Below are 72,089 nucleotides of genomic sequence, written 5' to 3'. Positions count from 1 at the left end.
AAAATAATCTAGCCTTGTATGTCGTCTTAAGAAATCCCTTTATGGTCTCAAACAAGCCCCTTAGGCTTGGTATGCAAAAATAGATAGCTTTCTTTTAGATACTCGCTTTTCTAGGTGTCATTTAAACAATATTGTCTACACCAAGAAAGTTGGTAAGTCCTTATGATTCTCATTATTTATGTTGATGATCTCATCTTTACTGGTAGTGATCCCAACCTTATAAACCATGTGAATTCTATCCTTAAAAAGAAGTTTGAAATGACAAACTTAGGACACTTGCATTATTTTCTTGGTCTTCAAGCCTTGCAATCCAAAGATGGTATTTCCCTTTCTCAACACAAGTATACCTGTGATCTTCTACTCCACTTTCACATGGAAGAATGTAAGAAAGCCCCTTCTCCCTTTCAGTCTAGAGTCAAACTTTCAGTCACTTGTACTTCCCCTAAAGTTGATGCTACCTTATACTGTCAACTTTTCGGAAATATTTTGTATCTGAACCATACCCATCCTGACCATTCCTTTGTTGTTGGCCTTGTTGCTCGGTTATGCACAAACCACATGAAAGTCATTGGAAAGTAGCTAAAAGAATACTTTGTTATGTTCGACGTACAATTCAGTTTGGGATTCATTACAGTGCAAGAGCATCTCCTCTGTTGGTTGGTTTCACTAATTCTGATTGGGCTGGTGACCCTCATGATCAGAAGTCTACTGCAGGTTATGTCTTCACTCTTGTTTATGGACCTATTACATGGCTTGCAAGAAACAAAGTGCCATTTCTCTTTCTTCTACAGAAGTAGAGTATCGTGGCACCGTTGAAGCTAGTAAGGAAGCCTTGTGGCTTCGTCAGATCTTGTCAGAGTTTGGTTTTCAACAGTAGCATCCGACTACACTTTGGTGTGATAATAAATGTTACATTCAACTATGAAAAGATCCAGTCCAACATCAACACAACAAACACATTGAACTACACATGCACTTCATTAGAAAGCTCATTCATGACCATGTTGTTGAAGGGAAATATTGTTCAACCAATGATCAAGTTGTAGACATCTTTACAAAGGCTCTCACAGAGGCGAAGTTTACTAAAATTCAATTTATGGTTGGAGTTCAGGAAGTTGTCATTACCAAGGGATAGGCTCTTATGCCTCCTTCCCTCTCCTATTGTGTCATGTTTGTACATCCTTCAATCCTATCCCAAGTTGTTCTTAAGGGGCGATGTTAAGATACTCTGACACATAGGAAATAATTAAGTATAACTTGGTCTAGTGTATAGTTAGGTAAAGTGTGTTTCTTTACTATGTACTTTTTGTAACTTACAATCCAACGGTCACGATATGTTCTATACCTGAAGTGATCTGAAGGTTCATTCTCTCCTTAGTATTACCAATACTTGATCTGTGGCTTAACACCTAATTGGTCCATGACCTCTATTTAAAGAGCATGGAGGGCCATTTGTTTGTGACCGTTTATGAGAGAAGCTTATGTAAATTTTCTTTCTTTTATATTAATAATATTGCTTAAAGTGGCCACGTTGGCCTAAGCCATGGATTGTTTCCCTCTTGGAGGGTTTTAACCACGTCAAGAATACTGGTGTATTGATTTGTGATTTGTTTGTGAGCGGTGTCCTTTGTTGTTCAATCTAAGGAACTTACCTTGTAAATTCCTACACATTAAATAGTTCATTTTAGGATTTATGCTATAACATTTCTTAAGAGGCTCCATAACTTGAAACTTTGACCACAATGTGGGGAAATTTTGCTAACCATATGGTCCAACTTTTAGAACTATGGTTGTGATATTTTATGAGATATGATTAGACAAAGGCAAACTTCGTGGATGCTCCTCAAGTCTTGCATGAAATAGATCATGTTGGCATTTCTGCTATAACTTGTCATCTAGGAGATTCCAGAAGCTGAAACTTTGAACATACTAAAAGGAATTCACATTGATCATATGGTTAAGTTTTTAGAACTTGGATTCCTAAAATTTAGGAGATATACCATGGGGAAGATGCTAGATGAGTTTTCATGCCAAATATTTGAAGAAATTCCTTAATGGTATAATGATTCATTGCATACAAATTGTTTGATGAAATGCCCCAATGAAAATGTTGTTTTGTTGATGAGGATAGTATTGTTGTAGCTGATTTATGCCTATTTGCATGGAAAATATTTGAATAAATTTGTTAAATGCATTTTATTACAATTTGCATAAAACTATTTGATAAAATACCTCAAAGACAAAAAAAAAAAAAAAAAAAATCATGATTCAGTGATATATTTCAGTTAGTATGTTACAACTAGAGTGAGAATAATCATTCTTATTTTATTTCATATAAAATGTTTGACAACATTTCTAGAAGAAAAATATTACTTAATTAGTTGTATGCAAAGTATTTGAAGAATTGTTGACATGTAAAGTGTTTGACAAAATCTATGAGAGATGAAAATCAAGTTTTTGCAAGAGTGGTTAGGATAAGTTTAGTAGGGGTATGTGATATAGTGGTATCTGAGCTTATTTTCAATATAGTTAAAAGAAAAAGAATATTTTGGATTCCCTATAAGCTCTATAAGTCATTGAGGGAACTAGGTATCTGACATCAGTGGTATTGTGGAGTCTCTAGGTTTACCCTTATAATTCTAGACAAGGGTCCCATCCTCAATAACAAGATAATGAAGTGGTTTACCCTAATGAAAGTAGATGCATTGAAAGTTCAGTGCCTCCAGATTTTTTGAGTGTGAGCTCAGAAATAGGATTCTATTTGGGTTGAATGATTCTAGGGTTCTCCTTTGAGTCTAGACACTTTGGGATGGTGGGAGCAAGATTATCCACAATCCCATTATTGTATAAAGTAGTGATAAAACCTTTCATTTGGAGTTATGATTCGAACACTCCCCTAGTTGATCCGACGTAATGCTTTTCACCTTTAGGTCACTCTCTAACTTGACCTTAGAAGAATATAGGGTCACCATTCATCACTTTGAAAATGAAAAAAGAATATGAGATTCATATACCCACAAAATATTTGGTACCACTCACCAGATTCTCTGGTTGATAAGATTTTTATATGTGGTTATGGTTTGGGAGAGAATCAATGGAATAACTAATAGCATAAGAATATATCCAAGTGAGGTATATGGAGGAAACTTACATGCTACCATGATATTCTTTATCTCAAACCCCATGCCCCTATATTGATAGGAGATTAATGGGTAGCCCAAGAGCTTCGTGTATAGGTAAAGAAAAAGCTCTTGTGTGTAGTCACTCCCTTCTCAAGTAACCATACATGATACTTCTGCATCATGCCAACTTTCCCTAGGATAGCTAGTCATTCATGGCCCTTTTCATTATCCATTATCCATGCATGTACCTCCCATCTTCACTTTTTCAGTTTTTGCTTTCTTCTTGCTCTGTTGAAATAGATTTTGTGGAAAACTTGCTATATTTGATGTTGGTTGTCCTTTCATGCCACAATCCATTCTTTTATTTTTCCATAAACTTGGTTTGGTCCTCTAAGACCTATTGGAGCTCTCTTCAGCCTTGCCATGGCTAGATCAATTAGTTTCAAGTCAAATAATCATAATGGGAGATTCCTTAGTTGGAAAGTGAATGGCCTAAGCCATTGTTCCCATTTATTTTCCGACCCATTATGCAAAATGTACATCATTAGGGAGTAACCTGGTAAATGAAATGCTAAGCTTTGCTCAGGTATTTGAAACAAATAGAGAGTCTTGCATATTAGACCCCAAGAATCTTACTCGCAACTTTACACCTTCAACCATCCATCCTTAAACATAGTTCTTAGATAGTTTTGGCATAGATGAGAACATCATTAATTGCTTTAATTAAGAGAATTTCATACAAACATTCTTGAATTCTCCAAGAAGATCAAATTTAGGTTGAACAAGTGTTTTTCCTAAATTTGATATTTATAGATAAGGAGGTCTTTTTTAGGTCTCAAGGACTATGTTTGACTTGAATTTTCAAAAGATGAAAATCCTATAGCCATTACATCCCAAATGTACATACAAATTAAACGTGAGTTAAGTAATTACATCCTAAATGTACTCATTTGATTTTGATTGATTTCATGTTATAGTAAATAAAAATTGTATCACTTTATCATTTTATTAGATAATCTATTACATCAAAAACATACTATAATCTTAAATATTTTAAGTTTATGTTTTTGTTGTGAATGGGGCAATATAATTTTTGGTGAGAATGTGCTTCATTGTTCTTTAAAATGCCTCTTTGAATATATTAAATGGGTTCAATGTTGTGAAAAAACTAAAAGATTAAATTTCAAACTTGTAACTCCAACCATACTTGTTCAACTTTGAGTAAAATTGATTGAAAAATATCCCAAAAAACCAACCATCATGCAATTCACACCACTACCATAACACAACGGGATCATACTGGAAATGCAGGAAGATACACTTATTTAGCAAAAAATGGGAGAAAATGTAATAAACTTATGACTCTAGAAATTTACGGCAAAATCCACATGGAGCATGTTGGAGAATCTAATTCCAACTACCTGCTAGGTGTCAAAACCGTCCATCCAAGTGTCTTAGTTCAGTTGCAGTTAGTACAATTTAGCATAGTCTCACTAAAGTTATTTATTGTTGATGTCTTCAATGTAATCTTATTTAACTGATTCATAATATTGAGAAGATAAATTCTCTCTCCCCAATTTCCATTTTTTTTCATGGTGTTAAAGCTAAATTGCTTAATACTCTTTGAAAGCAACAGAGAGAAAAACCCATGTCAAATAAGATTCTAGGACTCTAGAAAGAGCAATGTGTTGTTTGAGGCTTTGAACGCAAGCGGAGCTGGAAAACTAAAAATCCAAATCGTGGAGAAGCTTGGAAATTAAATAGAAAAATTAGCATACCCAACGCACTTGATCTCGATGCTCAATTGCGTTGATCACGGAAAAGAAAATAAAAGAAAATAAGCGACTAAGCGCATACGAAGCGTATCGGGAAGTGCATTGATTCAAGGTCAAGTTCCATTACTTCATTAAAAAATATCTCGCCCAATTCCATTGGAAGAAAGACGCAGATGCCCGCCCAATTGGATTTGGGAGAAAGACGTAGATTCAGAGCACGAGGCACACAAAAAAATAATCTTGCCCAATTCGACTGGGAGAAAGACGCATATCCAGAGCATGAGGCACATAGAAAAGTCGCGCAATTCGATTGGGAGCAGGTAGCGACACGGAAAAGTCAAGTCTTTAGTCTGGCACGAAGAAAGTTTAAGCACGAAATGTCAAGGACTTTGTTTGGTAAATTCCAAGGCAAACAATTGTGGTTCAATAATTTTTTAGAAAAAGACCTTTCATCATCCTATATAGGATATTGTTTTAAACGTGCTTTTGTAACCTTTAAGAGTGGTTATTTCAATTTTCCACTTAAAAGAGTTTCGTTGATACATTTTACAAAACGAAGGGGTTTATTAAAAAAATACATGGGCATTGTTCTAATTTGTTGTTCACAGTGTAATATTAAAAAAAAAAAGAGAGGGTGAAATCTTTTATGAAAGTATTATTTTTGTAGATAATTGGTATATTTATCTATTTTGTGGAAGCGAAGCAGTAGAGAAGTTATTATAGAGGTATTTTTATTACAGGAAACTGTTACGTCATTAAGTCATTTTTTTTGTTGAGTCGTAGTGAGAAAACACTTAACAAATGGGAAAAGCTAAGAGGTCGAGAAGGTCAAAGCGACAACATGATATGTTTTTGATATTTTTATATTTGGAGGTGAAAAGGAAGAAGAATGTCATTCTTCCCCTCATTTTAGATGCCAAAACAATCAAGGAGACTTAGATACCCTTGAGAGGAGTTTTAGTGTAAGGGGGAGCATTGAAGTTGAAGATGAAGGTGGATCTATAACAACATATCTACAACAACATGAAAAGTTCTTTGAATCCCACTGCGCTTAGTGATAGGTGGATGAAAATTTGGTGATCCAACAACAGATGTTGTTGATGACAACTTGGTGAATCTAGCAACAAAGCTTGTTGATGACAGTGAATCAGCCAATGGAGCAGCTAATGTTATGGTCAATATAGCAATTCAATTTACTGATGTTAAATTTGATGAAGACATGTTACCTCATGATGTATGGTTGTAGATGATCCAACAAAAACATGATATCTACATGATGTTATTATGTGAAAAAACCCACTTGAATCTAAAAACCAAGTGGATGAAAACTCGTTTGCAACAACACATGTTAGTGAAGAAGTAGAAGAGACAGAGACAAAAGAAGATCCAAAGAAGGAAACCCACAAAGAGAAAACAGAGACAAAAACAGAGGCAGAGAAGGAAGCACAACAGGAGAAAACTCTCAATGCAGAGCAGAAGGAATAAAACCAATGGGGTTCTGCAAATGTTTTTACACTTACCATTGATTTCCAATGTGCAGGTACATAGAATGATTATGAAGAAGAGTTAAATTTCCTTGAAGCATGGTTTCCAACACCATGCTTTGATAAAGTCTACATAGAGGTTGTAGAAATGCATGTTGAAGACATCTTGGATGATGAGAACATAAATGAAATTTTCAGGTATTGGAGTTCTGAAGAAATGTTTTTCTATTATAAACTTATGTTGCATATTGATGATGAAGATCACACAAAAAAAGATGACATGTGGCAGCAGTCCACATACAAGCCGATTTTTAAAGAGGTCCAAGACATGCTTAAACAACCTAGAAAAATGGAAGACCTACACCAGCAAATGAAGAAACTGAAATTTGAAGCCTACAATAAGAAGAAAAAGATGAAACAATTTAGAGGCTACAGGATCTGGAAGAAGAGAAGAAGAAAAGTAAATCTAGTTGAAGTTAATTTTTTAAATTGTAAGCCTAGCTCAGACATAGACCAACATACATCTTAATTAAATTTTTATGTGGTTGTAATTAAGGGGAAGTGTTGGAGAATCTAATTCCAACCACATGCTAGGTGACAAAACTGTTCATCAAACTGTCTTAGTTTAGTTTTAGTTAATCTAGTTTAGTTCAATCTCACTACAATTATTTATTGTTGATATCTCCAATGTAATCTTAGTTTAGTTTAGTCTCCCTATAATTATTTATTGTTCATGTCTCCAATGCAATCTTATTTAATTGATTCGTAATATTGGGAAGAAAAACTCTCTATGCACAATTTTCAATTTTTGTTGGAACATGTTGACAATATAACGATGACAACCACGCTAAGATGTTTTGGCACAGTTATGTGATTTAGTTTCAAAGTAAAATGTGAAATGCCACCTATTCTATTCTACTGCAATAGTCTTTACTTTTCCTAACTTCCTCTACGGTGTCCTCTGATATGATTTCAGAACCCTTAAATTCAAAGATAAAACCAAAGATTATAAAAGCGAAAGCACAATTGTCACGTAGGACAAGAACACAATACCAGTCCAAAATCCACAAAAGGAGAGCGAAAGAACCATAGAGCGTTCTGGTTGATAAAGTGTTGAATATATCACCCCTATCAAGCATTCAATGACATAATCCAATGTAATCCAGCAAGGTTCACGCAGTGGAGTATTTGTGAGGATGTTGACCCCATTAAAGAAGCATATCGATAGAACGACACCATACAAAGATGTAACATACGTGACAAGCATGCGTCTGAAGTTGATGTATCACTTGTGTTTGAAAATGTCTGCTTTCTATGACTTTGAAACATATAGGGATGCATGTAAATATTGTAGGTTTTAACCCCGTACAGAAATTACCTGCATACGAATTCTAAAACACAGAAAATAAACAATGTGAAAGCATAACACATAAAACACATATACACAGAGATTTTCCCCTGGATCTCAAAACTGGGACTACCAGCTTGATTTTTCATTTGTTCCTTTCAATGTTACAATACATATTTATACATGCCGAAGCATCCAATAACATGGATCGAAAACCATCGCTTCCAAAACCATGGACCAAAAATTTTGCGTCCAAAACCATGTGAAAAAATCATGCACAATACCATAGGTAGGTCCACCCAACCTAACATAGGGTCCAAACCAAAATTTTCTGGGGCGCTGCCCCGGATCCCATAGAGTGGGGTTACCTGCACCCCTCAAACCCCCTATGACTCCCAACGAAGGGAAGGGTGGGGGGGGGGGGGGTGGTGGTTTTAGCCCCCTTCTAACCCCCCAGTTAACCGTGGGCTAGTCGTGGAAAGAATATAACACAACCCAACATTCTCCCACTTGTTGTTTTCTTTTCACAGGGGGCCACAAGAGAGCCTAGTCATTTATCCAACCCTGCAACGTCCATTGTTTCTTTACACCAAGAGAACTTCTCAGAGCTCACAGATTTTGTTAATGCACCTGTAGTATTCTTCAAAATGTCCACCTTTACCAACAACACCGTTTTGTCTTCTATCATATCCCCCACAAAGTAATAATGAACATCAATGTGCTTTGTCTTTGAATGGTAAGCAGGGTTCTTTGCCAAGAAAATTGCACTTTGGCTATCACAATCTATCCTTATAGCTCCTTGTACTAACCCCATGCTTGAACACAATCTCTGCACCCAAACTACTTCCTTGTTTGCATGATTCACTGCCATGTATTCTGTCTCTATAGTTGATAGTGCCACTACAAATTGTTTCTTACTCATCCAACTGACTGCACCTCCAAATAGGTTAAACACATACCCACTTGTAGATCTTCTCTGATCCAAATCTCCAGCCTAGTCTGCATCAACAAAGCCACGGATATCCAACACTCTGTCTAATCCTGGTATTCCTTGGTAGCACAAACCATAATCACTAGTGCCATGCAAATACCTGAAAACCCGCTTCATTGTTGTCCAGTGCTCCTTCTCTCGTTTTGACATAAACCTGCTCAATACTCCCACTGCAAGTGTAATGTTTGGTCTAGTACAGACCATTTCATACATCATACTACCAACTACACTTGCATATGGAACACAGGACATGTCCTCTTCCTCTTCTTGTGTCTTGGGACACTGTTCGACAGATAACTTTACACCTACAGGAGTAGGAACCTTCACCGATTTACTATCATGCATATTAAACCTCTGCAGTATTGTCTCGACATACTTCCTCTGGTTTAACCAGAGCTTCCTCTTTGCCTGATCTCTTTTAATTTCCATGCCCAAAATATAGTTTGCAGCACCAAGATCTTTCATGTCGAATTTGGAGGATAATTGGGTCTTCAAATCCTGGATAAATTCTTTGTCATTTCCAACTAGCAATATATCATCCACATAAAAGACCAGATAAATAACACGGTCACTAATTAATTTAAAATACACACAGTGATCTACTTTGCTTCTGGTGAATCCAAGTCCTCGTATAAATGTATCAAATTTCTGATACCACATCCTTGGTGATTGTTTTAACCCATACAGAGACTTCTTTAACTTGCATACTAGTTCCTTCTTACCCTTCACTGCAAAGCCTTCAGGTTGCTTCATGTAGATCTCCTCTTGCAAATCCCCGTGAAGAAATGTTGTCTTCACATCCATCTATTCTACCTCAAAATAAAAAGCAGCAACAACAGATAAAAGTAATCTAATAGAAGTTACCTTGGCAACAAGAGAAAAAATATCACCAAAATCAATTCCCGGCACCTGGGAATAACCTTTTGCTACCAACCGAACTTTGTATTTCTCCACGTTTCCTTTTGCATTTGTCTTCTTCTTCTCCTTGAACACCCATTTACTGCCAATGGGTTTCCTTCCAGCCGGCAACTCCACCAGATCCCAAGCGTCATTTTTGTGCAAAGATGCCATTTCATCAACCATTACCTCTTTCCAGAGTTTTCCATCCTCTGAATCTACTACTTCTTTCACAGTTTTGGGATCATCATCAGTAATAGATAAAACAAAATTTGAACAGAAAGCAGATGGACTATACCTTTCTAGTTGCCTTCTTTCTCGAACTGATCTTCTCACACACGGAGTTTGTGGCTCTTCATCTTCTGATTCCTCCTTTGCTATAGAGTATGATTCTTTCTCCTTTAGCTCAAACTCTATCTTCTCAGGTTCCTTTGGTTGGACTTCATGTTTAATAACATCTCTCACCTCTCTGAACACCACATCTTGGTTGTACACAACCTTCCTTGTCACTGAGTTCCAAAGCTTATAACCCTTTAAACCATCCTTATACCCAATAAAGATGCACTTTTTCAAATTTACTATACAACTTGGTTCATTTCTCCTTTGGAACATGTACATATGCATCACATCCAAATACACTCAGATGTGAAAGAGAGGGTTTCTTACCAATGCATACCTCTTGTGGAGTCTTATCCTCCAACGCTGATGAAGGTGATTTGTTGACCAGGTAACATGTTGTCTCCACCACCTCTACCCAGAATTCTAGTCATAACCCGACACTACTAAGCTTGCTTCTTACCCTTTCCATCAACGTTTTGTTCATTCTTTCTGCAACTCCATTTTGCGGAGGTGTATATGGAGTAGTCTTATGCCATGCTATACCACACTTCTTACAGAATTCTTCAAATTCCTTACTACAAAACTTTCCACTGTTATCTGTCCTCAGCACCTTTATCTTCTTCTCTGTCTGGTTTTTCACCAGAGCCTTAAATTCTTTAAACCTGTCAAAGACTTCAAATTTCTTCTTAAGGAAATATATCCATGTATTCCTTGAGAAGTCATCTATAAATGATACATAGTACACAAACTTACCCAGTGATGGAACCTTCACAAGTCCAAACACATCACTATGCACAAGCTCTAATATCTGTTTCGCCTTCTTACCACCAAAGGGGAAACTCACCCGATTCTGCTTCCCATATACACAATTTTCATAGAAATCAAAATCCAGAGAGCTATTATTCATACCTTCTACCATACCTTTACCATGAAGTATTCGAAGGCCCTTCTCTTCAATACGTCCAAACCTTTGATGCCACAGCATGGTCTTCTCTCCAGAGACCACTAGATTTTCTGCTCCACTTTTAGGAACCATAGAACTCTTGCACCCATAAAAAACAATGATACCTTCCAGCTTGTATAGAGTTCCAATCTGAACTCCTCGCATTAATACCAGTGCTTCATGAACCATCTTGCAGGTATCCTTCTCAAACACTATTTTTACACTTGCATCATCTAGCTTGCTTACAAAAATAAGGTTTCTAGCCAATGCAGGAATATGTAGAACACCCAGAAGTGTTCTAACCCTTCCACCTTGCAACTTCAACTTTACTTTTCCGTGACCAACGATTCTAGCCTTCCTATCATCCCCTAAGAAGACATCACCACCATCGTATTTCTCATACTCGCAGAACCACTCTCTATGGGGAGTGAAGTGAAAGGATGCACCTGAGTTAATCAACCATGCCTCATGATCTACATGTGTACTTGAAGAAGCCAAGTACACATCCCCACCTTCATCTGAGGTGGTTTTCTCCTCTGCAGAAGGAGCATCATCAGATCCCTTTCCTTTGTCAGGAGCTTTAGATTTACAGTCCCTTTTGTAGTGCCCTTCCTTTCCGCATTTCCAGCAAACCACCTTTACAGGTTTTCCTGGAGATTTAGATCTCCCTCTAGATTTAAATCTCCCACTCAATGACTTATTTTTGTTTTTATTCTTGAACCGTCCTCGTACAAACAAGGCATCACCATTCTGGCTCTCCATATTTTTCTGTCTCATCTCCTCTGTCAACAAGGATGAGACTATTTCATCAAACTACAAGGAAGTTGCATTGCTACCTATGGCAATAACCAGACTATCCCACGAATCTATTAGAGAACACAACAAACTAATGCACTTATCTTCATCTAAAATTTTGATATCAATAAACGATAACTGACTTACCACGGTTTTAAACGCATTCAGATGCTCTGTCACCAAGTCTCCATCTTTCATCCTTAGGTTATACAGCTTTTTCCGTAGGAACATTTTATTCACCGGAGACTTAGATTGGTACAAAGTCCCTAATTTGTCCCACAAAGCCTTTGCCGTAGCTTCCCCTGATACATTCAACAATACTGAATCTGAGACACACAATCGTATTGTGCTCTTTGCCTTCCGAGCCAAATTCTTCCATTCTTCATCAACACTCCCATTGGTTTAGTACTCGGATCTACCGTGATCCACTGATTTTTATCCACCAATAGATCCTCCATCTTGAGTTTCCAAAACTCAAAACTCTGACTATTAAATTTCTCGATCTCTATCTTTCCACTGCTCGCCATCTTCTTTCACCACCAGAATCGATCTCGCAGATCTCCCACTAAATAGTGTCTACCACAGGCCCGAGCGAAACCCCTCAGCAACAAAGGCATCTCCTTGAAGCCAAAACAGCTCTGATACCAAATGTAGGTTTTAACCCCATACAGAAATTAGTTGCATATGAATTCTAAAACACAGAAAATAAACAATGTGAGAGCATAACACTAAACACATATACACAGAGATTTTCCCCTGGATCCCAAAATCGAGACTACCAGCTTGATTTTTCATTATGTTCCTTTCAATGTTACAATACATATTTATACATGCCGAAGCATCCAACACCATGGACCGAAAACCATCACGTCCAAAACCATGGACCGAAAACCATCGCGTCCAAAACCATGTGCGAAAATCATGCACAAAATCGTAGGTAGGTCCGCCCAACCTAACATAGGGTCCAAAACCAAAATTTTCTGGGGCGCTGCCCTGGACCCCATAGAGTGGGGTTACCTGCACCCCTTAAACCCCCTGTGACTCCAAACAAAGGGGCGGGGGGCTCCGCCCCCCTTCTAACCCCATGGTTAACTACGTGGGCTAGTCGTGGAAATAATATAACACAGTCCAACAAATACCTATGCTTTTGCACATACACATACATCACATAAAACACACACATACATCTATGGATATACTTTGTTTAAATAGTAGGGACATCTTTTAACCCTACAAACAAAAAAAATCATTTCAGGTTTAATTAAGTTAGTTTTATTTTATTTTATTTTAAATAATATATAAATGTAAATAATCATTTTATTTTTAATTAAGTTAGTTTAATTTTATTTTATTTTAAATAATATATAAATGATCCAGGTCCGGGTGTGACGAAGGACCCTTCCAAGACCTTTTACTTTCGTGATGTGTTAAATTACATTTTTAAAGAACATAACTGAATACATGTGCATGCTGTAAAGAATAAGGAACATGACTATCATCAACAACATATAAACATAATCCGTTGATAACGAAGTTTGTCCAGAAGGGACTACGTCTCTGAGCCCTCGTGTCAAGATGATGTAGGCTGCTACATTAAGTGCTGTCAATAGTGATGATGTACATAAGAGGTGATGTCGCTATCATACAAGGAAAATGCCCTCACGCAGGAGTGGCTCCAAGAGATGTTCCGCTATAGGAACACTCAGTCAAAAGGACTCCTATTAGGATGACATACACACTCATGCATGACGATAATGAGCATCCTGCTGACATGGCATGAAAGGGATCTCAATGCAAACATACATGGCAACACATCAACATACAACAAAGGGATCTCAAAACATAACATGATGAATCATGACAACAAGTACATCACACAAATGACTTCGCATCACATCAAGCAAGAATCATGAAAATAAGTAAGAGACAAGATCCCACATTAAACATCAAACAGGGATTTGTGCAGTACAATTCCTAGTAAAATAAGTACATAAACACTCTACATATACCTCATATCCTAGGGCCATCTGAAGAAGAGGATGTCAAACTGCTGAAGCTATTCAGACTATCGATCTCATGGTATCGAATCGTATGGAAATGACTGCTCGCACATGAATGCTGACACTCACAGTCCACTTAGAAAAGTGGCTAAAAAATTGAATGAGAAAATGGAAAATCTGACTGCACCATCAGATTTGTGGCGTCGAATAGTGCAAAATTGACTATTAAATTTCTAAATTCTGAGAAAGTGATAATTTGGGGCTTAAAGAATCTTTTAGATTCCCCATAATTCCTCAAAGATTCCCTCCTTCGGGTCCTCTGCAAATCAGCTTCTCAGATCAGGAAACTGACTACACCATCGGGTTCATGTCGCCGAGAGGCGTAAGATCGACATAAAATTTGTCCAATTTCGCTACTGCCAAAATTTCACCCTCGTGGAAATTTTGCTCAGTCATGGTTCCACCTGCATAAAAATTAATTAAAAATTAATTCTGCCTCATTTTCCCTGCCCGTTTTGGTTTCCCATCTCCTCCCGGGCGCACTGAGAAAATTCATTTAAATAATAAACGGTGGTAGATTTCTCAATTAGTTGTGGCATAGTTGGTTTGAGATCCGAATGTTGTGGAGGAGGTCGGGCGGTCAAACCCCACCTCCTTCCTTTTACATAACAAAATTGTTAAATTAAAAATTGGTTCAGGCTGGGCCCGCCTTGGGCAGCCTACTCACCCCACCTCTGTCGTCTCTGTCACTTTTCTTTAAGCGGTGGTTGGCATGTGTCGGGATTGGGTCCGTGCCCCAAGGGCCAGCGCACCCAAAATTCCGCGTTGTTTTTGTTTTAATAGTTCTGTGGGAGGGTCTGGGGGTCGTGGCCTTCCCCTCCACCAATATATATATATATATATATATATATATATATATATATATATATATATATATATATATGTTACATGGATAGAGTTGGGGTGGCGGGGTTGATGGCCCGCCACCCTTTTTTTTATATTTTTTTTGTTTTAAATAAAACAATACGGTCATTTGTAAAAATCCCGATTTTAGGCCGAAGGAGTCATTTTAAATAGGCAACAATTTTTCCCGGAATCTGGCCAGATTTCGCCGAATTCCGTCCGCCGAAAAAGTTCAAATTGTGTCTTTGTTAATCTTGCCCAATCAACAAAAGTCAACCTAACTTTGACTGCCTCTATCTTCGTCATCCGAACTCGGATTGACGAACCGTTCACACCACCATGATTACGACAACGAGATATTTAACATGAACTTGGTTTGATCATAATCCAAAAACTTTGATTTTCGAGCTTCTCTAAGCCCTCTTTATCATGTGTGTATCTCTAGAGCCACCTAGATCAATAAATGTAAATAATAATATCAATACATTTTGCCCATATGTGTGGAGTACATGGTGATAGAGAGTTTTTTCAAATTCAATATTGTAAAATTTATAGGTTAGAAATATTCCGGGTAAAAATGTAGCCATGTTGAGGGTTAGTTTGACTTAGGGCGAGTGTCATCAAGTGATTTTGTACTGAGAGATAGTTTGATCCAAGACTAGTACCATCATATGTATATGTGATATTGACAACTTAAATTCCCCCGATACTAACTATTTAAGTAATAAGTTATCTCAAAACTTAGGTAAACTTGCAAACAAAAAAAATTATCAAATACATTTTATTATCAAACTTCCACCACATCTTCTCCATCCAAAAATTTAGCAAGATCCCACACTGGCAAGGCTGACCAAATCTGAGACCAAACAAAAAAAATTCGGACTCAAAATCGCTTAGAATTCAAGTGAAAAGCGAAGTACAAACTATTGTATTCATTTTTTTTTAACCTCCTCCACTATATCCTCTAATCTGATTACAAAACCCTTAGATCCAAAGACAGAATGGAGACTGTACAAGGCAGGCACCATTGTCACACAAGAGAAGAATGCATGTACCCAAAAATCCACAAAAGCAGAGGGCAAACAACATAGAGTGTTCCGGTTGGTATTGTGGATATACAAGCCCTATCAAATAGTTGAGTAATATAATCCAGAGTGATCCATCACGGCTCATGTTGTGGAGCATTTTCAACTATATTGACCTGATTCTAATACAGGAAACAGATCGATAGGGACCTTCCGCACACACACAGAATGCGATACTTGGCACATCTAGATCTGAAGTTGAAGGAAGAAAATTTAAAGAGAAAAAAAGGAGATGTGGCATGTGTTGATACGTTGCAGATAAATGGGACGTGGCACGTATTCATAAGTTGCGGACAAAAGTAGAGCAATACATAAGCCCTCATTTATTCATGAGTAGAAAATTTGTTGTTCCGATCAGGGGTTAAATTTAACGCCCGTATACCCGTATTTGACATTTTTACACGTAAAATACCCTCTATTTCAAAATCTCCACGTCATTTGTAACTTGCTAATGATTTTTAAAAACATCAATATGACAGGCATATTAAAAAATCAAAATTTTAAATTTTATATATATATAACCCTTGAGCTGAAGAATCGAGATACTGTGGTTAAAATTTAAACGTGAACGGTGAGACTCGACACTCGGAGAGCGAATCATTGTGAATCGTGATTCATTAATATCATTAATATCTTCTTTATATCATTAATATCTTCTTTAATGATCCTTGGATCTGTGTCACAAGTTACAACTATCAGGATGAAGTCATAAATGTCAACTTCCAGTTTTCAAGGGGTAAATGGCATAGCAATTAATCCCGTTAGTGACTTCCCAGCTACCCACTGCCCAGTTATGTTGCAAACTTATGGTGATTCGCTTGCAAGTTGCAACTTCCAACTCCAAGTGCCAAATTCCAATCCACTATAAGCTCTTGTTGAATGATGAATTCCCGCGAGGAGAAGGGTCATACACAAAACTCTGCAAAGTCTGGAACTTCGAATGCTAAAGAACCTAGAACTCAGCTGACCAAGTAACCAGTAAGTGATAGCCATAGACAGTCTTTCACACTACTTATATTTGAGAGCGATGCTCTGCTCCTCTATTCGTTTTTCTATGCTCTCTGCATGCTTGTTGGATATCTCTCTCTCAGGTAGTAGTGTTTTGTTTTTTTATTTTTAAATAAATTGGATCTTTATCTATCTTGCTTGGCTTTGTGTATTTTGATTGTGGTTTTATTATTTTGTGATGGGTGTCTTATGTTTGTCGCAACATTGATAAAGAAAGAAACCTTAGAGCTTGGCCATCTAAAAAATATATGAATGCCTCGATAACAATTTCTTCCTATCATCTTTACCCTCACGCCTAGCTTTAAGGACTTGCGACTCATATTGATGAAAGCAGGTTATATTTTACAACATTTTGAATGAATGAACTCATATTTCTCATGCAATTATTCTAAATGGAGATAGGTGGAGACTAGTAACACTGTGTGATATCATAATATTTTTTTGATTTTCAAATTATATTCCATTCATCTTTAAATTTTGATGTACAATAATCAAGAGGGGTAGGTACTTTTTGGAAATGTCAGTGCTGAATTTTCAAGTGACAAGTCTCTGTCAAGACCATGACACATTTACAAAACACCAGTCCTACAACCCAATATTAGTTTGTGTATTTACCTTTTTCATTGAACTTTTTAAGCCAAACTATCTTCCACACCAAGTAATATGTTCAGTATAATACATTTTATAGGCAAAAGTGCATGGATCTCGTCTTGCCATGTCATCATAATCCACTCTGCCGCAGAGAATTAAGATTCTGCATTGTCTAACTATTACAGTTCTTGGAATTTTTGGTCCAATTATGGCGAAAAAAAATTTGGTAAGTTTTTTTATTTGTTGTTTAAAATGCATTTTTGATTTTACAAATAGATTTATTATTTTTAAAGTTATTGGGACACTTCCAATGGAAACTCATGGTGAATTTCAAATCTAAAACTTAGACCTTTTTGTAATTTTAATGCTCATTTCAAATGCAAAATGTTGAAGCACATGAAATTTTTTTGACTATATATTACTAGCAAATCACCCTGTGATAGTCAATTTGTCAAATTCCATTTTTCATTAAGAAAAGTTCACAACTCAAGTAACTTGTGATTTCTAACCCAAATGTTGAAATTCTTGGAAAATTTTTAGTTATATTTTATTGGCAAATCACCCTGTGACAAACAATTTGTGAAATTCCATTTCTCAATGAGAAATGTTCACAACTCACATTAACTTGTCATTCCAACCCATCGCTACCAAATTCTGGGCAAATTCACACCAGAAAATAGGCCAAAAAAACCTGAATTCCAAATAAATTCACACCAAAAAAATGCCCAAGAAACCCAAATTCCTAGTAAATTCTCACACAAAAAAAACATGCCCAACAAAAACCAAACATATAATAGGTAGAATACTGATTGAGATTCTGTCATGTATCAATGCCATAATTGTTGAAGCATGAAATGCTTCCACAAGTATTGTCTGCTGCGATGCACGTGTTGAACCTGACGTGGGCGATTTCCAGCGAAAAATCAATAATGGCTGACAGGAGTTGCTAGGTAATTGTGGGCGAGTCAATGGCCTGTAAATCTCTGTCTGGGATAAAGGAAATCTCCTGCTCAAACAAACGAATTCTCAAGCCTGTGTACATTTGGGGCTATTTTGTCCAGCAGCTAGGGGCTACCTATTCAAACACCTTGGGAATTGTGTTTTTTTTTTCTTTCACTTTTATATAATCTTCTCGTTATTCCAACTGAATCAAGAAAGAGTTATAGCACTCTTCAGGAATGGACTTCGACATTTGTTTTACCAAATTAACGTGAAAACTAAAGAAACACACAGTCACAACCTCGGAAGTTTGGAACGCTCTTTCATCTCATTTTCTTCAGAGTTGATTATTCTCATCATGGGCTATGGCCATATGCTTTTGTTTGGGTTGGCGTTGGGTTTTTCCTCCCTTTGTTTCTTTTAGTATTGTTTTGAACTCTTCGTAGTTATTTTGAATTCTGTAGCTTCAGATAAATCTGTAACTTTATTTGCCATTATAAATTGTATGAACAATTTCAATAAATTCAATTGTTCATTCTAATTTCAAATTCGAATTTCTGTAATGTTTGAATTTAGCTTCAGATAAATCTGCAACATTAATTTCCATTCTAAATTATATAAACATTTTAAATTAATCTAATTGTTCATTCTAATTTCAAATTCAAATTCTGTACCAAATTAGAATTCTGTAGCTTGAGATAAATATGCAATGTTATTCGCCATTCCAAATTGTATGAAAAATTTAAATAAATCCAATTTTTCACTCTAATTTCAAAATCGAACAATGTAGACCATGAATTAGAAGCGATGTAAATGCAAAAATGGACAACAGATGATGTATTGTTTTTTTTCACAGGGTGTATCGTGCTTTAAGGCAAACAGCTCTTCGATCTTATCGGCTTGGCTTCCTTCATGCTGCCGGTCAACAATTACATGTCGTATTCTGATTACAGGGCGTTATGCGTCCCACGGTCTTCTACATTTGCGGTTTTGGGCCTGCCTGTTGGCCACTTAATCTTGGTTATGTGAATGTATATCTTTATGCTCTTTTTCATTTGGCTTGTCTGATGGCCAGCCACTTGATGATTTTCTGTTTTTTGCGCATTATATATAATATCATGTGTTTTTTTCCTCTGAAAAAAAAAATAAATGATGTCGGTATATTATGTTTTTATATCTATTTATTATGTTTTTATATCCATTTTTTTTTAATCAAATTAGCTAACAATAAAATAAGAGTATTAATTTTTATTTTTTTTAAATCAATAATTTATTAAAGAATAACTTAGATTACCTAGAAGAAATAGTAATTATATTTTGCCACCTGTTTGGATAATTTAAAGTTATAGTGATTTATGTTTATAATTTTTATTGTTTTATGTTTAGGCTGTTGCTTCTTAGTTATTTGAATTTGTTTATTTATTTAGATGTTAGTTTTACTATTTTTTGGTTTTATTTTTTTTAAATAAAAATAGAAATTTTATTATTTAAAGTGTATTTTTAATATACAAATTAATTATTTTAAAAACATATATTTTTGAATAGATAAATTGATTATTTTAAAAGAAATGTTCTAAGTTTATTTATTTTCAATATTTAGTAGAAATTTACAATGAAGATTTATAGGTTATCCTCATATTTTTTGTTGGCATTTCAAAACAATTAAAAAATAGTTAAATTTGTTGTTTTGATTTTGGCCATAACACGACAAGACCACGAATCTGCAAATTTTTTAGCAAATTGTAACAAGTGTTTAACGAGTAAGTCAATTCATATATATATATATATATATATATATATATATATTAAGAAAAAGATGTATTTATATATCGCTTTAATACAATTTAAACCAAATAAAAAAATTGTGTGTCAGTGTTTTTTTTTTTTTTTTTTTTCTTCTTCTTCTTCTAGAAAGTAAATAGAAAAATAATAACTCAAATAAAAATTTGAATATGTCCACTTTGAACTCCAAGAAATAGTGTTGTTGAAATCACCATTATTAAATGCAAACAGAAGATGTATTTATGCTAAAACATTCAACTTTTCTGCCTGTACAAATGATTGAAATAGATAGAAAAAATAGACAATTTATTGTAAATATTGAAAAAAGTTTACCTAGACTTGAGAAATTATTAAATATTATAAAGAATTAACAGGTATATTATTAAATATTATAAAGAATAAATAGATATATTCGCTAGTTAATATCCTCTCTTGAAATCAATGCAAGATTATTTTTTTAATATGGTTTTAGTTGATGAAATGAAATTCATATATGTTAAATGATTTCTTTTTATTATATAGGTATTATATATAAAAAATGTCTTCAAAAAAGGTGAATCAATTTTCTATCAAAAAATTCTTTGGATGGTCTACTATATCTTAAGCTTCATTGCGAGATAAAGAAGATCATGATTTTGATCTAAATGAAGATTTAGATGTCTTGGGGCATAATGAAGAATATGATATCTTGGAGCATAATGAAGAAAGTGATGAAGAATTTCACAAGGGAGAACCTAGCACCCAAAAGAAAAGAAAAATGAAAGTAAAAAGAGAGTTTCGTGATCAGTGGAAAACTAAGTATAAGTGGTTGAGAGAGGCAAAGCATGAAGGAAAAACAGTGATGAAATGCCTATATTGTGAAATGCATAAGGCAATGGGGTATTGGGGGATTGGGACTAGTTGCTCTACATTGCAGCATGATTCTATAGTTGTTCATGCTAGTTCAAGCATCCATCAACTCTCACAGGGAAAGTGTGACGCAGGAGCATCTGGCTGACAGGATAAAGATAAAATGAAGGTGGTATGGTCTCTGAAGGGGACGAAGGAGTTAATTCGCTGAATGGATACATACTTGTGTTTTTCTTTTATTAAGTTGCCTAAGTTAATTTAGTGAATTGTAATTAGGAACAATAGGAATTAGTTAATGTCATTGCTTCCAGACAGTTAATTTATTTTTGTAAAAACATAAAAAAATATATGCCAACAGACAATGAACAGTTCTATACGATAAATAACTGATGTAACCAATTGAACATAACTAACAGTAGTTAGTAACAGTTTCAGAACCCTGTTCTTAAAAGAGGGACAAAACACAATGTAAAGGGTTCGACTGTCAGAGAAATAAGAAAAAGAGAAAAGGGTAGTAGTTTACTGTGCATATATTCACCTCTTCAGTGTCCCTAATAATGTGTATATGATTTGTTGAAATTACATTTGTGGAGATTTTGAGTAAAACCCTTACAGGTCACAACGCCATTGGAGCGATAACAACAAGCAGAGGAGGAGCGTGACCGCACAGATTCCAGGTGGAATTTAAACAAACAAACACGCTTGAAATCAATTATGTAAACAAAGTCACGAAAATTGGAGTTAACGAAACCAGCCAACCAATTAAATTCTACAGTCACCAGGTATGTGAATAAATAGCCACATAGTTTCATAACTGAATCAATATAAACGCAAGATAGCATTCTATTTCTTTATGCATATACATTCTGTTCGAAGCGAAAAGAAGGAAACCACTCCATAAAAAATATGACTCATGCTTAAGACAAGCAGGAACCAGACCCAGTAACCCTCAGTCCATTACAACAACCAAACAACAGTGACAACCTATAGAGGAACCGAGCACCGAAGGTGACTCGAAAACCAAAAACCCACTGACCCTACAGTCATAGCATGAAGCCGAATAGAAGCAACTAACAAACAGAGAACAACACTACCCGTGCTCAGTGGGAGGAGTCAAGTGTCCATGCGCTGAAACCCTCGGGCGACCATACCTGCAACAACAAACAAAAAGAACGGAGTGAATGCTGGTAATATCAAAGGAGGAGGACTTCAAAACTGAACAGAGTAATTAAAACAAAAAATACAGCTGGTTTGCTTACCTGACGAAGGCAAGCCGCGACTGCCATCACTCCCCCAGGTTGGCCCTGCTCACAAGGAGCCAAAACGTTAGGTGACTGAATAAAAAGAAACAGACATTGCTAGCATAGAACTAGCGAACTTAACCTGAGAGAGTGGTGGAGGAACTGAAGGAGCTCGTCACCATAGTTCTGTCAAACCCGTGGAGAAGTCGAACTTGGAACTAGAGAACCCTACCAGAATTGACATATCCAGCAAACGATCGTAACGACCAGGAAAAGCACAAGTACCGGAACTGTAGAACAAGTAAGAATGAGCGCAGAGCCATAACAATTGATTACCAGCTCACAACAACAGTCAACACTTGAAAAGGAACCAAGAAGGCACTGAATCTTACTAGGCTTATGTAACCCTTGCCAGACCAGTGAAAGAGACTGCCAAGACGAAGCGAAGCAGGGGAATGCAACCACAAAACCCACATTGAAGCCGCAAAGAACCACCGAGAGCACATAGCATACAGGAGTGGGAGAAATGACCGAATGAATAGTCTGGGCGCGAGATTGTGAACACCTACACCAAGGCGGCTCGGGGACTCCCAAGGAGGGATAGTTGTCAAGCAAACAGAGACCATCGTACTAATCACCATACCCATCATTTAATTCAACACCGTTTACAACCGTCTGTATAGGTAAAGGAAATCCCCATTTAATTATTAATTGCCTACACACCTGTTGTGGAATACATTGGCGGCGAATCACGTGGGCTGGCCCCATCAAGTGGTATCAGATCAGGTTGAAGGAATCAGGGTATGGAGGTTCAAAGACGAGGACGTGGAAGAGGTGTGCGTAGGGCAGCAAATGAGGGCTTGAGGGGAGAATTAAGGGCCCTTACTGTTCGCTTAGAAGCAGTGGAGGCAGGTAGGAGGAGAGATCCAGAACTTGGAGATGACAGTGACGAGGAGGCAACAACTGCCACAGACGAATCAGATGAAGAAACCCCAGAATTAAAACTGTTAAGATCGATATTGCTAGCCAGCAGCAAACCCAAACCTGAGATTCCTAACTATGATGGCAGTCTGTCCGCAGATGTTTTGCTGGATTGGGTAAGTGAGTTAGATAAGTATTTTGAAAACGAAGAGATCAGTGAGGAAAAAAGAGTCAGATTTGCTGCAACCAAGTTAAAAGGGCACGCCGCTTTATGGTGGGATAGTGTCCAGGTGGACAGGAGGAGAATGAACAAGCTGCCGATAAGGAAGTGGCCAAGGATGGTGGCAAAACTGAAAGGCAGATTTCTGCCTAAAGATTATCAGGTTGAGCTTTATCGACGGGTGCAGAATTTAAGACAGAAGGGTATGACCGTAAAAGAATACACGGAGGAGTTTTATCGTGTAAACTTGCGGGCCGGTTATACTGATGATACTCCAGAGAAGACAACGAGATACGTGAATGGTTTGAGGCTGGAAATACTAGATGAGATCAGTATTCTCTCTCCACGGAATATAGAAGAAGCCTTTCAGAGTGTTGTAAAGGTTGAGGAAAAAATTAATAGGAAACAGAATAACAGGAGGGGACGAGGAAATGGCAGAGGACGAGGACAGTCCTATGGTAGAGGGAGAACTGCCACTAACAGTGAGGAAAGCAGCAGCTCCAGAGCTTCAGGAACAGCAGAGAAAGGGGATAGCACGAGAGGAGGATGGCCATATCAGTGAGGAAGAGGAAATGATCGAGGAAGGGGCACTAATGTCTAGTGCTACAGGTGCCACAAGTGGGGGCACAGATCCTACGAATTCCCGGAAGCTGAGCATGCTGGCCAGAGGGGAACATTTGTTGCACAGCCTGAGGAAGCTGAAGCACCACCCCAGGAGGTTGAAAATGTGGCAGAAACAGGAGAGGCGTTAGTTTTAAATAAAGTATTGTTGAAGCCAGCCAAGGAGATGGCTGAGCAAACCCAACGAAAGGCACTGTTCCGAACAGTTTGCAAATCACATGGAAAATGCTGTAAATTGATCATAGACAGTGGGAGTATAGATAATTTAGTTGCCACTGAGATGGTGGAGAAGCTGGGTTTGAAGCGATTTAAGCATCCCACACCTTACAAGGTGTCGTGGCTGCAGAAAGGCCACCAGCTATTAGTAGATGAACAGTGCGAGGTTGAATTTCACATTGGCAAATACCAGGACAAGGTTGTCTGTGATATTATGCCAATGGATGTGTGTCATATACTGCTAGGGAGACCGTGGCAGTTTGATAGGAAAGTGATGCATGATGGGAAGACGAATTGTTACAAATTTGTGAAAGATGGAGTCAAGCATACGCTTGTACCCATCAAAGAGGAGGATACAACAGAAGCCAGTGGAACAAAAGTATTACTGATAGGAGGAAAATAGTTTATTAAACAGATTGAGGAAAACGAGGTGAATTACGCGGTCGTGAGGAGAACTAAGACTATGTTGCTGAACACAGAAATATCATAATTGCCTACAGAGATTCAAGGGACGTTAGAAGAATTTAAGAACATTGTAGTTGACGACTTACTGGACAAGTTACCTCCCAAGAGGAGCATCAGCCATCATATCGATTTCATACCCGGAGCAAGTCTACCAAATAAATCAGCGTATCGATTGAGCCCAAAAGATAATGAAGAGATTCGTAAACGGGTGCAAGAGCTGCTGGATAAGGGGCTGATCAGAGAAAGCTTGAGCCCTTCTGCGGTACCAACAGTACTCGTGCCTAAGAAGGGCGGAGCATGGCGGATGTGTACGATTCGCGAGCTATCAATAAAATCACTATTCGGTACAGATTTCCCTTACCCAGAATAGATGATATGATGGATTGTCTTAGCGAGGCAGCTTATTTCATGAAGATTGATCTGAAGAGTGGATATCATCATATCAGGATCAGAGAAGGAAACGAGTGGAAGACAACCTTCAAGAACAATGAAGGGCTACACGAATGGCTAGTCATGCCATTCGGTTTGAGCAACGCTCCTAGTACTTTTATGAGATTGATGAATGAGATGTTAAAAGAATTTATTGGCAAGTTTGTGATAGTCTATCTTGACGATATTTTGATTTTCAGCAGAACGAAGGGAGAACATCTTCAGCATGTTCGAAGAGTACTAGAGAAGTTACAGCAGAACAAACTGCTGATAAACTTAAAAAAATGTACTTTCCTACAGAAGGAACTGGTTTATTTGGGGTTTGTAATCGCGGAAAATGAATTGAAGATGGATCCAGAAAAGATCGCAGCAATCATCAATTGGCCGTCACCAAAGAGCTTGTTTGAGGTACGTAGCTTTCACGGATTGGCGAGTTTTTATCGAAAGTTTATTAGAAATTTCAGTGAAATCTGCACACCAATGCTAGACACCATCAAAAAGGCCAGTCAACCTTTTTGTTGGACCAGAGCAGTGGAGGACAGCTTTCAGCTTTTGAAGCGGAAGATTACAGAGAGACCAATTTTAAGGTTGCCCGACTTTAACAAGATTTTTCAGGTTCGATGTGATGCAAGTGGAACAGCTATTGGCACAGTGCTCAGTCAGGAAGATAGACCGGTGGTGCTCTTTAGTGAAAAATTGAACGAAAGTAGGCAGAAATATTCCTCGTATGACAAGGAATTTTATGCCGCAGTCCAAGCTTTAAAGCATTGGAGACACTACCTACTGGGCAACGAGTTTTTGTTATTTTCTGATAATTCAGCGCTGCAATATGTAATGCAATAGCACAAATTAAACCATAAGCACGCCAAATGGGTGGAATATCTACAAAGTTTCACTTTCGTGCTAAAACACATGAGTGGGCAAGCCAATAAAGTGGCTGATGCTTTGAGTAGAAGAGCTTTGCTCTTGCAAGAAAGTATAATACAGGTGATGGGATTCGAACATCTAAAGGATTTGTATCAAACCGACATGGATTTCAAGGAAGCCTTTGAAGCTTGTCAAAATTCCGTGCTGAGAAATACAAGTCCGTGGTTGGATTACAATTTGCAGGAAGGACTATTATTTAGAGGTGGACATTCATGTATCCCGGACTGTTCGATGAGGGAAAATATTATACGGGAGAAACATATTGGAGGTCTAGCCGATCATTTCGGCATAAACAAAACTTTGGAGCAACTCGAACATTTTTATTATTGGCCTAGAATGCGTAGGGATGCGCAACGATATGTGAACCGGTGTAAAGTCTGTCAACTAGCGAAAGGACATAGCCAGAATACTGGACTTTACACACCACTACCTATTCCGAGCAGGCCATGGGACTCCGTCAGCATTGACTTTGTCTTGGGATTGCCTAGAATGCAGCGGGGGTATGACTCAGTGATGGTGGTGGTAGACAAGTTTTCAAAAAGGGCGCATTTTATCCCCTGTCGAAAAAATAGTGATGCCACGTATATAGCTCACCTGTTTTTCACGAAGATTGTTAGATTACATGGCCTACCCAGATCTATTGTTTCTGACAGGGACGTAAAATTCACAGGACATTTTTGGCGCACCCTGTGGAAAAAGTTGGGCACGCAATTGAATTTCAGCTCTGCGTATCATCCGCAGACTGATGGACAAACGGAAGTAGTGAATAGGAGTTTGGGAAATTTGTTACGGAGTTTGATTGGGGAAAATTCACGGCTGTGGGATCGTGCTCTCGCTTAGGCGGAATTCGCTTATAACGATTCACCAAATCGTAGCACCGGACACAGCCCATTCCAAATGTTTTATGGCATGCATCCTGGGGGAATACATGAACTGCGAGATTTGGGAAAGTTGGAGCGGAGAAGCGCGAATGGCGAAGACTTTGCCGAAGCAATGAATAAACTACACGAATGGGTAAAGTTAAAGTTGCAAGACAGCTTGCAGAAATATAAGCAGAAAGCAGATTCAAGACGGAGAGAAGTCCAATTTAATGTTGGAGATGAGGTCCTTGCACACTTACGCAAAGAACAATTTCCTAAGGGCACATATAATAAGTTAAAATTTAAAAAGATTGGTCCCTGCAAGATTTTGTGTAAGTTCTCAGCCAACGCCTATGAAATTCAGCTGCCACCTGATATAGACATATCACCTATTTTCAATGTGGCAGACTTGTTCCCATATACTACCCACAGAGAGGAAGACAGTGCGGTACGGCTAGAACGGGACACCCAAATTGAAGACAGTTCTTGGATGAGGCATATGCCTTCGGCTCAGACCCATGAAATTGAAGGAATCCTCGATACCCAGGTAGCCAAGAAGACACGCAGGAAGGAGTATCTACGATACCTCGTCAAATGGAAAAACCATCCAATTGAGGAAAGTTCATGGCTCGACGCGGCGCATATACAGAAGGCAGGTTATTCTGTGGAGGAGCTCATGGAATGGAGCCATGATTCTTTTTTCTTTACCCCAGGAGCCTGATGGAGGAGCATCTGGCTGACAGGGTAAAGATAAAATGAAGGTGGTATAGTCTCTAAAGGGGACGAAGGAGTTAATTCGCTGAATGGATACGTACTTGTGTTTTTCTTTTATTAAGTTGCCTAAGTTAATTTAGTGAATTGTAATTAGGAACAATAGGAATTAGTTAATGTCATTGCTTCCAGACAGTTAATTTATTTTTGTAAAAACATAAAAAAAAATATGCCAATAGACAATGAACAGTTCTATACGATAAATAACTGATGTAACCAATTGAACATAACTAACAGCAGTTAGTAACAGTTTCAGAACCCTGTTCTTAAAAGAGGGACAAAACACAATGTAAAGGGTTCGACTGTCAGAGAAATTAAAAAAAGAGAAAAGGGTAGTAGTTTACTACGCATATATTCACCTCTTCAGTGTCCCTAATACTGTGTATATGATTTACAGTTGAAATTACGTTTGTGGAGATTTTGGGTAAAACCCTTACAGGTCACAACGCCATTGGAGTGATAACAACAAGCAGAGGAGGAGCGTGACCACGCAGATTGCAGGCATAATTTAAACAAACTAACGGGCTTGAAATCAATTGTGTAAACAAAGTCACGAAAACTGGAGTTAACGAAACCAGCCAACCAATTAAATTCTACAGTCACCAGGTATGTGAATAAATAGCCACGCAGTTTCATAACTAAATCAATATAAATGCAAGATAACATTGTATTTCTTTATGCATATACATTCTATTCGAAGCGAAAAGAAGGAAACCACTCCATAAAAAATATGACTCATGCTTAAGACAAGCGGGAACCAGACCCAGTAACCCTCGGTCCATTACAACAACCAAACAGCAGTGACAACCTACAGAGGAACCGAGCACCGAACGTGACTCGAAAACCAAAAACCCACTGACCCTACAGTCATAGCATGAAGCCAAACAGAAGCAACTAACAGACAACGAACGACACTACCCGTGCTCAGTGGGAGGAGTCAAGTGTCCATGCGTTGAAACCCTCGGGCGACCATACCTGCAATGACAAACAAAAAGAACGGAGTGAATGCTGGTAATATCAAAGGAGGAGGACTTCAAAACTGAACAGAGTAATTAAAACAAAAAATACAGTTGGTTTGCTTACCTGACGAAGGCAAGCTGCGGCTGCCATAACTCCACCAAGTTGGCCCTGCTCACAAGGAGCCGAAACGTTAGGTGACTGAATAAAAAGAAACAGACATTGCTAGCATAGAACTAGAAAACTTACCCTAAGAGAGTGGTGGAGGAACTGAAGGAGCTCGTCACCATAGTTCTGTAAAACTCGTGGAGAAGTCAAACTTGGAACCAGAGAACCCTGTGGAGAAGTCAAACTTGGAACTAGAAAACCCTACCAGAATTGACATATCCAGCAAATGACTGTAACGACTAGGAAAAGCACAAGTACCGGAACTGTAGAACAAGTAAGAATGAGCGTAGAGCCATAACAATTGATTACCAGCTCACAACAACAGTCGACACTTGAAAAGCAACCAAGAAGGAGCTGAATCTTACCAGGCTTATGTAACCCTTGCCAGACCAGTGAAAGAGACTGCCAAGACGAAGCGAAGCAGGGGAATCCAACCACAAAACCCACATTGAAGCCGCAAAGAACCACCGAGACCACACAGCATACAGGACTGGGAGAAATGACTGAATGAATAGTTTGGGTGCGAGATTGTGAACACCTGCACCAAGGCGGCTCGGGGAGTCCCAAGGAGGGACAGTTGTCAAGCAAACAGAGACCATCGTACTAATCACCAAACCCATCATTTAATTCAACACCGTTTACAATCGTCTATATAGGTAAAGGAAATCCCCATTTAATTATTACTTGCCTACACACCCGTTGTGGAATACATTGGTGGCGAATCAGGTGGACTGGCCCCATCAAAGTGGATATGTGGAAATGAGAAGAAGGCGAAGTCTATTACAGAACACATTGCATGCATTGATGATATGAACAAAGAAAGAGTCATCACTACTATGAAATTAGTATATTGGATGGTGCAAGAGGATCTACCACTCTCAAAATATGAATCTCTTTCTTTGTTTATAATGTCCTTACACACGCCAAATATGCCAAAGAACAAACATTATACATCATATACAAATCACATGGCTGCAAAATAATTCCTTTTTTCTATATCTCAATATCTTGAAGAGCTACAAATTTCCAAAATGCTAGATAACCCTTTTTTTCATTGATGTTAGATGAAAGTATAGATCGTAGTTTAGAAAAACATCTTATGGTTTATGCCACATTTTTAAACTTAAGAGGATTAGGTCCTCCAATTTCACAGTTTTTAAAGCTCATAAATGTTTGTGATGGAAGAGGGAAAACAACTTATGATGCAATCCAACATTTAATGGAATCAAGGGGCCTTTCAAAAGAAAGCTTGATAGGAGTTTCCACAGATGGTGCTTCTTCAATGGTTGGTAATGAACATGGTTTTATTACTTTCTTGAAGAAATATGTACATAATCTTGTAGGTGTTCATTGCATTGCTCATCGTGAAGCTTTAGCCGCATTAGATGCTTCAAAAAAAATACCTAAATTATTTTTTTTTTAGAAATTAGCAAATAAGATATATTCTTGGGTGCAAAATTCTACGAAAAGAAAGTCAACTTATTGCTCTACATAAACTTATGCAACTTGAAATTCTTCAAGCTTTTGAAATCCATGGAGTTAGATGGCTTTCAAGAGGACAAGTCATTGAAAGACTTCTTGTACTTATGTCTCCCATATTAACATTGTGGAAAAATGAAAGAAAAGACTCATGGTATGATAATGCAAGAATCTTTTCAATACAATTTTGTTTACATATGCTTGCAGATATAATGTGTGAATTAAACAAGTTGAACAAGCAATTCCAAGAAGAGTACATTGATGTCAGCTCTTTAGGGGCAGCCATAGATGTCACAGTAAACACTTTCAAAATGTGGTTTTTAAGAAGCAACACATTTGCAGATGGCACATGTTATTTATCTAAATTTATAGATGCCTCTAAATTTGGCTTTCTATATATTTTTGATAAGGAGGGGCTTGTTCACAAGCATGAATTACGATTTGTAGCAATTCCACATGCATATGTTGATTGTGTTGATATACAAAAACAATCATGGAAACCGTGTATTGAAGGTTCAATAGAAAGTTGCAAACAACTTGCAAAATGTTATGTTCAAGCTCTTGTAGAGAATTTGAATGGAAGATTCCGTGATCTTGCATTTTTCAACTCAACAGGGTTGTTTAGCCCTTGTCATTAATTAGAGGATGTTCATGGCAGAGAACGAAATTCAAAGCATTGGCTCGAAAATATTTTTCAACACTTACAACATCCTTATTATCAAAGTGAAGAAAACAAAACTACATTTGATTTTGAAGCTTGTTTGAAAGAGTTGCATCCATTTTTGACACTCTTCGTGTTAATTGCGAGGGATCATCCATGAAAGATGCATCGAGGATTTTTTATGTTACAGGGTTGCATACAATGTTTCCTAACATGTCAAAATTATGGTAGGCAATACTTACTATTCCTGCAAGTACAGTTGCTTGTGAGAGAGGATTCTCAAGACAAAACATAATAAAGGATGTCCGAAGAACAAAGCTATCATTAGTTGCATTGGATGCCTTGATGCGAGTGTCTTTAATCGGGCTTGATTCATCGATGGTGGAATGAGATATGGTATATGACATCTGGAAAGAAAGAAGAATCTTAAATATTTAAAGTTTTTGCTTTTATTTTTAAGTTCGTAATGGTGGTGTTTTGACAATTACCTCTTTTGGTGAAACTATCCAAAATTTAGTTTGTGTACATGTTAGTATTGAATATACTTTTGGAACATTTACATAGTTCATGCACATTATGTTTTTGGTTTGAAACTTATTTCACAACTATTGTTCTTTTAATGGGATTAACATTGTAGTGACTTAAATGGAAAACATGGTATGTGTGTTTCAATTTCTGTTAAGTGAATTATTTTTGTCAATTTTTTTGCAAAAATATCTACATTCATTATTTTCATGCCACAGTAAATTATGAATATATATTTTTTTCACTTTATAATATTAATTTTTGTTGTTTCTATACATATTTTCCATCTATTTTATCATTATTTCTATCTTTAAAAAAAACGTAGAACATTTCAACAGCCTAGAAAATTTGCAAAAAAGTTTGATCAATAGGTCTCAAAAGAAAGTGTAGCAATGAGACTTGAGTAGATTGATACAAGAGAGAATGAAAAATTTGCAACAATTATGAGTACAATTTGAAATTAGATGAAACTTGTATAAATAAATATTAAAAGTCACATGATGAGCAGTTTAAAAGTAAAGGCGTCATAAAAAAATTCCGTAAAAACTAGAGTCACCCATCAAATTTAACCCCTGGGTTCGATTCTAACTAAAAACTTAAATCATCTACTAATTTTATTAATCTAAGATGGCCGATATTGTGGGAAGGTCAAGTGTGATTCAAATTGCAACAAATGCCATAGCATTAGCGAACGATTTTGTTCTACTATTTTTATTAATCCAAGATGACCGATATTGTAGGAGGGTCAAGTGTGATTCAAATTGCAACAAATGACATGGCATTAGCGAACGATTTTGTTCTCCTCAGACTTAAAATTTTATTCATCTGTTCCAAGCTTCCACCATAGTCGTCGCTGGAAATAAAGCCTCCACCGTTGTGCCCTGGTGAACCTTCAGGAGCAGTTGGGCCATCAAAGCGTCGAATGTTTCTGTGCTCCAAAACATAGATCATCATCCCTCCAGAGATGGAGAACCCCGCTATTAGTAGCCACATTCCAGTGGTGAAAGGTTTCGTAAAAACCCAGCCAAAACTATTGGTATCCTGATGTTTCAATGGAACAACTGCCACTAAACCAGAATCTAAGAAAGTTTGTGCAAACAATAATTCTCGAGAACGTTTTGATGTGATGGTGAAGTCTCCTACCACTGCATCCAGATTCTGAACAACGAAAATAAATAAAGAAAGCATGAAAGATATGAGCATGTTTGGATCCATGCTTGCTCCTATTGATAGTGCCGTAAAAGAATGACAACAATTTAGGCGTCTGCACACAAACAACACGTATACCTTAAGCAAAATTTGGTCAATAATACTATTGAAGCCAATAAAATCGCAATATGGTATTTAATGGATAGAATAATTGAGTGTTTTAATGGAAACTTCAAACACCTTCATGCAAAATCCCCCAATGATAAATTTTGTCCTGTTCTTTTCTACTGACACAAATTCCATGAATGCCTTCTTCCAAGGCACACGCACTTTTAATATTCTTGTGGCTAGAGAACTCATCGAAGATGGTTAGCTGTGATTTTGTAGTGCATTTGCATTCTTAAAAAATGTATGCAGGCACATTGTAAACACAATGGAGGCCACAAAAGAGACCAACCCAACGCATTCCATTGGTAGAGTTCACCTGAGCTGAAGTCCAACTACCGTTGTAAGGGGTTTACAAATAAATCCATAAACGCTTGTAATCAAAATTAATGTTCCGAGTGTCCTATTTTTGTGGAAATTAGCAGATTATCAATCATTGACCAACATACTGAGTATTTTTTTCGGAATTGCAGAGGGCAGTTGTCTATTATCAAAATTGTTTGAATGGAAAGCAATGTCAACCTTTCGACTAGTTTAATAATCATATGTCAAAATTATATTTTCGGAAATTATAATTAGAATATAATTAGAAAATATATCGATAGTAAAAAATTTTAATATTAATTGTAAATATAATTTTTAATATTTATCTAAATGTAACACCCCTAACCATAAAACACATCGTTATAAGTAATATAACTAAAATACAAAGTTTTAATAAAAATCCTAAACTATTGTTACCCTATTGCAATGCAATAACACTTGGAATCTACATATCCAAACTTCGTTGTAATTTGTATTAACATTTATTAACTACTGTGAACATATGGTTATTAAATATTTATTAAATTTGACCCAATGGTATGTACTCCTTTGATTAATGCGAGCGATTCTCCATATCTCACATCATAGCTTATGTTGACTTTCCCTGGCCCATCCAGGAGGCCCTTGGTTGGATGGATGCCAACTACGAGAACTCATCCTAATCGCCTACCATTTGTGGTCTGGCGCACAACGCGAGATTAGCGATGATTCAAGGCTGTGTCACGCTTTGAGGGTAAACCCTTTCAACTCAGCGTACAGGTGGTTTCCTTGTTCATTTGCTGGGCATGGCTCTGGGGGTTGCGCTTTGGTTCCTTCTGCGACTTTCCTCTACAACTCATCGAAATCTACCTGTTGTGTAAGGAAGAAGGTTCACCATACATACCTACCTACGGACAAGCTTGTATTGAAGTTGTATGCTGCCACTTGAATCAGGTAAGACCCAGTTAACAGTTTGAAATATGAGTTTGAATTTGGTTCATGGTTTCTACATTTAGTCCTGTTTTCACTGCGTATTTAGTCCTATTATGGTGTCCCTCTAATGATGTTTCGATTCCTACAGGTACCACCTCTAATATGGTATCTGGAGTCTCTGTTGGTGATATGCTCTTGCTTCACCTTCGTGGTCCTGGGTAAGTACTGAGGGTTTTGCATGCATTAATGGTGCAGGTCTTATTTACACAGCTTTTGGTGGTTAGATGACTGTAAAAGGGTATTAACCCCAAGATTTTGGTGTAGGGTGCGCCCAAATGGAAAATGGGTGTGCATCCAGACCTACTCACAGTCATGTGCCAACTAGCACAGGGCCTCCGGGTATGCGGGTTTTGTTTTCCTTGATTGTTGCTAGCTCCTCTTAGCTCGAATGAGGGTTTTGCTCTGAACGAGTTTTCCCATTTGGTTTCTGATTAAATTATGAACTGTGCTATACACGGCCTCTGTGTTCTGAATGGTGACGGCTCCCTTTTCTTGGGATTACATGGCACACAAATGTAATTGTATCCCTGAGTTCTATTTTGTAAACATTTTAAGCGAACCATTGTTGTTAACAGTTTTGTAAAGTCTTTCTATTAATACAACGAAGAATTCTGTTATGCTTCTATTCAAGTTCCTTTTATCGCTGAGTTTTCTCTCTGAAATTAGTTTGTGGATTGGTGAATCTTTAGTTTATGTTGTCCTCAGAATGTCGTTCCAGGGCGTCCTCTTAGGTTTCCCTCAAAACAAATCTAAGGACCAAGACCACTAGAATAATGTTATTCTTTTTACAAGGAAACCCTGTTTCCCTGAATCTCCCATTTCTGTATAAAGCACTGTGTTTTTTTTAAATCTCTTATCACGTTGGAACAAATTATGGTAATGAATTTCCGCTTACTATTATGATTCCTCGCCAGAGGTCCATCAATTAAATTCCAAAAGTATAACTACTGTAAATACACACTTACCTCTTGCATGGGTATTTGTTAACGTAACTCGTTCTTAAGGTTTTGTTACACTAGGTTATCTGTCATGGTTATAATTGCAGTCACATAAACAAGTTTGGTAAGTTCCTGGCCATATCACACAAATCTAAATGTAATTTCGTGTATTCTTTCTTCCATAACATAAGTAGGAATACCCACCTCGATTCGTTTAGTTTTGCTCTTTTTAGTGATGCTTGGCTAACTCTAGGCATTCTGTTATATGTTCAAGTTTGTTTCTCTTTTCTTAGAATCATTCTATGCTCGGGTTTGGTTGCAGAGTCTTACCCAGATTGTAAATTTAGCTTACAAATTTAATGCATTCAAGTTGAAGATATAGATCCTGTGCATTTGTTCTATTTGTACTATAACATGCATGTTTTCAATAGTTTGTTATCTGCACATTTTTTTAATTAACTTGCATCTAATTTAACTTTCATTTAAGTTAATATACCCCTAAATTTTAGCACTACTTTTTCAATTTGATGCAGGATTAAACAAAACAGTATAAATCCAACTCCAAAATACCTATATCCTAAGCTTTTACACATTATTTAAACAAGATATACTTGCCCAGATTGTACTTATCTACCATGGCGAGACCAATATGTAATCAATGAACCTTTTTCCACCCTCCCTATGAGAACTTGACAATCACGTCTAGGGTTCTCCCCCCAAGCTCCTCTTTCACCCAATCAATTAGTTATTCACATGTAGCAATTTCTGCTTCTTGGCCTCAAGACTCCAAGTCCAGCTAACAATCACTCCTACTCCCTCCAGGGAAGTATTTTTGTTTTCAAAACTTATTCCCATTGAATCCTCCTTCAGCTCAAGGAATTTTCTTCAGAAATAAAAGCCCCCCCCTCCTCTTTCTCTCTTCCTTTTTGTAAAGGAAGAGTAGAGGGAGGGTAACTATTTCTTTAACTAATAACTGATAACTAATAACCGCTGGGTGAAAAAGAGTTACTAAGGTTCATCAGTGATTCTTTTAGAATTCCCATAGAATACCATATCTACCATAATTATTTATTTATTTAATAAAACTATTATTTTTACTGAATCTATTTAATGTCCATTTCCAAAAGTAAAAACAAGAGTTCATTTCCTTATTGTAAAGTAAAAAGATACAAGTAAAAGTAACTTGAAGTTCTGGGATGTCACATCTTCCCCCTCTTAGTGGAACATCGTCCTCGGTGTTCATCTTTCTAGCTATTTCCCAAATAATTCTGGATATGCCTCCTACATAAAAATTTTATCTTCCCAAGTGGCTTCCTCTGGGTTGAAGTGCTTCCGCTACACTTTAACCTGGATGATAGCTCGTTTCCGCAATGTTACTTCTCTCCGATTAAGTATTTGCAAGGGTTCGACTGGTCACAAATATCATTGTTATATAATTGATGTGTACATAATAACCACACTCTAAAGTAAGTAATTTCTGAGTTATGCATACCTATTTATGTATATGTATATATATATATATATATATATATATATATATATATATATATATATATATATATATATATATATATATATAACTCACTTATGTACATTCATGTATTTATATATAGTATCTTTTACCTGAAGCTCTTGCTAATTTATGATATGTCTGGGGTCATATACATAGTTCTTTAAAAGGGAAACATCGAACACATTATGGACCCTAATGTAGCTAGGGAGGGCTAGTTGGTAGGCCACTAGCCCGATTCTATCCAAAATTTGGAATGGGCCACAGAACCGAGGGGCCAACTTAGCGCACTTCCCCCACTTCAACGTACTCCTCTTTGGTTTAATCCGCACATACACATGATTTCCCACCTGAAATTCTCGGTAAGTTCTCTTTTTGTCAGCATACATTTTCTGCTGGTCTTTGGCAGCTTTCAAATTTTGCTAAACCCTCTTCACAGTTTTATCCATTTCCTCCAACATATCTGGTCCTAATATCGCTTTATCCTCTGAAGTATTCCAGTTTGCAAGTATGGTGCATTTCCTTCCATAAAGTACTTCAAAAGGACTCATCTTAAGTGACTCATGATAACTGTTATTGTACGTGAATTCTACTAGATGTAGATATTCTTCCCATCTACCTTGTTTCTGTATCACATACATGTGCAACATATCCTCTACCACTTGATTCACCCACTCAATTTGTCCATCAGTCTGGGGGTGGTATGCAGTGCTGAAGTGGACTTGTGTACCTAACCCGATGAACAGTGCTTTCCAAAAGACAGAAGTGAACTTAACATCCCTCTCAGATATTATGACTTTCAGCATACCATGTAGCCTAAAAATTTCCCTCATGAATATATCAGCTATTTGGGATATTTGATACGTGGATTGACAGGTATGAAATGAGCTATCTTGCTCATCTTATCAACTAATACCATAATTGAGTCATTCTGCCTTTTAGACTGCGGAAATCCCGTTATAAAATCTAAAGTTATAGTATCCCATTTCCATTCTAGAACAGGTAGCGGCTATAATAATCCAGCAGGGTGCTGGTGTTCTGTCTTAACTTTCTAACACCCTAGACATTTAACTAGATACTCAGCAATATCTTTCTTCATTCCAGGCTAGTAGTAGGCTTTCCTGACAGCCGTCAAAAATTTTTGATAGCCCAGGTGAGCAACATAGGGGCTTCTATGAAATTCATCTAACATACTTTGTTTCAGAGACAGTTGGTTAGGTACGTAAATATGGTTTCTGAATAATAATAAATTTTTAGAGTTAATACTATACTCCCCTTGCTTTGCCAAAGCTTGCACAGATTTTACTTGTTGCCATAGATAACTATATTCAGGGCCCTTCTAGGCTACCTCCTTTAATTGATCCACAAAATTAAGTTCATTTTGACTAAACGAGATTTCGTAGAGGTGGTGTAACTTTCTACTTAACACATCTGCCACCCTATTCTCTCTTCCCTTCAAGTGTTTAATTTCAAAGTCAAATTCACTTAAAAATACAATCCATCGAGCTTGGCGTATGTTTAAGGTAGGCTAATTAAAGAAACTGGTTAAGCTACTGTGGTTTGTTTTAAGCAAAAATCTTTTCCCCAATAAATAGTGCCGCCATACTTTTAAGGCGTGCACTACTGCAGTTAACTCCATATCGTGAGTAGAATATTTCTGTTCATGCTCCTTGAGTTTACGGGATCCGTAAGCGATGACCATGTTATTCTACATTAAAACGCCACCCACACCCTCCTTGCATGCGTCTGTGCAAACTATAAAAATCCTCTTCGGTATCTGCAATTTTTAACACTGGAGCTATTGTGAGCACTTGTTTCAACCTATCAAAACTTTCTTGATAGTCTTTTGACCATTTGAAGGTTGTCCCTTTCTTTTGTAGGGAAGTAATTGGATATGCAACCTTGGAGAATCCCCTTATAAATCTTCTATAATAACCAGCAAGTCCCATAAATGAGCGTACATCCATCACATTGGCTGGAATAGGCCAATTCATAATGGTTTTTATTTTCTCTGGATCGACCGCTATACCCTTAGAAGATATGATGTGTCCTAGGTACTGAATATGATCTTTATAGAAATCACACTTGCTAAATTTAGCATAAAGCTAATTTTCCCTTAAGGTTTGCAGTACTATGCGAAGGTGCTCTTTATGCTCATCGATGCTTCTAGAGTATATGAGAATGTCGACAATGAATATAAGAACGAATTTATCCATATAAGAATGGAAAACCCCATTCATCATGCTCATGAAGGTTGTTGGGGCATTAGTAAGACGAAATGGCAAGACTGCAAACTCATACTGGCCATAGCGAGTTCTAAAAGTAGTCTTGAAGATATCTTTGTCTTTAATCCGAATTTGGTGATATCCAGATCTTAAATCAATCTTTGAAAACACCGCTACTCCCTTAACCTGATCGAAGAGGTCATCGATCCAAGGTAAGGGGTATTTATTTTTCACGGTCAACTTGTTCAATTGTCTGAAATCTATACACAGCCACAACGTACCATCCTTCTTTCTTACAAACAGAACTGGAGCTCCCCAAGGAGATACACTGGGTCAGATATATCCTTTATCCAGTAGCTCTTGCAGCTAGATTTTTAATTCAGTTAGCTCAGGAATACTCATTCTATATGGTGCCTTGGATATTAGGGCCGCTCCAGGGACTAGTGCTATGGTAAAGTCAAGACTTCTCTTGGGTAGTAATCCGGGAATATCTTCTGAAAATACATCCTTAAATTCTTATACTGCAGGAATTTCCTCTAGAGCTGACACCTTGTATTTGGGGTTTGTAAATCCCACTTGAACTGCATAGATCTGACAGCCCTTACGCATACATCTAGCCAGTTGATGGGTTGTAACAGATCGCAACTTCACTTCTCTCTTAACCCCCTGAACCTCTACCCTAGCACCATTTTTAGATAGAAAATTAATGGTCTTATCCTTACAGTTTACTAAGGCCCACTGTCGCTCCAGCCAGTCCATGCCTATCAAGACATCGTAGGAGCCTAACGGTAATATATTTAAATCTATGCTAATTTTCTGTTCTGCTAATTTTATTTCACAACCTTCTACTTTTGCACAGACTTTTCTCTTTGCACCGGTAGCTAATTGAACCAACCAAGGGTTCTTAAATTTTGAACTTTTTAGATGACATTCATCTACTATTCTAGGACTAACATAGCTCAAACTAGCACCTAGATCTATTAAAATGGAAATAGGATGATTGAATATTTTACCTTCAAGCTCCACCATTGAAGGTTGATAATCTGCCTGACGATCTTCCAATGCTGCATTGATTCAAGGTACATTTCGTGCTACATCACCCACAGTAGAAGCTTCATGAATATTTGCAACAGGTTCCGCTCTCCCTCTATGAGGATAGTTCTTGTAGTAATGGGGTTCCCCGCAACCCCAACACTATAACGGTGGTTGGGGCACCTGACTGGTTTCCAATTTACTTGATGCCTCACTTTGTCTTACATCACTCGGAGGTTTGTACTTTTGTTGATTTCGATTAACAGGTCCATTTGGTGCTTTACGTCCTGAGAATCTGGTTCTTGGGTTTCTCATATTCTTGTTATTTGTAAAGTTTTTATGTCCCTTCTTACTTGGCCAACTCGTTTGCACTTCACCTTTCTGTCTCATTTGCTGATAGCAGATTCGAGCTTTTCGGACTGCTTCATCCATTATTTTCAGATTGTCAAATTCCAGTCTTTCCTTCATGAAAGCAGGTAGTCTGCTAACAAAACGTTGGACTTTAGCATTTTCTTCTCGGATATAAGGGATGTATCTTAGTAGTGATGTGAATTTTGTTATAAATTCATCCATCATTTGCTGCCCTAGTTTTAAATCATGAAACTCTTTTGCTTTGTCGTCATAGAATCGCTCCGTCAGATATCTATCCTTAAAATGCTTTTGGAATTGCTCCCAGGTAACCTCTTGTTCATTGATCTCTTTGACTATTTTAATCTCCTCCCACCATAGGGTGGCCTTGCCTTGCAACTAATAAATTTCTAGCCTTTCTCTCAAATTTTCATCATATTCATATATTTGAAAAATATTTGTTCATGTTAATAAGCCATTCCTCTGCTACTTCCTCTGTTTCACTGTTATAGTTTCGTGGCTTGATCTTCTTGAATTCTCCCTGAAATTCTATTTTCTGTCTTTTTAATCGCTTTTTGTTGGAACCATTATCTGATTCCTCCTCGTTACCAGTTTTCCCCCTTTTGATTCTTGATGTTGTTCTTGTTGTCTGCATGTTTCTGTTCCATTTTCTTCTCCTTGACTAGGGTCTAGATTTCTCTGGTTCTGTCTATTTCATAAACTTTTCATAATTTTCTCTTGTTCCAAATGGTGTCTCTCATTGTCTGCTCACAGGTTCTGCATTTCTGTTCTTAACTACTGAACTGTTTCGAGTAAGGCAACATTGGTGCCAACATTTGTTTCTCCCAATTGAACCAATACTTCTAGGTTATGTTCGATGCTCCTATGTGCATCAGAATCATTTTTTTATTTTCCAAATCATTCAATGATCTGAAAATCACTCTTGAGTGACCTCAGTTAATTTATTAATGAATGAAGGTATTATAGACTCATGTGCTGGTGTGTGTCTATGTTATTTTAGGCAACAGATCGATCAGATTGCAAAATATACAAACACTGGAAAATAGAAAACAGTAAGGAAAACACAGTAAGCAAATGCAAGAACACAACAATTAATAAGGAGTTCACCCTATTCTCCAAGGCTACATCTCCAGTCTAGCTTTCAGTGGTGGCCTTCTTTTATTGTGTCTTTAAAGCAGAGATTTAGAATGAGGAGCTCAATTTTGAGTCTCCTAAAATAGATAATGCTTGGTAGGGTGGTTCTTGGATTCCCAAGTCACTGGAGTGCAGACTCTTTTCCTTTCCAAGTCTTGAACTCTCTGGTCTTTAATGGGAGGAACCCAACGTGGTGCTCAATTCCTGATAGATCCTCTTAGGGATTGCTTGAACTTCTCAAGCTTTTTGTCTGCTTGATGCTACCTATGGTCAGCTCGGCTCTCTGTTTTCTGCTTCTTACTTTACTATCTTTTCTTCCTTACAATTCCCTCTCTCTCTCTCTCTCTCTCTCTCTCTCTCTCTCTCTCTCTCTCTCTCTCTCTCTCTCTCTCTCTCTCTCTCTCTCTCTCTCTCTCTGTTCTGCTCTCTATTTGTTCATGGCTTAAAGCCATTCTATCTCATGACTGCTCGCTTCCTCTTCCACCCCTTCGGTTCGCCTGCTGCTGTTTGTTTGGAGTTCCCTGCCTCTGTGTCATTGCGAATGTCTCACAGGGAGGTGGCCACTTGTCTTCTCATGAACTGCGCCAGCTCTTTCCTCGACGGATCGGTTTTTCGTTTACTCTGTGGAATGATTCATCCACCAACTCAGTGGTCAAATCAAACGTCAAACTTCTCTATGCTGCTGCTTAATCCCCTATCAAATCTGGTTCCTCCATTGGGAGCAATCTCCACCGTCAGATCTGGAGCCCCCAGATCCTATGACATTCACTCATTTTGCACAGTTGACTTGCTCAACTGTTAGCACGCGATGAGAGGCGATTTTCTCTCTCATCCACTGGACACGTGTCGTGTGCTGAATGGAATCTCTCACTTTCAGCCAAATCTGCTTACCGCCCAAGGATGCCCCTGATATACCGCTGGTTTTGGAGCGTAGGTCTCGCCTTTCGCCTTAGCGCTTTCCCCACGGTTTCCCGGCTTCCCATGCGACTGAGCGCTCAGGGCCTTTCCTTCTTGAGGGGTTTTTCTTAGTGATGCGTGAATCACGCATCAGAAATGGCCTCTGTTTCTCGATTCGGGCTTCCCAAGTGCCAGTTTTGCCTCCTGCGCGGTCTCCATGGGCCTCAGTCAGCGCGCTTTGACCAAGGTCCTCATCGTTCCTTGCTGGGTGCAAACTACCACTATCCAGAGGTCTTCCTGATCGCTCTTTATCCATAAATTCGAAGTCTGTCCTATTTGGATACAGTCATGGCTCTTTGATTATTTTTCATGGATCCAATTCAGATCATTCAACCCATCCTTAGTGTAGTAACCTGAAGCTCTGATACCAATTGTAACACCCTTAACCATAAAACACATTGTTATAAGTAATATAACTAAAATACAAAATTTTAATAAAAATCCTAAACTATTGTTACCCTACCGCAATACAATAGCACTTGGAATTTACATATCCAAACTTCGTTGTAGTTTGTATTAGCATTGCTTAACTGCTGCGAACATATGGTTATTAAATGTTTATTAAATCTAACCCAATGGTATGTACACCTTTGATTAATGCGAGCGATTCTCCGTATCTCACATCATAGCTTGTGTTGACTTTCCCTGGCCCATTCGGGCGGCCCTTGGCTGGATGGCTGCGAGCTGCCAAAACTCATCCTAATCACCTGCCATCTATGGTACGGTGCAAAACGTTGGATTGGCGATGGATTCGAGGCTGTGTCGCACTCCAAGGGTAAACCCTTTCAACCCGGCGTTTAGGTGGTTTCCTTGTTCATTTGCTGGGCATGGCTTTGGGGGTTGCGCTATGGTTCCTTCCACAACTTTCCTCTACAGCTCATTGAAATCTACTTGTTGTGTAAGGAAGAAGGTTCACCATACATACCTACCTATGGAAAAGCTTGTATTGAAGTTGTATGCTGCCAGTCGAATCAGGTAAGACCCAGTTAATAGTTTGAAATTAGTTCACAGTTTCTACATTCAATCCTATTTTCACTAGGTATTTAGTTCTATTATGGTGTCCTGCTAATGATGTTTCGATTCCTGCAGGTGCCGCCTCCAATATGGTGTCTGGAGTCTCTATTGCTGATACGTTCTTGCTTCACCTTCGTAGTCCTAGGTAAGTATTGAGGTTTTTGCATGCATTAATGGTGCAGGTCTTATTTACATAGCTTTTGGTGGTTAGATGACTATCAAAGGGTATTAACCCCAAGATTTTGGTGTAGGGTTTGCCCAAATGGAAAATGGGTGCGGCATCCAGACCTACTCACAGTCATGTGCCAACCAGCATGGGGCCTCCAGGTATGCGGGTTTTGTTTTCCTTGATTGTTGTTGGCTCCTCTTACCTCGAATGAGGGTTTTTCTCTGAACGGGTTTTCCCATTTGGTTTCTGATTAAATTATGAACTGTGTTATACACGGCCTCTGTGGTCTGAATGGTGATGGCTCCCTATTCCTGGGATTACATGGCACATAAATGTAATTTTATCCCTGAGTTCTGTTTTGTAAACATTTTAAGTGAACCATTGTTGTTAACAGTTTTGTAAAGTTTTTCTATTAATAAAATGAAGAATTTTGTTATGCTTCTATTCAAGTTCCTTTTATCGCTGAGTTTTCTCTCTGAAATTAGTTTGTGGATTGGTGAATATTTAGTTTATGTTGTCCTCAGAACGTCGTTCCAGGGCGTCCTCTTAAGTTGCCCTCAGAACAAATATGAAGGACCAAGACTGCTAGAACAATGTTATTCTTTTTATAAGGAAACCTTGTTTCCCTAGATCTCCCATTTATGTATAAATCTCTGTGTTTTTTTTAAATCTCTTATCACATTGGAACAAATTATGGTAATGAATTCCCGCTTACTATTATGATTCCTTGCCAAAGGTCCATTAATTAAATTGTGAAAGTATAACTACTATAAATACACACTTACCTCTCGCATGGGTATTTGTTAACGTAACTCATTCTTAAGGTTCTCTTACGCTAGGTTATCTTTCATGGTTACAATTGCAGTCACATAAACAAGTTTGGTTAGTTCCTAGCCATATCACACAAAATCTGAATGTAATTTCATGTATTCTTTCTTCGATAACATAAGTAGGAATACCCACCTCAATTCATTTAGTTTTGCTCTTTTTAGTGATGCTTGGATAACTCTAGGCATTCTGTTATATGTTCAAGTTTGTTTCTCTTTTCTTAGAATCATTCTATGCTCGGGTTTGGTTGCACAGTCTTACCCAGATTGCTAAATTTGGCATACAGATTTAATGCATTCAAGTTTAAGATATAGATCATGTGCATTCGTTTTATTTGTACTATAACATGCATGTTTTCAACAGTTTGTTATCTGCACATTTTTTTAATTAACTTGCATCTAATTTAACTTTCATTTAAGTTAATTTACCCCTAAATCTTAGCACTACTTTTTCAATCTGATACAGGATTAAACAAAACAGTGTAAATCCAACTCCAAAATACCTATATCCTAAGCTTTTACACATTATTTAAACAAGATGTACTTATCCAGATTGTACTTATCTGCCATGGCGAGACCAATCTGTAATCAATGAATCTATTTCCTCCCTTCCTATGAGAACATGGCAATCATGTCCAGGGTTCTCCCCCCAAACTCCTCTTTCACGCAATCAGTTATTCACATGTAGCAATTTCTGTTGCTTGGCCTCAAGACTCCAGGTCCAACGACCAATCACTCTTACTTCCTCCAGGGAAGTCTTTTTGTTTTCAAAACTTATTCCCACTGAATCCTCCTTCAGCTCAAGGAATTTTCTTCAGAAAGAAAAGCCCCCCGCCCTCCTCCTTCTCTCTTCCTTTTTGTAAAGCAAGAGTAGAGGGAGGGTAACTATTTCTTTAACTAATAATTGATAACTGATAACTGCTGGGTGAAAAAGAGTTACTAAGGTTCATCAGTGATTCTTTTAGAATTCCCATAGAATACCATATCTGCCATAATTATTTATTTATTTAATAAAACTATTATTATTACTGAATCTATTTAATGTCCATTTCCAAAAGTAAAAACAAGAGTTCATTTCCTTACTATAAAGTAAAAACATACAAGTAAAAGTAACTTGAAGTTCTAGGATGTCACACTAAATCATATAGATGCAGTTTAATGTTCAATCTACTGGTTGAGAGAAATCAATTTTTGACCCTAGGTTAACATAATGTGGCTAGTCATCATAGACGTCTAATGATAATGTGGGTATAGATGATAATGTGGGTAGGCATTATAACAATGATGAGAAGTACAAGATAAATAAGTGAGAGATTCAAAAACTAATAAATCAAATGAAAGAAATATACATATGAAATATGAGTAGAGGAAGAGATAATTAAATATTAAAAAACTATTTAACTAGTTTTTTAATAGTAATTTTATAATATTAATAAGAATTAAAATTAAATTAAATTAATAAATTAAAGTGATAATGATTACTTTCCACTAAGATTTATCACAATTTAAAAAAAATTTACTTAAAATTAAAAAAAAAAAACAAAAAAAAATATATATATATATATAGCTCATAATTTTAATTAATAAATTAAAAAATATAATATTAATAATTAAAAAAAAACAAAGAAATATGTATATATTACTCATAATTTTAACTAATAAATAAAAAATATAATATTAATACTTTAAAAAAACAAAGAAAATATAATATTAATAATTTAAAAAAACAAAGAAATATGTATATCTGGTTCATAATTTTAACTAATAAATAAAAAATGTAATATTAATAATTTTCTTTTATATTTTTCATTAGTATATTATTTATAATCTTAATTAATAAATAATAAAATTATAATATTAATTAATAAGTAATAAAAAAGAAGCCGCACCTATTATTCGTCATCTTAAGAATATAGGTAAAAATAAAAACAATCCTTATTAATATTATATTCTTTACTTATGGATTATGAATAATATATATACTTATTTTCTTGGTTTCAAAAATCATTCAAGTCTTTATATTATGAGTTACTTTGAATTAATTTAGTTTTTATTAACATTATTAAATTAATATTAAAAAAAAATATTTTACTATTTTATTTTTTTTATTACTCATTAATATATTTATATTTTTAAGGTGTGATTTTTTTTAATAATTTTAATTTTTTACTATTTATTTAATTTATTAATTTTTGAGTCTTTACTTATTTATCTAGGTGAATCAGATTGAACTTCTCATTGTCATCTTGATAATGAGTCATACTTGACACATCCATTCGACTAACAAAATTGTGATGGATCCGAAGAATCAATTCAAAGCAATCAAAATGCAAACCTACATTTAAAATCCAGGAAAAAAAAGCGCACTTCTATTCATCTTCAAACTTTATAAATCTAAACTTAAATTAAATATATATCATATTATTTACATTTATATAAATTTTACATATTTTTTCAAATTCACTTGATATTTATTAAAAAAACAAGTTTATAATAAGTATTAAGTATTTATATATTTATTAATTACATTTAAATATAAAATTATAACAATTAATCACATAAATCATTTCTCTCTCTATATAGGAATTTTTTTGATTTCCATTTTCTAGAGATGTAATTTTTTCAATATTTAATATGGAATTAGCATGTCACAATTTTTGTAGGCTATATTTTCAACTAAATTACTATCCCTTCTACCTTGGAAACCATACTAGAGAAGATAACTTAAAGAGTCGAAAACTAAAAAAAATTAACTGAGTGACTAGTATTAACAAAGAGCCACTTCCACAAGGGGGGACTATTAGCAATAGAAACAAATAGAAGCTTTATTGAGCTGCAAAGTATGACCCAACGAGAATATCAAAGTAAGAAAAGAGTTCAAGATAATCATGACTATAGCCTTGAGGGCCAACTGGAGTAGCCAGTGTTGAGATGAAACTACAGGGAAATAGAGTGAGATGAAACTATAAGGAATTTTAGTATTAAGATGACAACTAGATTGATAAGCTATTCCTAAGCCTTGCATGGTGGAGGATTGCAGAGTTAGTGGAGATGAAACTATAAGGAATTATAGTATCAAGATGACAATGGAGTATCTAGGTTGATAAGTTATTCCTAAACCTTGCATGGTGGAGGAATTGCAGAGTTAGTGGAGAACCCATCTCTAGTATGGCTAGCTAGCCTTGCACATTAAGCATGAGGTCTCTAAGTTTATCTAACATGTGCAAAAGATTGACCTGAGACTCTCTCCTATCAACTAGATTTTTTTCTTAGCAACAACCAATATAAATCAATAATATGCATATAATGATTTTGTTGGCCTCGTGAATTACTTGTATCAAGAACCTGAGGTGCAATGGTAGCCATGACATCTGAATTGAAAGTGACCTATCTTTCATGACAAATTTCCTTCATGAGATGAGTTTCTTCCTGTATGTCTAAGGGCATGCTAGCATGGAAGCTACAAATTGAATATTATGCATGAAGGTGTGCTTTGGATTACCTTGAAGTGCAATAACCACCATTTCCTTATTGGCAATGAGCTCTCTAACACATCATGGTTGTCAAAGGAGACAAGATGTCAAATGAACTAGGGCTGAGATGAGAGGGGAGTTGCATAAGGCACCCATGAAAAGGATATGCCATAACAATGTGTCATTCAACTTGCACCAACATCAAACTTGGGACCATACCTTCTCTCTCTAAAAAATCACAATGGAGGGGTAAAACTCAATGATAAGGATGGGAGGCAACCCACCCAAGCACCATGTGACATTCTAGAAACATGGTGGGTGAAGACTAGAGTAGAAGGAAGGATACAGATAAGGAGGATGAATCACCACTAGCTAGGGATGAAGGACATTCTAAAGAGTTCACACATGTCAGGGACACATATAGCATAAGTTTTCATAGGGGTCTAGGCCTCCCTCCTTGGGAGGAGAGACCCCATAAATGTCCTTGACTGGATGACATATGGAGATGATACCCATGGGATGGAACTTAAACCCCAACCCCATTTAAATCACCAAATGACAGCCGCATAAAAATAAAAAATATTAATAAAAACGAATATTTCATATAAATCATAACTAATTTTTTTTAGGATTGATTAACCTCCACTAAGACCAATGTGGTCTATTGGACCTTAAGAGAGTAAGAGATTAATTGTTACTCTTTAATATTTTATTTCTATGATAAAAAAGAAGGGAAAAAAGTGCCCCTGTATCATTATAGTTTTGTTGAGTTAACAAGTCAAGAAGGTCAATAGTGTGGCAAATGTTTTAGAAATGAGAACAGATATGAGTAAGAGTTGAGTGATTTAAGAGAAAGTGTTTTTCATCTTCAACCCTCTTAGTATAGCAAAGGTGACAAATTCTTTCATCTCATGGTGTTTTGGGAATAGACCAATGCCTAGTTTCACTTCAAAGCTCATAAGAATTACTTCTTTTCTTTGCAATTTTTATTTTCTTCTTAGCACTAGTCAAGGAAAAAAGATAATCATGGTTAGCAAGAGTGGGGTTGTGTTAGGATCACATAGCACCGAGAGAGTTTGTGGTGCCTAAAGACATCACTGTTTGATCACTAGCAAGCAAGACAATAATTATGGAGCTTTTTTAGCTTATAAATAAGCTACATCAAATATGAATACCATGGGAAAAACCATGGGTTCCCATATACTTGGAGCTAGAAAACTACAAGTAAATTGACCGAGTCAAGTTTACTCCAATAACCCTAATAATCCTCCCCTTAAAGTTGACACTTGGAGATTGGCCTAGCCCCACTCATGAACTATCTCATCTGAGTTTTCACATTCCCCCCGGGATCCCGTCCCCTCCCCCACTCCCCCTCTTCCCCCCTACACACCTCAAGCTAGGGTACTATTACACTTGCCACCATAGTATCTCTTTAAGTGGTCCATTCCACACCTTGATGACTCCATGCACCACTTGCACTGCATGTATGCTTGAGAAATCTCTTAAGGCCTTACGACTATGCATGTTCCTACTCAAGATGTTTTCCTAAACATCATGTCTTACAACTTCCTAGGGAAATGCCTTAGACCAAAACCCTTAGGGTGTTGACACATCCCACATCGGCTACTTCACTTTATACTGCTCCATTTACTCCATCTGTGTTGTTTTCTCACATCCATACTACCACTCTCTCAAACTTCTTTATCTAGCTCGATGCATACCTTCACTATATCTTTCCTCGATCTTGCTCGATCCTGAATTTTCAACATCGCCAATTCCATTAGCACATCTTCTATCAATTTAGTGGGCATCATTCTTCATTGTCACAACTGCATCCCATGATTTTTTTTGGCAGCTTTCATGATTTTTTGCATACATATATTTTACTTGGTCATTCTTGCTTTATGTTAAACTCCAAGCTCTCATACTCACTAGGTTTTCATATTTACCACTTTGTCTTTGATATTCACGAGACTTTGATACTGTACGTTAGGATCATAGAGCACTAAGAGAGATGGCGGTGTCTAAAGAGACCATTGTTTGATCTCAATGACAAGCAAAACAAAGTATCATGAAGCTTTTTTGGCATATAAATAGGCTACCTCAAACATGAATACCACAAAACCACCAATAATTTGACTCAAACAACCCTAACAAGCTAATCACCACCTTTTTAATAAAATAATATAATTGAAAAAAATAATTATATTTCATAAAAAAAATAATATATAGCATTTAAATAAAAATATTAATATTATTTATAAAAAGATAAATATTTATTTTAAATATAATAATTTATATAATTTTTTAAATAAAAAATACTGAAAATAAAATGATTTTCAACCTACCGAATAATGATAATTAATATTAAAATTAATTGAAATAAAATGTTTCTTGCGGTAAAGAAGAAGGCAGTTGATTATAGTTACTTTGCATTGCATTAAACACACATAAATTGATATATATATAATTTTTCTGAAATATTTAAATTTATTGGTTTATAATACCATTGATTCATCAAATAATAGTCTAATTGCTCTGCGAAGTGAATGGCGGCCGTTTTGGGGTTGCGGTTCTTTTAATGTTACGTTCGTAGTGATAGATCACATTAAAAGTAATTGAAAATAAAATGTTTCTTCCCGTAAAGAACGTGACAGTTGATGATAATTAATTTGTATGGGATCCCAAAAATTTTTACTACGCACATGATTTGACATTATATACATTTTTCCTGACTATATTTAAATTTATTTGTTTAAATACCATTTATTAATCAGATGATATTGTAATTGCTGTGCGAAGTGAATAAATTTATTTGTTTAAATACCATTTATTAATCAGATGATATTGTAATTGCTGTGCGAAGTGAATGGCGGCCTTTTTCTGTTTTCAGTTTTTCTTTTAATGTGAAGTTAGTGGGGTTTAGAGTGATTATCAATTGGAAATTTTTTTGGTGGGTTTTTCTGGTCAAAATCTGGCAGCAATTTATTGGAATTGCATGTTTTATAGCTAGTTTCTGCACAATCAAAGCGTCCCAGGGATTTTTCAGGGTGCTAAATCCAAATATACAGTTAAAAAACGATTTTAACTGCAACAAATCAAGATTTAACCACAATTTCTTTCGCCGGATTCCATCACCAAAATCTCCAAAAAAAATTGCATTATAAACAACTCCTTATCAATATGCAAACGTGGGTGTCGTCAGCCGGGAAGAGGCAGTTCGCATTGTCCAATGTCCCGCACTTCCCATTTTTTAATGTTAGGTTTGCGGTGATTCCCGTCATTATGAATATGCCGTGGTTATAACGCGGCTGTCGTCAGCGTGAAGAGGAAGTTCGCGTTGCTTAATTTTCCACGTTTTAGTTTTATTTTTATATTTTTGTATGGGGTAAAAATGTGTTGGAATCATAAGTTTGAAATTTGAATTTTATATAATTTGAGTGTTTTTAAAAATTTTCAAATATTAAATTTATATATAATGAAAAATACATAATAAAAATCAATATGATAATTTAGTCTCTATTAATAATGTTTTGAAAAAAAAATATAAAAAATCTTAACATTAAAAATAAAATAAAAAAATACAAAATATGTGATAGAAATCAATATTTTCATTACCCAAGACATTACATAACTTCATTGTCTTATTACAAGTGGGAGAATGTTAAGTGTGAAGCCAAATTCATGCAAGATTCTAGATCCTTCTACACTGCCACTAGTTTCTAGATCTCCATCTAAATCACATGCAGGATTCTAGATCCTTCTTCAGCCTCTATAAATTTGTAATTGCTCTGGCCAAGGAAAGCAAGCCAAGGTCTAGGCCTGTTACGTAATGCTCAACTTTACAAGCTTCTTGAAAACAATTAGGCTCACCTTCATTAGGCAACAAAATATAGTTTGAAGGAGGATACCTTTGTGAAGGCTTATGAGGCCTAGAAGATCTGCGAACCAACTGTGGTGGTGCATTATCAGGTTGAATCTCTTGTAAAGGTTCCTGCAAGATTCCTTCTTCTTGTTGTTCATCATTTTCTACTTGTTGTTCTTCATGCTCCTGAATTTGCTGTTCATTTTCTTGTATTGGTGGTATGTTTTCCTGCTACTTTTCAAACCTATCAATAACCTTCTTGACCTCCAACTCACCTACAGTCCTCTTGAACATTTCTGACTCATTAAATATAACATCCCTGCTTCTAATAATTTTATGTTTGACTGGATTCCATAGACGATAACCAAAATCTTCATTTGCATATCCCAAAAAAATGCATTTCATAGATTTATCATCTAGCTCAGTTCTATTTTCTTTGGGAATATGTACAAATTCTTCACATCCAAAGATTTTCAAGTGAGAATAATTCAAATTCTTACCAGTCCAAACTTCTTCAGGGATACCGCCATCCAAGGTTGTAGTTGGAGATCTATTTATGAGGTAGCAAGTGGTCCTCACTGCCTCAACCCAAAACTTCTTCTCCAAACCGAATTGGACAACATACTTACACCTTTTCCATAATGGTGTGATTCATCCTTTCTGCGACACCATTCTATTGAGGAGTACGAGGCACAATCTTCTCATGCTTTATGCCAAACGTGTCACAATATTCCTTAAACGCATTTGAGCAATATTCTCCACCACTATCTGTTCTTAAACACTTCAGCAATTTGTTAGTTTCTCTTTCAATAGCAACATGGAATTTTTGAAATATTCCAAACACTTCACTTTTACTTTTCATAGGATATGCCCAAACCTTTCTGGATGCATCATATATAAATGTTACAAAATATGATGCTCCTCCTAATGATTTGATGTTAACAGGCCCAAACACATATGAGTGTACCAATTCTAACACATTTTTCTTTCTGTCATAGCCACCTCTAAGAAATGAAACCCTTCTTTGTCTACCATATATAAAATGCTCACAAAGATCAATATTGTAGGATTTCAAACCCGGCAATAAATTTTTACCAAAAAGGATTTTTAAGCCCTTCTCGCTCATGTGACCCAAGCACTTATGCCACAGATCTGCTGAATTTCCTTCTTTTGTGACAACAACCAAATCTAATTTTCCTATTAGTGTCTTCAATGTGTATAATGTTCTTGTCTTGGGTCCTTTGGCCACGACCAATGCTCCTTCGCTAATTTTCCAGTGTCCTTTTCCAAAGCTTGTGGAATAGCCTTCATCATCCAGTCGTCCCATAGAGATTAAATTCATGCACATTTCTGGTACATGCCTTACCTGTTTCAACAATATATCTTGTCCATATTTCATCTTGATCTGGACATCTCCCACTCCAACAATACTACAAAAATAATTATTCCCCAAATGCACTCTACCATAATCACCAAGATTTTATGAAACAAAACTATCTTTGCATGGGGTTACATGGTGAGAAGCCCCAGAGTCAAGGATCCAATCAAAGCTACTGCTAGATGTATATACACATGCATTCTCTACTGAAGCAGTAAACAACACATCACCATTTGTGGCTACAACAGTAATCTCACCTTCATTTGTGCTGGATGACTTGTGATTTGTGCTGGATGGTCTCTGATCCTTTTGTCATTTCTTCCCAAAACGACATTCTTTCTTCATGTGCTCGGGTTTACCGCAATGAAAGAAGATGATCCTGCCTCTCCTTGATTTTGATCGGCCTCTCGATCTTGATTGCCCTTGCCAGCCTCGATCCATTCTCCTACCACGATCAGCTAGAGCTAGAGCCTCTCCTCCCTGGTTTTCCATAATTCACTTGCATCGTAGCTTCTCATTCATTAAACTACTGTTGACATCATCAAACTTCAGGGTCCCTATAGTTTCTTAAGTGCTCATAGCTACAGTTAAATTTTCCCAATTGTTTGGCATAGAACACATTAGCAAAATGGCTCTAATTTCATCATCTAAAATGATTTTAACAGAGGCAAGTTGATTAGTAATAATATTAAATGCATTTAAGTGCTCAGCAATTGAAGCACCCTCCTTCATTTTGAGATTATAAAGCGTCTTCATCAAGAACACTTTGTTTGATGTCGTGTTCTTCTCATATAGATCATGGAGCTTCTTCCATAATCCTTCTGTCGTCTTTTCTCTGGACACATTGAAATAAACATTCTTTGCTAAATATTGGCATATTGTTTCAATCGACTTTCTATCTAGCTTATTCCACTCTTCATTTGTCATCAATGAGGGTTTCTTTGTTGTGCCCTCAATCAGCAAATACTGATCCTTTAAAATTAATATATCCTCCATCTGTGATTTCCATAGGGCAAAATTAGCCCCGCTCAACTTCTCCATATGTGTAACTGTTGTCTCCATTTTCAATCAAATTCATGCCCCAAAACACAAAAAAATCCACTTAAAAATATAACTTTAATTATTACTCTTTAAAATTTAGTAATAATGACCTTCCTCCTTTTAAAATACCCTTTTCAAAATTCCTGCTCCTTTTAAGATATACTTTTCAAAATTCCCACATATAATTATATATGTTTCATAATAAATATAAAAAAACATATATAATGTTTTAACCTTTTCACATGTCACACATACAAATGTTGGTTTGAGAAAAAACTTGATGTATACGTGCAAGCTTGATGTAAAAAAAAACTTACGAACACCACGTTTCAACTCTAATCTCCACGGATCTCCACGTTTCAAACTCCAGCAACACGTTTCAACATAGGTCCACGACCTTATTTTTCTTGCAGCAACTGTCTTTTAGTTGCAGCGTTCCTCACCTATTTCCTGGACAGATCCTTCAATAGCTCCAGAGGTAACAGCCAACGTTTTAACGAATGCTGCCAAAGTCAGGCGATGGCACTAAGCAGCTTGCACAGTGGATATTCGAACCTGGCTCTTATACCAGTTGTTAGATCAGAGCATACATAACACACAACAGATTTATACTCAGAGACTTAGACAACAATAGCAGAGAATAATTCATAGAGACAGAAAAATGGAGAAACAACAAGATTACTTAGTCAGAAACAACGGAATAGATAAAACAATCACTGGAGAACAGAAATCACTTTGCATTGCGTAACAAGCCTGGACCTTGGTTTTCTTTCCTTGGCCAGAGTAATTACAAATTTATAGAGGCTGAAGAAGGATCTAGAATCCTGCATGTGATTTAGATGGAGATCTAGAAACTAATGGCGGTGTAGGAGGATCTAGAATCCTGCATGTGATTTAGATGGAGATCTAGACACTAATGGCAGTGTAGAAGGATCTAGAATCCTGCGTGAATTTGGCTTCACACTTAACAAAAAGAATCTTGCCCAATTTTATTGGGGGAAAGATGCATATGCCTGCCCAATTCAATTGGGAGAGGGATGCAAATTTGAAGCACAAGGAACAAAGAAAAGTGGCGCAATTCGATTGGGAGAAAGATGCAGATTTGGAGCACAAGGTACACAGAAAATTCAAGTCTTTAGTTTGGCACAAAGAAAGTCTAGGCACGAAATGTCAAGGACCTTTTTTAGTAAATTTGTAAGGCAAACAATTGTGGTTCAATATTTTTTTAGAAAAGACCTTCCATCATCCTATACAGGATATTGTTTTAAGCCTATTTTTGTAAACATTTAAGAGTGGTTGTTGCAATTTTCGACTTAAAATAATTTCATTGATACATTTTACAAAAGGAAGGGGTCTATTAAAAAAAATACACTGACATCGTTCTAATTGGTTGTTCACATTGTAATATTTAAGAAAAAAAAAGAGCGTGAAAGCCTTTATGAAAACATTATTTTTGTAGAGAAAAGGTATATTTATCTATTTTGTAAAAGTGAAGTAGTAGAGAAGCCACAATAGAGGTATTTTGATTGTAGGAAACCGCTATACCGTCAAGTCAATTTTCTTGCTGAGTCATAGTGAGCCGAAATTCAACAAATGGAAAAGCCAAGATGTCGAGAACTTGGTCAAAGTGAGAGAAAGAGATGTTTTTGATATTTTTAGATTTGGAGGTGAAAAGGAAGAAGGATTTCATTCTTCCCCTATTTCAGATGCCATGATAGGAAAGGAGGCTTGAGATACCGTTGAGAAGAGTTTTGGTGTAAGGGGGAGCATTTAAATTGAAGATGAAGGTGGATCTATAACAACATATCTACAACAAGATTAAAAGTTTGTTGAATCCCATGGTGCTTAGCCACAAGTGGACAGAAATTTGGTGAATCTAGCAATATAGCTTATTAATGACAACTTGTTGAATCGAGCAAAAGAGCTTGTTGATGATAGTGAAACTGCCAATGGAGCAACCAATGTTATGGTTAATCCAACAATTCAATTTGTTGATGTTAAATTTGATGAAGACTTGTTACCTCATGATGTATGGTTGCAAATGATGCAACAAAAACATGATATCGACATGATGTTATTCTGTGATAAAAGCCCACTTGAATCTAAAAACCAAGTGGAAGACATCCTGTTTGCAACAACACTAGTTAGTGAAGAAGTCGAAGAGACAGAGATAGAAGAAGAGCCAAAGAAGGAAGCCCACAAAGAGAAAACAGAGACAAAATCAAAGTTAAAGAAGGAAGCACAACAGGAGAAAGCTCTCATTGCAGAGACGAAGGAACAGAACCATTGGTTTCAAATGTGCAGGTACACATAACAATTATGAAGAAGAGTTAAATTTCCTTGAAGCATGGCTTGCAACACCATGCCTTGATAAAGTTTGCATAGAAGCTGTAGAAATGCATGTTGAAGACATCTTGGATGATGAGAACATAAATGAAATTTTCAGGTATTGGAGTTCTGAAGAAATATTTTTTTATTATAAACTTATGTTGCAACAAATTGATGATGAAGATCACACAAGAAAAGATGGCATGTGGCAGCAGTCCACATACAAGTTGATTTTTGAAGAGGTCTAGGACACGCTTGGACAACCTAGAAAAATGGAAGACCTACACCAACAAGAAATTGAAATTTGAAGCCTGCAACAAGAAGAAAAAGATGAATCAATTTAGTGGCTATGGGACGTGGAAGAAGAAAATAAGAAAATAAGAAACGTAAATCTAGTTGAAGTCAAACTTTTAAATTGTAAGCCTAACTGAGACATAGACCAGTAGACATCTTAATTAAATTTTCATGTGGTTGTAATTAAGGGGGAGTGTTGGAGAATCTAATTCCAACCACCTACTAGGTGTCAAAACCATTAATCCAAGTGTCCTAGTTCAGTTTCAGTTAGTCCAGTTTAGTTTAGTATCACTACAATTATTTATTTTTAATGTCTCCAATGTAATGTTATTTAATTGGTTCGTAATATTGAGAAGAGAAACTCTCTCTCCACAATTAATTTTTAATTTTTGTTACACCATGCTCGCCAATATAACAACGCATATCGGCGATATCCAGTTGCAGACAGAATGATGACAACCACACTCAGATGTTTTGCTTCTGCCTCTTTTTACTAGTCTCGTATTATTCCAGAAGCCCTCGAAATCGAGAAAAACCTTGATAATTTTAATAGGGAAGATGGTTATAGGCTCAGCCAATCTTGGAAACCTGTCATCCACCATTTCACCTATGACTCTTGACCCGACATTGATCTTTTTCCCCCTTCCGATGTGCCTCATTTTTTTCTCCCTTTTGCTGGTCATCTTAAAGAATTTTGGTTCTCTCAACTTTATCTCTCTAATAAATTCTCTTCATCATCAATGTTTCTTTTACCTCTTAACTTCGTTAAATTTATTCTTACAATCTCTTCTTCAATTCTTAACCTTTTTAATTTTTTATCCATCAACCATAAAATAAGAAAATCTTTGTTGATCCATTAATCTCCCTTCATCTTAATAGTCCTTAATTAAAATTGTCATTTGAAATTTCATGATACCAAAACAAATTTATATAATTTTATATGGCATTAATTTATCTAGGTTCCATTTTTGAACATTATTCATGTAATTTTGATTCTTTAATTAATTTTAAATAACTATTAATTATTAGTCTTCTATTTCTTATTTTTTTCCCCTAATCTTACTTGTTCAATTCTTGGTCCATAATTTAATCCATCTCAATCATTCTTTGACTAATTTATTTTAACAAGAAAATGGTCAAATATTAGATATAATTATATTTGGCATTAATTTATCTATGTTCCATTTCCGAAAATTATTCATATAATTTTAATTCTTTAATTAATTTTAAATAACTATTAATTATTAATCTCTTATTTCTTAATTTAAAAAAAAAAAAAATCAACTATCTCCTCCCTTCCTCCTTTATTCAAAAATCAAATTAAAAATCTAACTTCCTTGTCCTACTTGTTATCTTGGTCCATAATTAATCAATCTCAATCATTATTTGACTAATTTTAATGAAGAAAATGGTCAAATATTATAATTTTCAAAAGTAAAATTGGTGAAATATTATTTCTAACTCTTAATGGTTAATCAACAAATACACAATCCAAAAGGTTCCTATAAATTTTAAAAACTCTAGCAAGTCTATTTTCAAGATTTTCTTTGGTCCCTGATGATGAATGAAGTTCCCATTGAAAACTTTGGCAGGATAATATATATTACAGAGTGTCTTTCCAGAAATCTATAACAATATATAATAATTTCAAATCTCTAATCGCTCATATATAATTTAATTTCAAAGAAAATGTGAAGTGACACCTATTCTGTTCTACCACAATAGTTTTTACTTGTCCTAACTTCCTCTATGTTGTCCTCTGATATGATTTCAGAACCCTTAAATTCAAGGATAAAACCAAAGATTATAGAAGGGAAAGCACAATTGTCACGCAGGACAAGAACACGATACTGGTCCAAAATCTACAGGAGGAAAGCAACATAGAGCGTTCTGGTTGCTAATGTGTTGAAGATATCACCCCCATCAAACATTCACTGACATAATCCGGAGTAATCCAGCAAGGTTCACGCAGTGAAGTATTTGTGAGGATATTGACCCCATTCAGGAAGTAGACACCATACAAAGACGTAACACATAAGTGGCAAGCATGCATCTGAAGTTGATGTATCACTTGTTTTTGAAAATGTCTTCTTTCTATGTCGACGTTGAAACATAAAGGGATGCATGCAAATACCTATGTTTTTGCACATACACATACATCTATGGATATACTTTGTTTAAATAGTAGGGACATCTTTTAACCCTACAAACAAAAAAAATTCATTTCATGTTTAATTTAGTTAGTTTAAATTTATTTTATTATAAATAATATATAAATGTAAATAATAATATCAGATACCTTTTGCACTTGCAAAAAAATTATTATCAAATACACTTTATTATCAAACTTCCACCACATCTTCTCCATCCAAAAATTCGGCAAGATCCCACACCGGCAAGGCTGACCAAATCCTAAACCAAACAAAAACAATTCGGACTTAAGATCGCTCAGAATTCCAGTAAAAAGTGAATTACCAACTATTGTATTCATTATTTTTTTAACCTCCTCCATCGTATCCTCTGATCTGATTACAGAACCCCTAGATCCGAAGACAGAATGAAGACTGTACAAGGCAGGCACCATTGTCACGCAAGAGAAGAACGCATGTACCCCAAAATCCACAAAAGCAGAGGGCAAACAACATAGAGCGTTCCGGTTGGTATTGTGGATATACAAGCCCTATCAAACAGCTGAGTAATATAATCCATCACGACTCATGCTGTGGAGCATTTTCGAGTATATTGACCTGATTCTAATACCGGAAGCAGATCGATAGGGACCTGCCGCACGCACATGGAACGCCATACTTGGCACGGCTAGATCTGAAGCTGAAGGAAGAAAATTTAAAGAAAAAAAATATTGTGGGAGGGTCAGGTGTGATTCAAATTGCAACAAATGCCATAGCATTATCCAATGATTTTGTTCTCCTCAGACTTAAAATTTTATTCAACTGTTCCAAGCTTCCGCCATAGTAGTCGCCGGAAATAAAGCCTCCGCCGCCGTGGCCTGGTGAACCTTCAGGAGCAGTTGGGCCATCAGCGGGATTATTCATCACTTCCAACCTTCTGCGAGGGTCGGCGCCGGAAATAAAGCCTCCGCTCCCATGGCTTGATGAACCTTCAGGAGCAGTTGGGCTATCATATGAGCCTTCAGCGGGAGGAAGAATCAGGCCAGATGAGATTTCATGGAGAGGAGTTGGTAAGGCCGCTATAGAAGTATTCCATTTCCTTTGTACCGTGTAAAATAATAGCACTTGTTGGGTATTTTTCTTTTAAATGGGAAATACCAAAAACCAATATTTAAACACACAGAGGCAATGCTCTGTTTCTTTTACTCCAAGATCTTATGTGCACACAGAAGACTTAAAAGAAATTTCACTGAGAGAACTAGAGTATTTCACCACCATAAAAGATTTCTATTCATTAAAACAAAAACTGATACATCCTCTTTTACTGAGAGGGATTTACCACTGTAAAATTGTTTTCATATTCACTGCTGTGAAAAACAACTTACTGCTGTAACAAAAGTTTACATGAGCTTACTGCTGTAAAACAAAATTTACATTCACTGGTGTGAAACACTTTTACATGCTGCTGTAAAAACAAAACTTACAGAGTTACAAAAACTCGCTCCACCATTTCCTTTATGCACTGCTGTGCAAAACTACACATGGTTTTTCCACACACCTGAAATTACATCACCCTGGTTCTATCTTTTTACACACTGCTGTGTGTTCAATACATACCACACATGGTTTTCGCTTCACCACTCTTATTTTTTACTCTACTGTGAACTCACACACTTAAACTTCCCGTGTGCCATACATGAAAACACAAGTCAACACAGTAATAAATTACATACACCTATCCCATACAGAATTTATGTGATAAGTACATACGCCCATACCTTCTCATAAAAAAACTTACGAACTCTATGTAAAACTTTAATATTCTACCTACCACTATGACATTTCATTAAGACGTATGGTCAACCAAAACTTAGCTTTACTCCACGCAACATTTAATATTTGCCGTCGGGTGAATTTCAAACATTATGCAATTTGGTTTTGGGAAGCCATCGGGTCCACTCCATCGCATCGCAACTTTACTCATGTCAAAGACACCGACCCTATGATATTGCCGATAGCGAAGTGCCGATGTGATATCGGCGATCGCTTATCGCAAACACAAAAGCTTCTTTATAACTCCTTCACTTTGACTTTGCCGATGCGATATCGGCGATCGCTCGTCGGCAACATTTTATATCGCTGCCACTGCCTACCTCCTATGCTTCAACCTGCCGATATGCCGACTTGCCGATATGCGATATCGGCGATCGCTGTTGAAATTATATTTTCAACACTCCCCTTTAATTTCAACTGTCGGGCATTCAATCATACCCAAACACTTCCTCAAAAATTCAAAGCTCTTCTGATCCAATGGCTTTGTCAAAATGTCTGCTACCTGTTCCTGAGTACTGCGATGTTGTAGCACAATTTCTCCATTGTTCACCAATTCTCTGATGTAGTGAAACCTTGTATCAATGTGCTTCGTTCTCTTGTGAAACACTGAATTCTTTGACAATGCAATAGCTGAGCTATTGTCACAGAAGATGACTGTCGCTTTTGCCTGCTCTTGGCCTAAGCTTCTCAACATTCTTCTCATCCATACTGCCTGACAAGCTGCTGCTGTAGCTGCCACATATTCAGCCTCTGCTGTAGACAATGCTACGATGGACTGCTTCTTAGAAGCCCATGAAATGGCTCCTGAACCCATATGAAAAACATAACCGGAAGTGCTCTTCCGATCATCTACACTTCCAGCCCAATCGCTATCAGTGTAACCAATTAAATCTGAACTTTCTGAGACACTATATAATATGCCAAACATTTTGGTACCTTTGACATACCTCAAAATTCTCTTTGCTGCCTGCCAGTGTGCCTCCTTTGGCCTCTCCATGAATCTGGAAATCAAACTAACAGCATACATTAAATCAGGCCTAGTTGCTGTTAAATACATAAGGCTGCCAACAATGCTTTTATACAAGCTAGGATCAAAATCCTTGCTGCTGTCCTCTCTGCTGAGCTTTAATCCCATCACTGTGGGAGTGATGGCTGCCTTGCATTCTTCCATGTTAAATCTGCCCAAAACTTGATTTACATATCTTGCTTGAGATATAAAAATTCCTTTTTCATTTTGATCTACTTCTATGCCTAAGAAGTATCTCAACAAACCCATGTCAGTCATTTCAAATTCATCCTTCATGACTGATTTAAAATTCTCAATAAGATAAATATCATTTCCAGTGAAAATAACATCATCTACATACAAGACAACAATTAAAATTTTACCATCCTTTTCCTTGATGTAGACTGTGGGTTCTCCTTCACATTTGTCAAATTCATTATCCAATAGATATGAATCTATCCTGCTGTACCATGCTCTTGGCGCTTGCTTTAGCCCATAAAGAGCTTTCTTCAATTTGCACACTTTGTGCTCTTCACCTTTCTTCTCATATCCGAGAGGCTGTTCAACATAAACCTCTTCCTTTAACACTCCATTTAGGAATGCTGACTTCACGTCCATTTGGTAGACTTTCCATTTGTTTTGTGCTGCTATGGACAGCACTGCTCTCACGGTTTCCATTCTTGCAACCGGTGCAAAAGTCTCCTCATAATCTCTTCCATACTGCTGCTTGTAGCCTTTAACAACCAGCCTTGCTTTATGCCTTTCTATCTTGCCTTCAGCATTGCTCTTGGTCTTATAAACCCATTTCACACCAATGACTTCTTTGCCTTTTGGTAACTCAACCAAATCCCATGTTTTGTTTCTCTCTATGGCATTCATCTCCTCATCCATAGCTTCTATCCATTTCCTATCTTTGATTGCATCCTCGAAATGAATAGGATCATCAACATGACAATACAAGGCAAATAAGGAATTCATTCCTTCATTATAAATGTCACTTAGATTTCTAAATTTCTTACCTCTTTCACTTGGTGTGCAAGTGCTTGAAGATGCACTTGAATTTCCTCCTTGTGGTGTGCTTGGAGAGGCACTTTCATTGATCCTCAATGGTGTACCCTGCTGTCCTTGTGTTGGCGCTGCTGTTTGGGGATGTACTTCAGCCACTTCCTCTTCATCTTCATCATGAGACAAACAGCTCTTGACATTCACTGTTTTCTCTATGCTTCCATCCCAAGCTTCTTCCTCAATGAATTGAACATCCCTGCTTACAAAGAACTTCTTGGTAGATGGAATGTACAGCCTGTAGGCTTTGGATTCATCACTGTATCCAATGAAGATGCATTTCTCCCCTTTGCTGTCCAACTTCCTCCTTAGCTGATCTGGTATGTGTGCATAGGCCACACACCCAAAAACTCTCATGTGGGTGACTCCTTGCTTTCTCCCACTCCATGCCTCTTCCGGCACCTTGTTCATGACTGCTTTTGTAGGACACCTGTTTAATATATAAACTGCACAATGTACAGCTTCAGCCCAATACTCATTCGGCAAATGCTTTGCCTTCAACATACTCCTCGCCATATCCATGATGGTCCTGTTCTTCCTTTCAGCAACTCCATTTTGCTGCGGAGTGTACCGAGTTGTAAACTGTTTATGAATTCCATTTTCTCTACAGAATCTTAGGAATTCCTTGGAGATATACTCACCTCCTCTATCAGTTCTCAATACTTTTATGTGCAGCCCGCTTTGGTTCTCCACAAGTGCTTTGAAGTTTTGAAATTTCTCAAACACTTCACTTTTGTTTTTAAGGAAGTATATCCAAGTTTTTCTTGTACAATCATCAATGAATGTTAGGAAATATAGGCTGCCAGCTAATGATGGAGCTTGCATTGGTCCACACAAATCTGAGTGGATAATCTCTAAGGGTGTCTTTGCCCTTATGCTCTTCCCTGATGGAAAACTTTCTCTATGTTGTTTTCCCAAAATGCAGCCTTCACAAAGGCTGTCCGGTTTCTCTATCAATGGTAATCCTCTTACCATTCCTTTTCTGCTCAATAAGTTTAGACCTCCAAAATTGAGATGCCCAAATCTCAAGTGCCATAACCAATTCTCATCCTTTGGCACGCTCTGGAAGGCCTCTTGGGTGACTGCTGCCATTTCCCTTTTATTCTTCATGTCAGTCCTGATCCGGAGAGGGAACATCCTGTTCCTTGTCATCTTCACTTCAGCAATGCATCTTTTGCTGGGTGGTATATCCATGATGGTGCACACATCATTTTTAAAGAAAACATTGTACCCCTTATGGACAAGCTGTCCAATACTCAAGAGATTACATCTCATTCCGGGAACATAGTATACATCTGCTATGGTTTTCCTTTCTCCTTGTTTTGTAAATATTTTTACCTCCCCTTTTCCCATAACAGACACTTTACTATCAGTTCCTAGTGTGACTTCTGATTTCACATTTTTATCTAGGGCAGAAAAGAAGGCAATGTTTCCGGTCATATGGTTGCTGCAACCTGAGTCTAAAAACCATATGTCCTCACTATGTGTTTCAGCCATGTTACAAGCTAACAGGACATTTTCTTGACTGTTGTTTTCTCTTGTAACATTTGCATTTTGTCTGCTGTTCATATCATGTTGTTTCTTTCTACAATCACTAGCATAATGTCCATACTTTTTGCAATAATAGCATTGAACATTAGATTTATCATACCTTTGTCCTTGAGCATGATGTTGATCTCTTTGTTGACTGCTGCCTTGACCTTGGTTCTGATTTGGATTGCTGCCTCTTCCTTGTGCATTTGATGGGCTGTTCCTTCCACCTCTGTTCTGGCTTCTGCCTCTTCCTCTCTTGTTTCCTCTGCCTTGACCTCTTCCTCTTCCAAAGGACATCTGGGTCTTGAAGGCTTGCTCAAGAGATGAGTTTTCATTCCTACTCAACCTCTGTTCATGTGTTATCAGTGATGCATGTAGCTCATCAACTGAATATCTTGAGAGATCCTTTGTCTCTTCAATGGTGGTGACTATGGCATCAAACCTTGAGGGTAAGACCCTCAATATTTTCTCCACTATTCTTCTATCTTCAATGGTTTCTCCATGAGTTCTCATTTGTGTGATTACACCAATCACATGAGTGAAGAATGAGTCAATGTTATCTGACTCCTTCATGTTCAAGTTCTCAAAATCCTTTCTCAGCAATTGTAGTTTTGCTGTCTTCACTCTTTCCATGCCTTGATAGGCTGTCTTAAGGGTTTGCCATGCTTCATTGGCTGTCTTAGCTGCTGCTAACCTTGGAAACATACTCTGGTCTACTGCTAGATACAACAACACTCGGGCTTTTGAATCCTTCTTCCTATTGTTCTTAAGTAGATCCTTCTCTCCTTGAGTTAATGCATTGAACTCAGTTTCATCTGCTGGTTCTTCAAAGCCATCTTCAACTATTTCCCATAAATCTTGAGAGGCAAGTAGGGCTGTCATAGTTATTGACCAATAATCATAGTTCTTCCCATTAAACTGTGGGAGCTGGGTGTTAAACAAACCCATACCAGTGCTTGTGCTGGCCATTCCTTGACTGTGTATTTAAAACAGATCACTGCTTCTTCAGCAACACAAAAAAAACTTTTGAAATACCTGAATCCTTTGCTGTCTGAGTCTTCTGTCTGCCTGAGAAGTTTTGCTGCAGCAACAACCTTCTCCCTTCAGCTTCTTGAACACCTTCAAGAGCCTAAACCTGCTCCGATACCACTGTTGGGTATTTTTCTTTTAAATGGGGAAAATACCAAAAACCAATATTTAAACACACAGAGGCAATGCTCTGTTTCTTTTACTCCAAGATCTTATGTGCACACAGAAGACTTAAAAGAAATTTCACTGAGAGAACTAGAGTATTTCACCACCATAAAAGATTTCTATTCATTAAAACAAAAACTGATACATCCTCTTTTACTGAGAGGGATTTACCACTGTAAAATTGTTTTCATATTCACTGCTGTGAAAAACAACTTACTGCTGTAACAAAAGTTTACATGAGCTTACTGCTGTAAAACAAAATTTACATTCACTGGTGTGAAACACTTTTACATGCTGCTGTAAAAACAAAACTTACAGAGTTACAAAAACTCGCTCCACCATTTCCTTTATGCACTGCTGTGCAAAACTACACATGGTTTTTCACACACCTGCACATGGTTTTTCACACACCTGAAATTACATCACCCTGGTTCTATCTTTTTACACACTGCTGTGTGTTCAATACATACCACACATGGTTTTCGCTTCACCACTCTGATTTTTTGCTCTACTGTGAACTCACACACTTAAACTTCCCGTGTGCCATACATGAAAACACAAGTCAACACAGTAATAAATTACATACACCTATCCCATACAGAATAAATTACATACACCTATCCCATAGAGAATTTATGTGATAAGTACATACACCCATACCTTCTCATAAAAAAACTTACGAACTCTATGTAAAACTTTAATATTCTACCTACCACTATGACATTTCATTAAGACGTATGGTCAACCAAAACTTAGCTTTACTCCACGCAACATTTAATATTTGCCGTCGGGTGAATTTCAAACATTATGCAATTTGGTTTTGGGAAGCCATCGGGTCCACTCCATCGCATCGCAACTTTACTCATGTCAAAGACACCGACCCTATGATATTGCCGATAGCGAAGTGCCGATGTGATATCGGCGATCGCTTATCGCAAACACAAAAGCTTCTTTATAACTCCTTCACTTTGACTTTGCCGATGCGATATCGGCGATCGCTCGTCGGCAACATTTTATATCGCTGCCACTGCCTACCTCCTATGCTTCAACCTGCCGATATGCCGACTTGCCGATATGCGATATCGGCGATCGCTGTTGAAATTATATTTTCAACAGCACTATCGCTGATACCAGCCCTGCTATGACGAAAATGCCCCAGAAGTGTTGAACTTGAAGTTTGCCGGTTCCCAACTGATCCTTATATTTGCTGCAGTCACTGCCATAGTAAGGTAACCATTGTTGTTGCAATCTGACCAACTCGCCGTTTTCTGATAGCTCTAGTATTCTAATAGAAATGTCCCTTACCAGTTCAGAATTCATGCGATCAAACGCCTGCCCAAAACAGCCCGTCAGTATCCACAAAGGAAACCAAATAACAGATCCCAATGGTAATTACTTACAAATCCCCAGTTTTGAATTGTGAACGTTTGGCCAGCGAAGGCGAGGCTATCGCAATGTTCTGCTACAAGAGACTCCATGTATGGATGTTCGTCCACGATAGCACCCACATCACCTCTAGACAAAGCATCATAATAATCGGCTAAGATTAGAGGCACTAGTCTATGTCTAGAGATTCTGTACTGTTCTATAATTCCATCTAGGACTGTAGATCCCAAATGATAACCAATTTTTAGATTGCTGGCCACTACACTGTTGATGTCGTTAAGGGTTGGTTCTAAACGTGTGGCTGTTAGAATAGCTGATAAATTTGCTGTATAGCACGATTGCAGAATTCCAATAACAAACAACCACGCCACAAACACTATGCGCCCCATTCCGGTCCGGATATCATCTGCTATCACAAATCAAATTTTCGATAAAAATTCCATACGTCTTTACATCAAATTAACGGAGGACAAACAAAGAATTTGTGAAATAGAAAGAGAACAACTTACCCTGATTAGTGAACCAAGTTATAAAACTGAACCTGCACAAAAACAAACGTTGCTAAATTTAATGTGGTTTCCAACCCGTTCGATCGCTGAGGTAGTTACTTTGTCCTGTCCAAAATGATAGGTATATAAAATAGGCCATGGCAAAAGTTGTTCCTTACCTTAATATGCTTCCCAATGGGTTTCCAGGCTGCCCTTCGAAGAGCCGAATGTTTGTGCGCTCCAATATATAGATCATCATCCCTCCGGAGATGAAGAACACCGCTATTAGTAGCCACATTCCAGTGGTGAAAGGTTTCGTAAAAACCCAGCCAAAACTAATGGCATCCTGATGTTTCAATGGAACAACTGCCGCTAAACCAGAATCTAAGAAAGGTTGTGCAAACAATACTTCTCGAGAACGTTTTGATGTGATGGTGAAGTCTCCTACCACTGCATCCAGATTCTGAACAGCGAAGAACAATAAAGAAAGCATGAAAGATATGAGCTCTTATTGGTACTACCGTTAAGAATGACAACAATTTAAGGGCCTGCACACAGACAACACCTATACCTTAAGCACAATTTGGTCAATAATACTATCGTAGCTGAAGTGGTAGCTGAAGTTGTCTATTCCATATGGGATGTAATGGACGGAATAATTGAGTGTTTCAATGGAAGCTTCAAACACCTTCACGCAGAATCCCCCAACAGTAAAAGTTGTTCCGTTCGTTTCTATCGAGACGAACTCCTTGAACTCCGTATTCCAAGGTACGCCTACTCTCAAGATTTTTGCTGTTGGAGAAGTAATAGAAGAAGACGGTGTTATTTGATTTTGCTGTGCATCAGTATTCTGATAAAACGTATGCATGCAACTCATAAAAATAAGGGTCGGCCCAAGAAAAGCTTTCAATCCCACCGCCCTCATTCTGATCACTTCACTACTGGATTCCACAAATCAAGTTCTTGATTGTTCCAAAATAAATAATCGTAGGTTAAGTGGAGCGCTCGACGATTAGCGATTCCACAGATCACTAGTTGACCGTTCCGAATTAATTAATATTAAGTTGCGTGGAGGGTTGAAATTTGTGTAGCGATCGATCAACGTTAGCGTACGTCGGAAGCGGGTCTGTTTTCTATGTACCTATTGAAAACTTAAAATATTAATATCACAATCTCGTTTGGGATATATTGAAAACTCTAAAATATTAATATTATGATCTGTTCGATGATGCGATTCATACATCGAACAGTTCATTAGTATTAGTTGGTTTGAAAAGCGTTCACAAATTTTTTATATATATAATTTTTACTGAAAAGATTTTTTAATATAATATAAATTAAAGAAACATGAATTCAAATATAACAATCATATTTATATCGGTAATATTGATAAATGCGGTTAGTATATATCAATTACATAGATAATTATTAATAAAAAATATTTAAATTTTATATAGCCATTAATATTATTTAATATATTATAATATTATTATTATAAATAAAAATCATATCTAGCCATTGTGTTATTATTTACTTTTTATGTAAAAAATAATTCATAATTAATTTAGATTAATTTAAATGTTTAGAGTTAAAAATATCTCAAACCATATAATTGATAGTAAAGTATGTACATAGTAATCATAAATCTGAATTTAAAATAACATTACATATAATATCTTATTTATATCTTTTAAAATTAAATTATTATTATTATTATTATTTACAAAATTGTATTAAAAATTATAAATATATAAATAGTTTATGCAAATAAATTAATTTAAATGAATGTTGTAACTAAAAGATATGTTGGTATTTATTTTATATTAAATTCATTATCCAATTATTAATTGAAAAATAAAAAATTGTCAAATTAAAAATAATATAATATAATACATGAATGACTATATTTATTGTTTATGAAGTCAGGCTTCTATGATCCATATTAAGTTAAGAGGAGTATTCTTTAGATATTAAGCATAAATATTTAGATTTGATTAGTGTACTCTTTATCAGATGTTATGACACTTGGTTCCATACAAGATTTTTTTCTTTTTTATTTTTTAAATAATTCTTTTGAAGTTGCTTTTAGTGTAACTTTTTTGGAGTTTCCAGTGGGGAATCCGACTGACATTTTTGTAGTGAAATCTTGATTTGTGTTATTTAAACTAGTTTTTTGATTGTATATATGGATTCAACACTCTGAAAAACACCTAGGGCACTTCTATTGTGTGGGGCTTACCTAGAAAACTTGTGATTTCAATGGATTCTTGTTGGATTTTAGAGAAATTAGACATGAAAAATCCATCGGAAAAGCTTCAAAAACTTCGGACTAAAGACAACTTGATTTCTTTTTTCTCACAATTCAATTTTAAACACCAATTTCAAAAATTATTTTTGATTTTCAAAATATTAGTTTAATATTTAATTTTTCAAAAATTTAATGAACTTTATAAAATCTATTTAGAAAAGCCTTTTTTAAAGTCAAACATTTTTTTTACTAAAAATAAAAACAAAAACAATATAACCTGCTTTTAGTAGGTATCATAATAATATTATTATATTATAATAATTGTTGATGAACCACACTTGTTGGTTCGAAACACACATCTGCCAAAAATTTCTCTTATGTGATTTCTAGCGAATGACTATGCTTAATTCATTATGGATCACATAATCGTGAATACAGAAAATAATTAATATTATTTTATCATAACAATAATGATATTAATAATATTAATTTAGGATTTAATGTATCCAATCTTAAAACTAATATTAGAAACCATATTTATTTGTAAATATTGAACCCTCTCAAATATTGTTTATTAAAATAAAATTAAAATTAAAAAATTATAACAAATTAATTTAGTTGAGGATTTTTAGGGTACAATGTTTAACTCATAATTTGAATAATGATATTATAATGTACTAGCACAACCACATTAAAAATATTAATGTGGTTGATATAATTGAAGACTCCATTTGTATCTATGCTGATAAATATATAATAATACAAATAATATTAAAAAAAATGTTACTATAAAAAATAGTATTATTATTATAATTATGAATATTATTGTTAATTTATATTAATTATTATTTAGTATTTTTATTTTTTAATAATATTGAATTATACATTATTTAATATTATCTAATGATAATATTAATTAATGATGATGATGGTCATTAGTGTCCACTAAGACCAATGCGGACTATCAGACCTTAAGAAGAAGAAGAATTTAATTTTGATTCTTTAGAATCTTATTTCTATGCTCGAAAACAAGGGAAAGAAGCACACCCAAATCACTATAGTTGGGTTGAATTAATAAGTCAAGAAGATTGGAAGTGTGACAGATGTTAGGGAAATGAGAGTGGATGTGTGTAAGGGTCGAACAATCTAAAATAAAGTGTTTTTCATCCTCCACCCTCTTAGTATCGCAGATCTGGCAAATTCTCATCCCAGAGAGTCTTGAGAGTAGACCACCGCCGAGTTTCATGTTGAAGCTCATGAGAACTAGTTATAATCTTAGCGATGTTCATCTTTTTACTTGAGCTGGTCAAAACATAAAGATAATTTTGGTTCTCAAGGGTGGGGTTGATCACCTCCTTATAATATCTTAGCTTTCATTTACCCTCAACTCCTTATCATCCCATAGATTATCCTCAAATTTGGAGTTGATAATACCTTTGACACTATCCTTACTTCCCAAGATGATCTCCTCATTTATTCCCCAATGGTTGAGCCAAGACTAGGCATCCTTATGCCACCCACGCTTGAGGCGAAGGTGGGGGTTTTTACTAATGTTAGAATCAATTTTAGGAAGCTTCTTGGATTCCATTTTGTAAAGCTTCTTCTGATACATTAGATATTTAAACATAGCCTTGCTTTCAATAGGAGAGATAAAAAATGAGAATCCAAATTCAGATTATTAATCAAATACAATTACATATATACAAGGTATTGTCTCAAGATAGAGAGACTATTTTAGACACACAATTTGTTGGTTGAGGAAATCTCTCAACCACACACCAAACTAGGAAATGGATCCTAACTACTAGGAACAGACTCCTTTACTTAGTGAGAATCACAACTAGAGACAAGTAGGAATTAGATATTCCAACACTCCCCCTTAATGAGTACTTGTCTCGATATCAGTTTGCAAAATCTAGTTGTGGTCAAATATACCAAAAAAAATATGTTGATGTCCATATAAAGGAGCAACCATCCACCGGAATGCATGGGTACTAACCGCTGCAACCGCCAGTCTTGTAGGATGTCCTTCGCATACATGGTTCTTCCAACCATTATAACTGCACACCTGTACCTGTACTTGTAAATCCCCCTCCATCATTGTTAACCTGGGTTTTGTTGGATTACCCGTAACCATGTTTTGGGTTTTAACGGATCACCCCCAACCATGCCACCAAGGGCTTTGTTAGTGGTTTTTAGATTACCACGAACTGTATGGGGATACACATGCCTTAGAAGGCTTACAACACACTCCAATTCTAGAGTTACCAGGTACATAGTTTACAAAGATCATAATAAAACATCCTAGATTTGCTTACATTACAACTATGATTCACATTACAACATAATAGAGTCTTTTCCACAAACACAAACAAACTACTCAAGCAAATTTGAGAAAATTTGATTATCCAACATCCTTTAATGGCTTATGTTGAGTATACCACACCATTCATATGTTGGACTGCTTTCTCGTTTCAATATTTCCATCATGGACTTTGTACTTTTGAGTCTTGGATACACTAGTCTTGGATCTCTATGCTTTACCTGTCATCAGTTAGAGTAGTGAATTTTAACAAAATGATTGCATATTGAGGTCGCTAATCTCAATATGTATACAAAATTCCAAGAGATATTCTCCTTAAAAATAATATGGAACAAAAGCACAAGCCATGATCTAAAATTGACTATATATTAATACAAAATCACCAACACATAATATGAGTGAATAAAAATG

The 72,089-nt window shown here is 36.5% G+C and overlaps 1 protein-coding gene across 1 annotated transcript; it reads right to left on the bottom strand.

Moving 5' to 3' along the window:
* Positions 1–32,068: 32,068 nt before the first annotated feature.
* Positions 32,069–68,078, bottom strand: LOC149147309 (glutamate receptor 3.4-like). Its single transcript, XM_089441790.1, has 6 exons — positions 67,679–68,078; positions 67,287–67,570; positions 67,129–67,160; positions 66,634–67,025; positions 66,353–66,565; positions 32,069–32,470 (listed from the first exon to the last, which is right to left on the bottom strand). The coding sequence occupies exons 1-6, from the start codon at positions 68,030–68,032 to the stop codon at positions 32,069–32,071; spliced, it is 1,677 nt and encodes a 558-aa protein (XP_089297916.1). The 5' UTR covers positions 68,033–68,078.
* Positions 68,079–72,089: the final 4,011 nt, after the last annotated feature.

The sequence above is a fragment of the Pinus tabuliformis genome, chromosome 9, assembly GCF_031772625.1.
Source record: "Pinus tabuliformis cultivar Carrire ecotype Pingquan chromosome 9, CPIR1, whole genome shotgun sequence".
NCBI lineage: Eukaryota > Viridiplantae > Streptophyta > Pinopsida > Pinales > Pinaceae > Pinus > Pinus tabuliformis.
The sequence above is the reverse complement of the archived record's forward strand: the minus strand, read 5'-3'. Positions and strand labels throughout refer to the sequence as shown.

What these genes read in the sequence shown, in the direction of transcription:
- LOC149147309 (XM_089441790.1), bottom strand. Translation starts at nt 68,032, where the DNA reads ATGAGGGCGGTGGGATTGAAAGCTTTTCTTGGGCCGACCCTTATTTTT. An exon ending in AACTTGGTTCACTAATCAGG is followed by an intron (nt 67,026 to 67,128) that starts GTAAGTTGTTCT and finishes TTGTGATAGCAG; the next exon opens with ATGATATCCGGACCGGAATG. An exon ending in CAATTCAAAACTGGGGATTT is followed by an intron (nt 66,566 to 66,633) that starts GTAAGTAATTAC and finishes TGTTTTGGGCAG; the next exon opens with GCGTTTGATCGCATGAATTC.